Raw genomic sequence first — 72089 nt, forward strand, 5'->3', positions numbered from 1 at the left:
ATTCTGCCACCATATGGTTGGAATATTGGTGAGTGCGGTGTTAAACAACACACAAACCTTAATTCACCTTTGCAACTATACATGACTACAGCATATGAAATCCTTGGGTGCCCTATCTGTACATAACTGACAATGTTTTATACCATATTGCTATCAGTATTATCCATATCAAGGGTCTGTAGAACCTTTTCCGACCTTGATTTAAGGGAGACAGGTCTACTTGTCATAATTGTAAAGTATGACCAGAGTTGCCTCTTTTGGCAAACGAACACAGTCGGCAATGAAGACCACTATTGAAATGAGAGCGTTAGGGATAAAATGGAATATCTAAACAAGCATATTAACCTTATAGATCTTTTCGGAAGGGATAAGATATTGTCGCTTACCTGATTTTGGTATTTTCAACTTCCAGGCATGTCCACATGTATGGATGAGGGGGATTGGAAATGTCACTGCAGCTCTCAAGTCTTCTGGCCAGCTGGCGAATACTCTAATTGTATTTTCCGCTGGTAAGTGATGTTTTATCTGAGCAAAATCTCAAAGCAATGATAATTATCATACTAAAGTGGATAAAAAATGGAAGTTCTGAGTCTTTGGAGAAAATTTGCCAATAAATCAATTAAAGATTTCCTGTAAGTTTTCAGTTCGGATACTCGGTATTATGTTATGGATACTTTGGCTGTGTGCATGAGTCGGCAGTATTGTTGTGCCACATCGAGTAACGGGAAACTTTTTTTACATAAACTGGGTGAGTAACAGGTAGTAGTATACACAATGGGGCTACGGGACTAGGTCCCTCCCAAGGGCTCAATGGAGCTTAATTGAGCCCTTGGGAAGTCCCTAATCCCGTAGACCCATTGTGTATACTACTACTAAGGTGCATGCAAAATTTGATGAAAATCGGTTGAATAGTTTCTGAAATATTGACTTTTAAGTGAGCATGAGGTCAGTCGGGAAAAAGGCTCGGGTCGACTCGGGGGTGGTTGCTCCTCCGAGCGCTGTTGGCGGACGAGTCGCAGTGCGTGTGCGTGTGTCTCTCCCGGCTTGGTGTACGGGTGGCTGGCTGGCTGGCTACATTAAGCAGAAAAATAGGCATGCAAGACTGATAAAAATCATGACGAGAAACTATCATCACACGGTGGGTGATGTGTAAGGGACTGTGTCGAGAGGTACGATCATCAACTCCTCTCTGACGAATGCTCTCGGTGGTCCGTCTTTCAAGTTGTACAGTTTCGGTTCGCCATCTTTGATATCGACAAGGTCTACATTGTACGTTTTCATGGACCATATCGGATCGGTGGCACGTTTTCTCCTGTATCCCTCGTATTCTCCTGGCTGGTACAAGTACTAACGCTGACCCGGTCCGGTAATGTTTTCTCTGCATTATCCTACGTGCTGCTGCCGACGACGATTCGACAGATTTCATTTTGATGGCTCCGACGGGTCTCTTGCCCATGAGTCTGGTGACTTTGTTGTTGATGACATCCACCACTCGCGCTAAGCGTACGACCCAATCCGTGTTTCTGTTTCCGGGATCCATTAAATCCTGCGAGTATTGGTGCAAGAACAGGCGTTCGGCTAGGGTGCGATTGAATCTGTCAACGATGGCATGGCTACGGTGAGCTCCCGTTATACCTCGTCTCACTTGGACTTTGTGCTTGGCCAGCAGCTGCGACACGGCTCCCATGAACTCATGTCCGGGATCGACTTGCAATACAGTAGGCCATGTCAAGCGACTGCGTTTGTATATGCTTTCAAAGGCTTTGGCGACTTTGTTCGAATCTTTCGTTGTCAACGGTTCGGCTTCCTTGTAGTGACTGGCGACGTCAACGACGGTCAGGGTGTACTTGTAGGTTTTGCGCCTCACCCTGTCGTGGACGTCGGCTTGGTGGACGCGATTCGGCGTTGAAATGTCGAATTTTCTTCTCGGGATGTATCGGGGCACCGGCAGGTAGACTTGCCAGATGGCTTGTTTTTTAAGCCAGGCTTTGGCTTTCTCTTCCGTGCCTTTCCAGAACCCTCACGGGCTGGTATAAATTTTCTCCATGATGTATGTACGCATGTGTGCGTAAGCGTTCAATTATTCGATACGCGTTTGTGCCCGTGTGCGTAAGTGGTGACTCCGTCGATGGCGATCCATCGTTTCGTGTCCATGGGAGACAGCGAGGTCTTGTTGAATCTGGTGTGCTTGATGTGTTTTTTCACCACGTGTTTTTTGAAGCCTTTTGTCTTTCGGATTTAATCGTCGTCGGCTTTCTTAATGCAATACATCTTGGGTCTCAAGCCGACAAACTCGGCGATCGGCATGCCCGCGCATTCGTCCTTCATCTTGCTGAGCACTTTTTTGTTGACTTGTCTGATGTCGTACAGGTGCATGTGTTTCTTTATGTCCTCATACACCTTCTCTGTGTGAATTTCCATCAACAGGGAATCTGTGTCCGTGTACAGCACTTCGCACCTGTCGCCGTACTGCTTTTTCAGCTCGTTGTAGTAGAAATCATACATCAAGTGTTTGGATAAGTCGAGGATGCTCATCCCCAAGTAAACGGGCTGGTTGAATTTGATGTGGCTTTTGTTCATGTGCAGCGCTGCCAAGCCGTCATCGAATATCTTGCTTTGGTTGAACGCCTGGCTGGCTATGAGTTTCCTGAGTTTTTTTTCCTCGCTGTCTCTGACTAATTTCACGTTAACACGTTTTCTCAAATTCTCCATCGTCTTGCTGATCACCGAGTTGTTCATGAGCTTGTACAAGTTTTTTTCGAAGTCGCTCGTGGCTTATTTTCGCAGATTCGTGTTCAACCGAATGTAAGGTTCCATCTATGGACTTTGATCGAACTGGAGCGCCCTGTGTATTTTCGTGAGTTTCATTCCCAGCGACAAGTACAGCTGCAGATTGCGATAGTGAACGACGTATTTTGACTTGTTCATCAAGTTCGGCACGAGTTTGTCAAAGTTAGCCAGCTTATTGTTTCCCAGCAAGTTTCGCTGATATTCAGACATCCAGTCCGGGTTCACCATCAAACGTTCGGTAGCCAGCCGACAACTGTTGTGCGATTTGTGTAGTTCTGCGGGATAGACCATTTTGATGGTCTTGGGATTGATTTTGAGCTTCAAGTTGCATGCGTTGTGAGCGGCACGTCTGTACTTGCTGGCGATGTGGCAGTGATCTCTCACGACATCCCCGTTCAGGGGTTCGTCGCACATGTGGCAATTCTTAGCTTTCTTATGAGTTCGCCAGTCGTCTTGGGTCATACGCATGGGGACGATGGTGTACAACTGTTTCCTGATGATTTTCTCTTCGTTTTGCAAACACGTGAGAAATCGTTCGGCTGCGTCGGGACCTCGGCGGACCTCGGGAGCGTTCGTTTCCCCGTCGGATCGAACGACCACGTAACAGAACCCACAGGCTTTGTGTTCTTGCGTTTTATGCGTGAAACTTTTTTCCGGGGACGACGGTGTGACAGTGTCGACGGTTTTGATGAGGGCTTCGAAGTCGGCGTAGATGACGTAGGGCACGGGCATTTGATTTTTGTGGTTGAAGAATTTTTTGTGTTTTTCTTTTCGTCGGGACAACGTTCAAGGCGAACGACCTTCCACACTGCTGAGAGCCGTGGCGGTGAAAACGGAAAAGTACAACAATGGCAGAAACGAATCGTTTTTGTCGTGGCATTACAAGAAATTAATACGAGGCAACATCACGGATTTGAAAATATCGGTTTTAGACCTTTAACACGATGCAATAAGTATAGGATATCTCAGCGCGATGCTGCACATACGGCAATGACAGAGTCTCATGGTCTAGGAACACACGTTAGTAAATGCGCCAACATAGCGATCTCCGACCTCGGGGACACACGCGGATTCGACGAACCCGGAGTCGACGGCAAACTGTACGCCTTGCAACTGAAAAAAAAGCATTTACAAACGTGTCGAACTGCCGCCCTCTACTGCCGCTGGTGGTGGTAGCAACGACCTACGCGATTTCATTGATACCGAATTAGCGGTCAACAACACTCGGTACGACTTGATCCGCAACGGCGAGGACGAATGGACTATAACCACAGCGTTCCATGGCACGCTGTTCCACCTGGACGATGTCGAGACCACGGCCGTCTCCAGAAACACGCAGTACCCTCTCATCTTCAACGACGACAATAAATGGGTATTAGTGCCATCTAAAATCGACTGGAATCTCAACATCACCCTCGACTCTCCCCACGTTTTCACGGACAACAAAGATCACTACCTGATGAAAGTCGCGAACAACGGAATGCTGCTCGTGGCTTACGTCCCTACACAAAGACGCAGCGTGATTGTCAGCACGTTGAGGCAAAGAGTAGCCCACATGCTGTCTAGCAAACCCGGGACGCAAAACGTGGGATTGCAGATGGTGTCGGAATTCGACAGCGTGGTAAACGTCCTGGAAAATCTGCCAGCGAAATCCACGTTGTACATCTAAGTCTACCTCGGCGAACCGCCGTCGGCGCGTAACGTCGTAGAAATCGTGAAAGGGATCAAACTCCGTTGGGCCAAAAACAACAATACCAAGTTTGCCCCGTTTACGTGCGGATGAACGTTAACGCCTACAGCAGTCTGCATGGAGTCACTGTGACCATGGAAGACACGATATCGCTCACAAAAAAGTTCCTACTCGACAACATACATCTCATGGTTTTGAAGTGCACGTCCGAGGAATTATCCGATAACCAATTGAAAACCATTTCGTAATTTTGTATAAAACAACCGATGAACAACCATCATCCCGACATAACGCTAGCCGATCTCGGGGACACGCGGGGATTCGATCTGCCCGGCGAGGAAAACACCTTGTACGTCCTGCACTTAAAAGACAACGTATACGAGCGGGTGTCACTAGCAGACTTCAAACAGCCTGACTGGTTGTTCAACATGACCCTCACCTCACCCCACATGTCTTTTAAAAACAATGGTTACGTCTCCAAAATTACGAACAATGGGATCCTTCTCACGTCTTTCACTCCAGAGTTTGATGTACACGTTTTACGAATACCAGGTCACACGGGCAACATGTCAGCTTCAAACGACGTGGCTTCATATTTACGGTTTGACGTACCCGATAAACAACGGGATTTTTTCGATTCAAATTTGACTATCAAATCACTCACCACGCTCGTAGTAGATGTCTATCTCGCTGACGCTCGTGGATCAGAACGAACACTTTTGACTGGGTTGATAATATGCTGGTTCACCAGACACAATCACCAACGGTGTCGTATCATCATAAGACCGGGATCAACACCCTTAATAAGCCTCGATGGAGTGCGTGTTATAGACAAAAATTCGATTCATGTCTCGAATATTTACGTGTACGATAATCTAAACCTTATCAGCCTCAAATATTTACACCGCGCTCACCGAATCTAAAATCTCCCAAGAAGAGTTTCGTTTGGTGCTATCAGAAATCGCAAAATATCACAGAATGAAACAAGAGATTCGAACCAAGTCTGGTAAAAACGCCGTCATCAGCGAAGCCGAGAAAAAAAATTCATAAATCAAGGGAAGCAACCGGCCGGACAAGCCAAACAAATCATAGAATGAGATTCACAATAAACTGTTTCGAGGACTTCAACATAACGTGGCCAGCCATCTCAGCAAGCTGTAGGTAAATAGCCTAGCCGAGACATACACACTGCGACTCGCCCACAGCGCTCGCTCAATGCTACCGAGACGGCAGCGAGTCGACCCAGGGGAACTGCCGAGAGATGCGGTATGTTTTAGTGGAAATCAACATAACGTTGCCAGCCAGCCAGCCAGTCGGCTGTACAATCCGAGCCGAGCCACACACTGCGACTCGCCCACAGCGCTCGCTCAATGATACCGAGACGACGACCCGGGGTGGAATCTGCCGGGAGATGTGTTTCATTCACTTTCAGACATCTGTAGCCTCGCTAGTCGGCCGGCCATGCATCATCATCATAGCCGAGCCGAGAAACACACACACTTATACTCGTCCACGGCGCTCGCTCAAAGCAACCCCCGAGACGATAGCGAGGTCATGACTTCCGAGACCTGCGTTTCATTCGGCAAAAAACACCTCTCGCCTCGATAATATATAACAAGTACGACAATACGTTGGATTGTTAGCCTTTCGCCAGACCGACCCCATGCTCACTAAAAAGTGATCATTTCCTAAAGTGCATTTGGAATACTCTCGACGACTTCATTAAATTAATTAAGACTTAATTACAACAAAAAGTTGGACATTTTGCCTTTTCCCGACCGACCCCATGATCACTTAAAAGTCAACATTTCAGAAACTTTTCGACCGATTTTCATCAAATTTTGCATGCACCTCAGACTTCCCAAGGGCTCAATTAAAATTGAACCCTTGGGAGGGAACTGGTCCCGTAGCCCCATTGTGCCTTCAGGTGCCTGTGGTAAGGGCATGACATGGTTACTCTTTTCAGAGGCAACTTGCGTCATGACCGTGATATACCAGACATTCAGCTGGGAACCAAGCAAAGTGTCTTTGGCGGGCAAATCGGAAACAACTAATTTAAACCCGTTGAAACTTTTTTATATGTTCCTATTCAGGGCTGAATATCGCGCTTTGGTAGGTTTAGATAAATCACTGTCCAGTCATTTAATATCCTATGTTATTCTGACACCAGTGGAATCTGATTCTGAAGATAATTGAGGCTGATGATTCTCAGTTATATAGTTTATGTACCCCAGTCATTATACCACAGCCCGGTTCAAGTAAACCAGGTGTCAGGTTGGCGAGAATGGCTAAAAGAAGGTCCGTTGGTTCACATGCAATACTTTCGCTTGAAGACAAAATGTGTTTTTGCTCAAGAGTAGAGCAGAGTTACTCTCATAAGCTACAAGACAAAATGAAACATACAACTTTATGAATGAAAATTTCTTATTTATTGCATAGAGCGACGTTTCGATGTAGATCCTTACAGTGTTATCACAAACCTTTTCGCCGCCACAAACCTTTGATCAATAGAGACCAAGGATACCACATACCATCGGCCTATGAAGAATAAATCAAAATATAGACTCTAAAAGCACCCTATCAGCTTGTTATTAGAAACCTAATCCCCACTGTTTATTGGCTTCCATACCAGTCTCATTTGTTGTTTTTAGTCTCCCACTGGCCTCTCATAATTCTGTGCAAGTTGTTATTCAATTACATGTTGTTGTTAATGTTCATCTGCTGTTTGTCAAATCATACTATGTATATATACCTCTCATCATCTGGTTGCATTCACTTTTAGCTTGATAACGATGTAAGGATCTACATCGAAACGTCGCTCTATGCAATAAAAAAAAAAGTTGCCATCTATAAAGTCGTATGTTTCATTTCGAGTCACCAACTTCTAGAATGCCGATCAAACAATTACAAGACAAAATACTTGTGTTTCAGACAATGGAGGCCAGGTCCACCACGGGGCAAACAACTGGCCGTTGAGGGGAATGAAGGCGACATTATGGGAAGGAGGTACCAGGGCTGTTGGGTTTGTGTACGGCGACATGCTGCAGAACAAAGGAACGACCAATCACCAGATGATCCATGTATCTGATTGGTTCCCAACACTGGTGGGTCTGGCTGGTGGGAACACCAATGGAACAAAGCCTCTAGATGGATTTGACCAATGGAAGACCATCAGGTAAAATGATGCTTATATCACCGCCAAGGCGTGTAACGCAAACGCTAAGGTAAATGTATTGTATTGTTAGTACCGGGGTCAGTGCCACGATCTTAGCACAATGTAAAAGATCATTTTATATGGCACTAACATCCCTGCATTGACAACTGCTACCTTTTCACTAGTTTAAAGGCCCCTCTTAGTAGTTTTAAGACCCCACTTGTGATATAATGTAATATATAAATTATGCATTTGTGCTTGTTTCCGTGTTACAATCACCTGTGGTTTACGTAGAGTTTCAAATCTATGATACCAAATATATTAGTTCATTAAATGATGCAAACATAGCATAGAATGCTGGGTTGTATGTCATTGTCCCCAAACTGAATGCCTTGTTGCTCACCATGTTACTGTCAGTCTGCTCAGATTTAATATTTACAGGCGATCATCACATAACTGCAGTATTACTGATTCTAATGTTATAAAGGAAACCAAACAAAATACTCTAGTGCACATGTAATGAATGATATGGATAGTATTTTCTTTATTTTTTTATCTGAAATCAACTTGAAATGTTCTACCAATGTTGCCACCTACATCACTCATGCATTTCATTTTCAATTATTTAGTATGATAGTTTTCCTAACGGAGAAATATTAGCACATTCTTTTCTTTTTTCTCTACCTTGATACCTCTAGATTATACATATAAACCTCATGATGATGTTCTATTTCTACTAAAACTCGGAAATTACCGTCACCAGAAGATCGAGACGAGACATTTGATCCTTCTAACAAAACACAAATGTAGTATTACCAACACTAAAAGATGCAGAGGGTGTGACACAAGAACTGACGGACCATAAACAATTAATCAAATCAATTTCAAACGCTTGTTCAAATCACTTAAACTTCTGTGTTGAATTTCGAGACATGTTATTGTAGATGTCCAACCTTTGGAGTATGCACTTGAAACCTTTTGCTGAGAATACACATGTTTTGAATAGAGAGGTCTCCACTCTTCAGTAACATAACTGCAGTGCTTATTTGCTAACACGAACGAGGAGAAGTATATCAATTTGCCATTCTTTCAGTCAAAATAGCGCCAGTCCAAGGACGGAGATCCTACACAATATTGACCCCCTGACAAAGCCCCAGGGACAAAAGCTGTATAACAACACCTTTGACACGCGGATCAGAGCAGCAATAAGAGTTGGGAAGTGGAAGCTCATCACTGGAGATCCGGGTTTGTAGACACTCTTTGCTGATTACTGTAGTTGGTAACGCGTCCATCCATTGATTCAGTTTCTTAGCTCCTACAGGTCGTGACAGGCGGTGAAGGTCATATTAAACAACCCGTGAAGATCCGGGTTAGACTTGTCGTAAAAGGCGACAAATGGGGTCGGGTGTTTTTTTATGAAATCAATTTCGTTTAAATATGATTTTATCTATGATGACATCCACAACCAGTTTCCTTCCATCCCCAGGAGAGGGCAGCTGGACCCCACCTCCACAATCCGGTAGGAAGCCGATTGTGCCACCTGTTGATGCCTTGAAGAACCTCTGGCTGTTCGACATACCAAATGATCCAACTGAGCGCCATGACGTGTCAGTGGCTAACCCAGGCGTTGTTATGGATCTGCTGAACCGATTAGCCAACTACCAGAAAACAGCAGTGCCCACTGTCTTCCCTGCCTCTGACCCCATGGCTGACCCCAGCCTACACGGAGGAGCCTGGGGCCCTTGGCAGTAACCGGAATGTACACCCAGTTTATCGTTTGTCGAAATCAGGTGGACTGTTATGATAAAAAATATTTTCTATTGTCCAGAGAACCATCTGTTGTTCGATAATCCTAGACACATCAATTGAATCCATAACGTATTCATTCACGTGAAAGGTTTTCAGCAGCTGTTTAAATGTAGGCATACTAGTTATTACTCGTATTGATTTAGATGATACTGTACCCATCCTTTACTTGAATAACTCTCCTGAATTAATTATGTCCCAAAATTTTGTATAATTTTACTCAAACAATATTCATTATAATGAAACACACATCAGTAATAATGAGTCTGTATTAGATTTATGGATTAAAAATAGTCTTTATTACTGATTGCATATAACCAAATAATCTCACTTTTATATCATGCATGACCTATATCTACTTTTAATAAACTGTAATTAAAAAACTTTAATTAAGTGTCGGTCAACAGAAATGTCTAAACATGTAGATCTTGTTGTTGTACAATGCAACCTTAAGTCTAAGTCTGTGTTAAAGTATGGGAGTGCTTGTATACAATCCACAATGCTAAAATCGCTTTCTACAATGTCACCCTGGTTTCGCAAGTCATTTTAAAGAATACCGGTTTGAATTGCAGTGTAGGTTTACGCAGTGCTGTGGTATAGACTTACATAGACTTATACACAGAGTCATTTTATCCACAATGCAAATAAGATTTAGTCTTAATGAAACATTTTCAATGTACTACAGTCCGTTTGACTTCATTATAGACTGACATTTGTCTAATAATTTTGGACACTCGAATAGAAAGTTGTTTAACAAACTATCTTTATTTTGTTGTCACTTTTCGCTATTTCGTACGAGGGAGGACCACTTACTCGTAGAACAACCAGGTGTGCGAGTTGTACGTGTGAAATTGAAATTTCACTGCACACGCTTGTTGATTACCTGGCTGTTCTACCAAATCATCAAATCTACAAATCATCAGAGTTGGTCTGTCGATTTCATGTGACTGTGCAAAATTTGGTTTTGTTGCAATTTTTAGGTTTTGTGTTAGTGAGCAATTCATCGGTCTAAAATGAAATTAAACGGACTATACCAATAAATATGACATGTTCAATGTACTACCAATAAATATGGAGCAAACCCAATTACGTGTTCATTTTAAGCATTACATTTTATGATGGCAAATGTGGCTTATGCATTTATCAGTTGTATTTCCAAAAGGATGTAGGAGTCTTTGGAGTTTAGAAGTGATGAAGGAGTAAACGCTATATGCTTCCGCTGACATCTATAATATCTCGACTATAACAGGATTTACTTGTAAAGCCCTCACGTCTAAGCCTCTTCAGTCGGCTGTGCAATGGTGCGTCCCTTAGACATGCCGGAATGATCATGGTTATGTCTTCTGGGTTGTCAGCACCATATCCCTGCTCATGGGTTTCACCGAGGTAGTGTAGTCATCTGCATCACTTGATGAAGCTGAGATGCCACGATATAAATGGTTCTCTGTTCAAAGCAGTGTTAATCCCATCAGACTCTGTCACTCACTTATACAAAATCATTCTTTTAAATATATGAAGTTCTTAACAAGAAATACAAAACTTCCAAGCACCTGTCAAATGTGAGACCAAGAACAGGTCACCTCAGCATGACGAAAAGTCAAGTACAAATTTAGAAAGTCGACTGTAAATATACAGTGGCTGCACCAGCTTTGGGGATGTGAACATAAATCCTGCCTGCCAGCACAACCAGTAATGAGTTTCAAATGCATTGCCATATTCACTGAATCTATGTTGGTGGCTTTAACTAGAACCGGATTTCTTTTCGGAATTTCCAATGACATCGTGACCAAACACTTCTAATCTACATTGTTATGCAATACTACTTAACTTAGTCACTGGATCCGTCCCACCTGAAAAGATTTAATCAGATTAACGTGTCTTATGATAAGAATAGCTGAAGTGGAATGTGGTTGCCATCACGATGACTGCGTGCGTACGTGCGTGAGTTAACGTGTCGGATTGTTGCTTAACGCTGTACTCTGCAGTATTCCAGCTAAATGGCACAGGTGTGTTTATAAGTCTTAACACATCGATCTACGCAATTGTGTTACAATGGCATGTGGCAGTCAATTCAGCGAGCTGGATCCTCCCTTTAGTCGCTTCTTACGACAAGCATGGGCTGCTGAAGGCCAATTCTAACACTCTGTGATGGTGGTATATATGTCATTTTAATTTATTGTTAGTTCTGGCTACAATTGCTAACGGCTGAAGGGATGGTATAAATCCAGCTAGGGTCCAAGCAGGAAGGAAATGTACTATAAAAGCCCATGGTCCCTATTATGGTGATCTTCCTTCAGTTGTTCAGATCTATATCCTGCTTTTATACTGTACTGTCATCTGTAGGTAAATGTTTTAGGTTTAATTACTGGTTTTAAGTTTATATCGGTGATAAACTGGTTGTTTTATTACCGTCCTTCGTTGACAGATTTTTAAAATCTACCTTTAATTATAATTTTATTATAACTTAGTATAGTCATGATATGGCTGAAATACTGCGGATGTAACTTAAAATTTGAAGTCACTCACTCACCCCAATTCTCATTCGGATCTTTCCGAGTAGTGTTTTCTTGTATTGTTAGTTTTAGAACACTTAGACATCTACCAGCTGCACATGGATGCACCATACAATCTCTGAAACAACTACTATTTCCCTTTTCAATAAATCAGGCTGGGTAACAACAAGCACCATTTCTTGGTATGAGGTTATCACACACCTTTGCTCTTTGAGTGAGTGAGTGAGTTTAGTTTTACGCCGCACTCAGCAAAATTCCAGCTATATGGCGTCGGTCTGTAAATAATCGAGTCTGGACCAGACAATCCAGTGATCAACAGCATGAGCATCGATCTGCGCAATCGGGAACCGATGACATGTGTCAATCAAGTCAGCGAGTCTGACCACCCGATCCCGTTAGTCGCCTCTTACGACAAGTATGGGTTACTGAAGGTTCATTCTAACCCGGACCTTCACGCGGTTTTGCTCTTTGAGCATATAAAGAACATATGACAGAGTTGGACTGCAAACTTTATTACTATCTAGAATATCAAGACACAAACACAATGGCATTGTATGTTTGTTGTTTAACAGTCTGCTACCAGAACAGAGTTTTGGGGAGTTTGTGTTTAAGCTGTTTAATGCAGCATTCAGCAATCTTCCGTAAAAATATAATCGAGTCTGGATCTGATAATCTAGTGTTTGACATAGAGCATCGATCTACGTAATTGGGATAAAATGACATATGTCAACAAAGTCAGTGAACCTGACCACCCGATCCCATTAGTCGCCTCTTACGACAAGCATTGGTTGCTGAAGACAATTCTAACCCGGATCATCACGGGTAGTATGTGTATAACTTGTATTTATGTTCCAAACATTATATTGACAATGTTAACTGATTAATTATTTGTATGTGCTGTATAAAAACTGCTTATTTAGAGTGAAAGCATACACTCATTGTGGGAGTACTTGTTCCTTAGAGAAGGTCACGATGATTCCTTTATATACTAAGCAGCAAAAGAAACGTCAGTTTAGAATTTCCCTTCGCAGAAACGGATAACTGTAAACTCATTTAATGTTTTGATTGTATATTTTGACAACATCTCAAACAATACCTGTGCAAAGACACTCCTTCCCAAACTCAGAATGGAACCCAGGAAATGCTCTCAAAAACGCAACCTGATCTCGGAGATGGTACGGTGTTCTCCATGTTTTTCATGCAACTCATGCTGCACGTGCTGTTCACAAGGACCAGCCCTATGACATACACCCCTACACCTGGTTAAAACATTCACATTACAACGTCAGCAGGATGACGCGACTCACGACAGCTGAGAGGAATCAGGCGCTAGGAAGACTTGAAGCTGGCCACACTGCACAAGCCGTTGCCAATCACTTCCAGGTTAACGTTCGGACCATCTACAGGCTGCAGCAACGTTTCCGGGACACCAACAACACCAATGATCGTCCCCGTTCTGGCAGACCAAGGGTGACCACAAGACAAGACCGCCATGTTGTGCGACAGCATGTACAGAATCCCTTCATGCAGGCATCCGAAACAGCACGCCTGACACTGGGAACACACGGAAGACCAATGAGTACTGATAGTACGCCGACGTCTTAACAGCGGGAACTTCCATTGCCGTAGACCCTACCGTGGACCTATCCTCACTCCCCTCGCCATCGGCGTGAACGTCAGCAGTTTGCCCTACAACACCAAAACTGGCGATACAGGCAATGGAGAACTGTTCTGTTCACAGATGAGAGTCGGTACTGCGTATCAACTGCAGATGGCAGAACAAGAATATGGCGACGACGTGGCCAGCGTTACTCAGACCAATGTGTTATGGAAAGAGACTCATGGGGAGGTGCAAGCATCATGGTATGGTGCGGAATAGGCCTGAACCAGAGAGTGGGTCCTGTGGTGTTCCAAGTTCAAGTTCAGTTTATTCTCAAATAACCACGTTTGGTGGTACAAGAGAAAACCTTGGTCCAGGGAGAGGAGGCGGCATCACAGCGGTGCGCTACATCGACCAAGCTCTCAGACCCCACGTCATACCACATTTCGCACGTCACCGGAACAAGATTTTCCAGCATGATAACGCCCGGGCCCATACTGCCAGAGCTACACGGGACTTCCTACAGCAGAACGGTGTCAACATGATGCAGTGGCTAGCCCTTAGTCCTGATTTAAACCCAGTTGAACATCTTTGGGATGAAATTCAGAGGAGACTGAATAATGTCATACCAAGGCCGAACACAGCCGATTTATTGCGCCAGGCCTTTCTCAGAGTGTGGTTCCAGGTGCCAATGGCCTTCATCAATCGATTGGTGCACTCCATGCATAGACGCTGTGCTGCAGTTATTGCCGCTCGTGGTGGTCACACTAGATACTGAAGTCAAGAGACTGAATGGACTGCAAACGTTCACGTAATGTCTTGAAATTGTGCTGAGTTATTCCTTGATGTGTCAAGATACTGTATACAAAGAATGTTTTTGATCCGCTTATCATGTCAATTTCTGTAACAGGGCCTATCGAATTTTGAATTCGTACTTTTTTTAGCTGCTGAGTATATTAGGTTTCATTAAACCGTTGACAATGGTATTGCATGCAGTCAGCATCTGACCATATAGTTTACTAACAAACATTCATATGTCCGACCTGCATTGTGTTATTTCGGAAGTGTTTCTGTTTATGCAAGTAGTAGCAGACTCTAGCTCTTTTAGTCAATGTGATACTTATCTTTGTCAAACTGTCTATGATGAATACGTTCAGTATAATTATCAATCATAATATAATGAGCTGGTCAGTATGATCTGATGACAAAAATCATTTGGTCTGAATACATGTCTACAAGCATAGGGGTTTAGTCACCCAAGATCTAAGGATAACTCAGAATCAATATAATTTCTAATTGATATAAGGTGGCCAATATGATCTGGTTTTGTCATTATGGTAACACTGGCACTGTATTTGTCAGCACGTAATAATTACTGTTCTGGGCCCTGTTTCACAAAGCTATCTTAGCGTTACGACTGTCGTAACTCTATGTTAAAAGTATAGGAGTCGTAGCGCTACGACTGTCGTAACTCTATGTTAAAGTATAGGAGTCGTAGCGTTACGACTGTCGTAACTCTATGTTAAAGTATAGGAGTCGTAGCGCAACGATTGCTTTGTGAATCGCGGCCCTGTTTGTTTCGTATCATCCATTACAATGTTTTATCAATTCAACTACAATAAGGCTTCAGTTAGGACACAGCGGGGTTTATGATCCAGTCCGCCATCAAAATCTGCTGTCCTCTACATGGTTATCTCCTGTAACTGACCCAATCTTTAAATGGAAGGAGGTTAGGGCGCATGGTGTGTGGTCTTGCAGAGTGACAGATTTCTCTTTCTCCATCTGAAAATGAATCACAACATACATGTATGTTGTATTTGGGATTTCACTTTCTAAGCAAAGTTTGCTGTTGTGTCTCCTATACGCTGATCCTGCTGAGGATATACTTATGTTTCACTGACCAGCGTCAAACATTGTTGGTTCCTTTGTTGTGTAACGGCGCACTCAGCAATATTCCAGCTATATGGTGGCGGTCTGTAAATAATCGGGTCTGGACCAGACAATCCAGTGATCAACATCATGAACATCGATCCACACACGTTGGATACGACGATATGTGTCAACCAAGTCAGCGAGCCTGACCACCCGATTCCGTTAGTCGTCTCTTCACGGGTCACAAGTGCACAGGAACGTTGAATTTTCTTAACTCATAGAGTGACAAGCAGTCATAAAGTAAGTAATGGTGCTAGTACTTACTTGTCCAGACACTTGAAAACCCTTAATGTTCCAAAATCGTCTCACAACCGGAAACAGCAGCTTGTCATCAGTAATAGGAGGATACATTCGACCTATAACAACACCTCAAAATGATATCCCTCAAACGTTAAAACTTCGTCATTCAAAATACATTCCCAGTGTCATGTTTGAGTGGGTATGCAGATTTTTACTGAAAATGTATATATTTAAATTAAAGAAACGTCGTTCTTTCGACTTCTAAAAGTTCAGTTCAGTTGCACATGGAATGAAACATGTAGCCTTTTCATCACCTTCTACCTTGCATTTTGCACTGTGTTTTATACACATATATATTACAGGGTGGAGGAAAGTGGACAAAGTTACTTACATGTAGCAACGCTGACCACAAATCCCACGATTAATGCAAAAAGCCAGGCTGTAAGACCGTAGTGTTGGTAAGAGATGTTGTAAAGAAGAGTCCCTCGTTCTCTGTGACGTTACTGCAAAGATCAAGCTATTGAGGATGGTTTTATCCTACTTTAACCCAAATGAATGTTGCGATTGTGCATGTGATGAGCGCATACACTTTCCGCTATAGAATTTTATATTGTCTCATGAATAGGCATTCAAACACCCAGTTTATTCTGCAACCAAAGTATAACGCCGAAAGTTACACTACCTGAACGATGCCGGTGTTATATTTAGCATTGATGGCAACCTTGTGGAGATGTTTCCGCCGTTGACGGTGGCCAGAGAGAAAACGTCACAGGAGTTGCCGGGAGCTGGGGGAAGGGGTACAGGTCTCCGTCCATACAACGCTGCCCCGATGCTCATCCACGTGCTCAGTAGGAGAGACACGATCAATCCTGCTATCGCACCCTGTATCATTAAATAAAGGTATGGGGGCGTTGGTGAGCTGGACATCAGGCCCACGTCACAACAAACGCAGCACAAAAGCTGGAGCACTCAGATCCAGATATATCTTAATTTGATAAGTTTACTTTATCGTTATCGGGTTCACTACATGAAATGTAAGTACAATTTGGGTAAGTTAATTTTGGATGAACGTCGCTGACGTAAGTTTCAAAATTCCATGTGTTGAGTTTTCAACATCAGCGACTCATGTTCGTATATTTGATGATAAATGACAGTCAGGTGCGGTTCGTTATGTCCAATGTATTGCAGTGTTGTGTTTTTTACTTACGATTTTATTTGTCCATGGTACTAGCGCTCCCAGGAAGAAGACGCCCACTATCGGCCCACCACACGCTCCTAGCAGGCTTACGGTGGCCTATAATATTGAATTATATAAAGTGAATAAAGACTAGACATTCGTATTTGATTTGTACATATATATATTAGCTCTGGAGTTGGTTGTTGTTTTACGCCGCACTCAGCAACACAACCGTGTACGCCGATTGTATACGATAACATTAATCAACGAAGTCGGCGAATCTGACCACCCGATGCCTCTAGTCGTCTCGTATGAGATTAATTCGTTGCAGAAAACGAGTTCGAATCTGCATCTTTACAGTACCTACGGCAGTGTACAATGGCGCGGCATTTATTGTAGGGATATACTCTTCAAAATTTCTGGTTGACTCAGGTTTGGCCAAATTATACCAAGACTGTTCGACATGAAAATCTCTCAAAATTTCTGGTTGACTCAGGTTTGACCAAATTATACAAAGACTGTTCGACATGAAAATTGTACAGAAACAGTTTTAGTTGTCAAGCAATAGAAGGGCGTCCCTCTCTTGCCTTTGTTATCATGGAATCGAATCACAGAGGGGGCGGTGGAATAGCCTAGTGGTTAAAGCGTTGGCTCGTCACGCTGAAGATCCGGGTTCGATTCACCACATGGGTACTATGTGTGAAGCCCATTTCTGGTGTCCCCTGTCGTGTTATTGTCGGATTATTGCTAAAAGCGGCGTAACACTAAACTAAACTCACTCGAATCACAGATTTGTATTGTGTTCGATTTTCAGTTTGTCAACACCAATGGCCTCCTCGTAGGTTTCACCAAAGTGGTAACCATCAAAGAAATGCGTGATGTCGGGCCATCTTCTACTAGTTAGGTGACGCCGTGAATGTAACTAAACTATTGTTGACCCGTGAAGGTCCGGGTAAGAATATTGATCTTCAGTAACCCATGCATGCTTGTCGTAAGAGGCGACTAACGGGATCGGGTGGACAGGCTCGCTGACTTGGTTGACACATGTCATTGGTCCCGATTGCGCAGATCGTTGCTCATGCTGTTGATCACTGGATTGTCTGGTCCAGACTCGATTATTTACAGACCGCCGCTGGAATATTGCTGAGTGTGGCGTAAAACTAAACTCGCTCACTCACTCACTAAAGTATCGTTCAACTCTATGTTCATCTAAATTACATTCGTGCGGTCACTTACAATTTTGATAGACAATAGCGACTATTACTTTGAATAATATTGATACAATAAATCAGTCTAGATATACAATAAATGACTTTTAATGACCATTATATGAAATATCAGGAATAAATTAAGTATGACATTTCATGCCATGTAATGAATTAGCTACCCGGTTGTGTGAGTATTTGGGACTGTTGGTAACTGAAATTCACCGTACAGATCCGGAACCCAGATTTCCAGGTAAATGAAGCATTATAAGTAGTATGTATTTCGTTTCACATAATTATCTTCCGGTAATCGAGGTTTCCGGATATGTGGGGTTCGGATAAGCGGGCTTCCACTGTATATATATTTGGCATGGTTTAATTGATGACGAAAGTTATTTTAAGCGCAGTATGTTCCATGTGTATACCTCTGTCCGAGAGACATTGCTAACTTTTTTCTCTTTATTTTATTTACCGCTCAAAACAGGGCTGTCGACAAAATAACATAAATTGTAAACATTGTTTTCTTTCCTGATTGCGTCACTTGGGTACGGCAAACCTAAGTGTCGCCTTGCCTAAATTGGATACCAACTTGTATGTACGAAAGGCACGTCCACAAATCTGTAGCTGCTGGTATGTGAATAATAACACCTTGAACTGATAAAAATACAGATCAGCGTTTTAGTTCTCACCTCAAACACTGTCCCAGGAAAGCTCTGCGCCAGGAAAGCTAAGCCCATACACACACCACCCTAAAACCATACTGAAATAACAAACCGAAACATGAGTCGTAGTAACCAATTCAGACAATGACCTACTTTTCAGCAGATCCGAATTTCCTCGTGTGAAAGTGAAAAGAGCCACTACAAACAACTATGGTTACACCAAATTCAAATTCCTTGTTTCATAAAAAAATGGTTCTCACAAACTATAAAATATCGTATTTCTATATTTTTTTGCGAGGTTTAGGCAGCATGACCTTAACTAAGAGGTCACAGACTGCCCTGGTTTGATGAGGTCGTAAAATGATTCACAATTCATCTGGCTGACTGGTTACACCTGTTATGTGTTCTTTGCGCTTATTCAGCGTAGTGTTGCAATATACAAGTGATTAAATGTATCAAATAATACTGTTCAATATTTATATATCCAGTTGAATGAGTTGGTCTCAAAATATTGGACTAGGTCTTGTACTAAGTTGTGATATTTCAGTGAATTTATTACAGACAGCAGTGTTGGTGTTGGTTGTATAGCTAAAGGGTGGTCATGTCTGTTTGCCATCGACTAACTGAGTTTTGTATTGCAATAATGAATGCAAGCAGATTTATTCGGATTTAAATAGTCATTATGGATTACAAACTCAAGCAATGATGAATGTGAATTAGAGTGACCTCCCTTAGTGTTTTTACAGTCTAAACTCTGTCCCAGTGAATGACACCGTCGTTACCCTCTTTCCGCTTTGAGGAGTTTGTTTTCAGTCTCGTACATAGGTAACGTGGTTTTTCATGTCTTCTTCCACTTGGTACTGATAAAAGGCGAGACGGCCTGCCGAATCATGTGTGCGAGACTGGTGCGCTCCGCGATACTGGGCGTTTACTTCATTCCTGAAATTCAGCTGCGACAAATGCTGAACATTCGTGCAGGAACCAGCTGGTGTGCTCGGACCTGTTCATCAATGCTGTTGACATATATTTTTACCCATTGTATTATCTTATTTCGACTACAAATAATCATTCCTTCATCGTGTGTCATTATGTACTGATTTCACAATATATTTGTGGACATTTGTCATACCTGCTACTTTAGCTGTGAGCATCCTCACAGACTCCTTTGTTTTATAGCGCTGAAACGGCAGCTTCAGAATATCCATGACGGTGTTAGCAGCTAGACCATTGGTGACGGACGATAAAGTGCTAGATCGGACCGAATCCAGATGAATATAAAGATTATGAACAATGTAGCAGTTATTGTTGTAGGGACCATGAATAATCTTATCAATTAACGATTTCGCAAGGTTCGTTATCAGAGCACCTTCAGTCAGACAGACATACAGATCGATCGATAGATAGATCTACTGTATATACTCTCACTATCGGAGTCTTGCCTAGCATCGATTAATACCACTGAGTCCTATATACCTATTTTTGCGTTACAAGCCTTTGTGCGAGTTACCAAATACACGACGAGAAATGTTATGACCAGTAACTGGGTCGGTATCTACCATATTTGTTTTAACTCATTTCTCTTAAAAATCACCTAACATATACACTTGGCCTTTACGTTAAACAAGAAAAGTAGCATAAACAGTTAATCATTTCTGAGCGATCACAACACGTGAGACTAAACACATGATCTGAGGCACACGTGATCTTCCAGCATGAGTCATGTATTGCTGAACATTACACCAGGCTGCTGGTTTAAGAAGATGAAACTCGAGGCAAAATAAGATTAATCCTCAAAACAAGTATTACGGAGGGATAAGAATATATGCATGAACCTCTTTATTACACTAGGAGTGACGTTTCGGTGTAGATCTTATACCGTTTTCTAACACCGTTATAAAGCGATGACTTAATTGTATTATATGTATATTACATAATCCTTAGCATACGTCAGCCAATTCATATTTCTGTAAAAATACCAACACCGCATAATAACCAGTCTCCATTATCTGTAAAAGCTATGAATGGGTCTCTGAAAACCAACTATGACGCTTGACCCTGTGTGTCCATGTTTTAACTGTAGGACGTACCTTAACGCCGAGCTGAATATGGTGGCCAGGTACAAACCAGCCATGCCAGGTACACCTTTAAATACTTCCAACACAACAAAGGGCATCAGCTGAATAAAAAGAATATTTTTAATTCTTTATCCATAAATGTTTTTTCCCCTTCATTTAAAAGCATATTCGGGCTGTTGGTGGTAAAAGCGTTCGCTCGCCTATCCGAAAACACAGGTTCGCTTCCCCACGGGTACAATGTCCATTTCTTGTGTCCCCCGTCGTAATATTCCTTGAATATTGCCAAAAGCTGTGTAAAACCATACCCACTCACTACAAGCATATTACATTTGAAGATCCGGGTTAGAATTGGTCTTCAGCAACCAATGCTTTTTGTAAGAGTCGACTACAGGGACGTCGACCTCGTGGTCAAGCTCCCTGACTTGGTTGACACATGTCATATCCCAACTGTGTAGATTGATGTCAATCAATGGCTAGTCTTGTCCAGACGGGATTATTTATAAATCGCTGTCATACTGCTGGAAATGTGTTAAACAACAAACTAGCATATTCCTTACGAATTGGTACCGTCAGTTCATACCTGGTTTCTGTCTGTGAGGATGCCAGTCTGGAAGGGATCACATCCCTTTGCTGCGAGGTAGCTGTAGGCGACGACGCCCATGGAGCACACGCAGACCATGTAGACTCCCAGTATAGGTATGTTCCATGCGTACACACTGTAGGTTAAAGAGAGTTTTGGCATAAGTTATCTTTCAATTTTAAATACCAGTAACACCGTGGTATAGTGACGAAACCTGTCCCAGTTAACATTCTGATGTTGGGCCAACGTCTGCCCAACGTTATCACTAACGTTGCCCGACGCCTTTTCGCCCGTCGAGCCAACGTCGGATCAACGTAGGAAATCCGACTGGAAACGTTGGACCAACATCGGAAAGCTATCTCGGCCGCTCATAGTGCCTTTCAGAAATACATATAAATGATTTAAGTGAGTGAGTGAGTTAATATTTAGCTTCATCGGCCACATAGCGAGGATCCAAGTTCACACATATACAAAAGTCTATTAGAAAAGAAAGATTTATGGATGTCAACTTCATATTGTGAATAAAACGACGTTTCGGAGTGCATGCTTGCTCCTTCATCAGGTCGTACAAGCAAGCATATACCCCGAAATGTCGTGTTATTCACAATAAAGAAGTTGACATCCATAAATCTTTCTTTTCTTAATAATTATGCATTCCACTTCTAAATGCCCTTCAAAGATTTCACAAGTCTATTATAAACACAAAGGCACACTCGAAAGAAATTTTATATATAAACACATTTTACAATTACAATATTATTTACAATTAACCTAGGATTGTATATAGGGTTGTACATACTAAGTTTATTTCATAAGAAATAGAATATAGTTTTGCATTGAACTATTTTAGTTCATACAAGGATGCTTGTACCCGAATTCTTTCACGTTTTAAAACTTAAGGGCAAAAATATTCTTTAACACCATTCATTGTCATTCATTACCATTTATTATCATTCAGGTATTGTAATTACGACTATCAACCTGTGTGGGAGGTCTCTCACCCACCAGGATGGTTACATACACCTATCAGGTGATTTCAGTAATCAGGACCGCTTTATGCGTATCCGCGACTATTACACCGCGATCAGATGTCTTAGATTTGTACCGAAACACGAAACGAGTCCCTGTGTCAGTCGCTGCATGGACGAGTATTAAATATTTTGTTATGCTTCCTACAATGAATTCATCAGAGAAAAGTCACTCGCTTGACTAATGAGTAAGTGATTGAGTTTAGTTTAACGCCGCTTTTAGCAATATTCCAGCAATATCACGGCGGGGGACACCAGAAATAGGCTCAACACATTGTACCCATATGGGGAATCGAACCCGGGTCTTTGGCGTGACGAGCGAACGCTATAACCACTAGGCTACCCCACCGTCCCACATAACTAATGATAAATGCTTACCAAGAAAAGAACGTGTGGTTGAACTTTCTGATAATCTTGAGCTACAGTAAATTACGGTTATAACAAGCTAAAAGAGACAACTTATATCATAGATCGTTACAACCGTAGTTTCGACTAGAATGCACAAGAAGTTTCCTAGGACCAAAGGACCGTTTGTTGTATCCGTCAGTTCGTAACAAGCAAGTTCGTTATAAACGTAGTTTACTTAGGAGACAAACATACTGTGTTGGAAAATCAGAGGTATATAACGAAATTATAATAGCTCTAAAAAAATTATTTAGAGCTATTACAATTTCGTTATATACCTCTGATTTTCCAACACAGTATGTTTATCTCCATTCAACCATAACCGCGTTATTAAGAATTTTTTCAAAAATACATACTGTGTTGGATAACGTGATTATATACCTCTGAATGACTTTAATTAACCAATCGCAATCCAGCATTTACTGAAATCATGGTAGAATGTATTTTGAATTGAAATCAACCTACAGTCGGGCTCCTGTCAAAGACGGTATACCACAGATCCTTTGAATTGCTGATTGGTCGAACGTGTAAGCGAAGAATGTAAACATTCCCCCAAATAGTAGCGCCCAAAATGAGTGACGTTCTCGTGGGTCAAGGTCAAAGCTGGAGAAATAGAAATTGAGAAATGATAAAACGATCATTAACATTTAAACGCTACAAAATTAAACGAAAAATGTTTATTTTGGTATGATTTATCAGCAATATTCCAGATTTATAAGAATTGTATGGAGTCTGGATTATACAAACCAGTTTTTGATACATTGGGCATTGAGGTAATTTGACAGGCTTACAACCAATTTTCAGTCACTGAGCTAGTTGACCCCCCGACCCTTTACGACTCCTCTTAATTCTAACCAAGGGAATAGTGACAAAATATAATTACTTCAATGGAGCTATCCTTCCACCTTCATTCGCCAACTCCCAAGTTGCTTCCAAACCACCTGCACCATCAACTGTCTGCACAGATAGAACAATCTATATGTTTTTACACAGATCCACATGCTACTTGTATCTCTACTCCCTAATATTACTGGTTTAACGTAATTATTCCGTTGTGCTGGAACATATCCTTTGTCCAATCTGTTGAGACATAAGCACAATGAAAGGTGTATCTTCTCACAGATGAATCAAGTAATACTGAACGTAAGTAAAACAAATTATATAATATACAGTACATCAGATGTCTCCCGCTAAAAACATCTGATATACAAAATAAGAAAAGCTGAGCCATGTAACCCTGAGTTGTTTAAGTTTTCATAATAAAATAAAATCACGAAACAGGTCATATATTTTATTAAGGAATTTCAGTTCGTCGCACATTGTGACTGACAATGGGTTAAATGTGCAGATGAAATGACACACTGCAATTTACACACTCCAAGTTTTAGACAAACCAAAATGGCGCTGAATATCTCTGGGACGCCAACTCACCAAATACTTTCCCGCCTTCAGGGTAGGGAACAATAAAAACTAAATTTGAGTCTCTGCGATGGTCAGAGACATATTTATACGTAATATATTACTTAAGAAACCAAATGTAAAATGCAATGATGTTTTGCCGTTTTGACACTTTAGAGCAAAACTATTCTTTCATTGCATTGACTGTCATTCGTAACCATTCATTATCATTCAGGTATTGTAATTACGACTATCAACCTGTGTGGGAGGTCTCTCACCCACCAGGATGGTTACGTACATCTACCAGGTGATTTCAGTAATCAGGACCGCTTTATGCATAGCCTCGGCCATTACACAGCAACTAGATGTCTTAGATTTGTATCGACACACGAGACGAGTCCCTGTGTCGGTTACTGACTGCACGAATGTTAAATATGGCTGTCATTTCATTTTACACACCCCAATATATAGACAAACCAAAATGGCGCTGAACATCAGTGAAACAGATACTCAAACAATACTTCCCCGGCTTTAGGGCAGGGAACAATAACAACAAAATTTGAGACTTTATATTTGTCACAGACATATATATACGTTATGTATCACTAAAGAAACGAAATAAGATGACGCAACAAATATATCCGCGGTTGTTTATGCAGAGTGAGTGAGTGAGTGTAGGTTTACGCCGCTTTTAGCAATATTCCAGTAATATCACGGCGGGGAACACCAGGAATGGGTTTCACACATTGCACCCATGTGGGGAATCGAACCCGGGTCTTCAGCGTGACGAGCGAACGCTTTAACCACTAGGCTACCCCACTGCCCCTGTTTATGAAGATACACTCAAGCACACATGACTGAATTTGAAGTGTTTCCGGACCCGTGAAGATCCGGGTTAAAATTGGTTTTCAGCAATCCATGCTTGTCGTAAGAGGCGGACATCGGGTGGCCAGGCTCGCTGACTTGGTTGACACGTGTCATCGTATCCCAATTGTGTAGATCGAAACTCATGATGTTGATCACTGTATTGTCTGGTCCACACTCGCGATTATATACAGACCGCCGCCATACAGCTGGAATATCAAATAACAAACCAACCAATTGTTTTAAGGGGACATCCATCGCCTAACTTTGAAATGAATAGCATACCACAGGGACACATCGTCCAAATCAGCAGCCTGGAGCTGACATAGAATGCGTGGCCTACCTTTACCAGAACACAAATCACACCCACTATGATGAATACAGCTTGAAAGACATCAGCCAAGACTACACTTCGGATGCCGCCCTGAAATAGATGAGTGAGAGAGTGAGTTTATTTTTACGCCGCACTCAGCAATATTCCAGCTATATGGCGAGTCTGGACCAGACAATCCAGTGATCAACAGCATGAGCATCGATCTGCACAATTGGGAACCGATGACATGTGTCAACCAAGCCAGCGAGCCTGACCACCCGATCCCGTTAGTCGCCTCTTACGACAAGCATAGTCGCTTTTTGTGGTAAGCATGGGTTGCTGAAGAGCTATTCTACCCCGGATCTTCACGGGTCGTTACTCATCGAGGCTCATGGACCTTTGTTGCCCACTTGCTTGACAACGACACTAGAATCTATTTCGAAACGTCGCCTATACAGAATAAAGAAGTTGTATATCCATGAAATTGTCCTCAATCTACTGTATTAACTCGTTCAAATTGTTAGATCGTCCAGACGGAGTCGAGCTGCCTTCCGAATACCCGACCCACAACATCATAACATGTTCAGAACGTCCATGTTGCATCCGTACATTCACTTCATTGTGACCATTTCACAATGTCGGACGATGAAAGAGACGTCGCATAAGAGATATATAGACAGTCATTATATTTTTAGATATTAAATATATTTATTTTGTTTAAAGACCAACCCATGCCTTCATTACCAGGCTGTAAATAATCGAATCCGTGCCTGACTGACTGACTGACTGAGTTTGGTTTTACGCCGCTTTAAGCAATATTCCAGCAACATCACGGCGGGGGACACCAGAAATGGGCTTCACACATTGTACCCATGTGGGGATTCGAACCCGGGTCTTCGGCGTGACGAGCCAACGCTTTTACCACTAGGCTACCCCACCGCCCAGAATCCGTGCCTGACAAACCAGGGGTTGACAGAATGAACAACAAGTCGGGTTCTGCGTCTTCGTATGAAAGTGTTGCCAAGGTTCGAATGGGGTGACATTGTTGCTAGTGGTTTATACTTACAATGGAGGTGTATATTATCCCCACCAGTCCAACTATAACAACTGACACCCAGAACGGGAGACCAGTAGCTGAAAGATATACACAAGCATAAAACTAGAAAACACATATACATGTATAGTAAACTAGTTATAGCGTCCTCCAAATGACTACTAATATTAGTTCGTTAAAACCGCAGCTATTATACACATAGACTTGAAACTGACCAAGACAACAACAAACACAGTTCGTTGTGTCCATCACGTCGTTAGAAGCGTGTTCGTAATAAACGTAGTTTACTGTACTAGTATACTGAGAGAAATAAACAAGGAAACACATGAAAGTACAGACGTTCCTTTATTCTTTTCCAGGTTTCTTCACAAGCCTTGTGTTGCATTGTGAGTGAAAATCTGGTAAAATATAGAGGAACACTGTGGCAGTAGTGTTCCCTTATTTGTTTCCTTCAGTATATTTAGAACAGCTCATCAGAGCGTTATAGGAATCTTGCTCAGGAGTTGTTCGAGCAAGGTTACAACACTCCAGATGAGAAATAGCTTGGTAGATTTGTAGAGGATATTTCCAAAATTGTCGTTCCAGTTACAAAAATTATGTCCAATGCAATTCCCTATTTTAACTTGTATCCTTGTTCAAGGATTTAGGTGTTTTCGGTAAACAGTTGAACAGCCTTAGCATCGGCACAGTACGGGAGACACCGGTAGAGCAGGATACGCTCACCTTTCCGTGCAACCTGTATCATCACTATCTCATAATGAAAGCAAGCGCATGCACATGATATATTCGGAAATGTATAATCGATTCTGGTATAGGCAAAGGTTTCTTATGGATATGGAACCTTTTGTTCCTTATATTTATGTGATGATGTACATCACCATAAATATTTTGATATTTCATTGTCCCTATCAAAGTTTGAGTAGTACGTTCCCTAACGCAATTTACCTGTCTGTATCGACAGTGCCGGTGAGAGTAGCACGATGGCGGCTAACATGATCTGCAACAAGGAAAGTCCAAAATGCTAAATCATGAATTGTCACGAGTGATACTTTGTCATTTTGTTAACGCGTGTCAATTTGAACGTGTCCTCATCTATATATGCATTAGTTTCAGTGCGTATTGCTATTTACAAGGTGATTTGTTAATTAAGGGAAAATGTGGTCCCTTGGCTTTGTTTGATTGTTATAACAGCTGAAACGTGTGTTTGCGTATCTTGAAGCCCAATGAACGTGACAAGCAGATATGCCCATTACATACTAAGCGAAAATATCTATTTACAAGCATACATTATTCTAATGCTTGAACGCAGATCAGGATGAGAGCGAACTTTGTGTTTTACAATATTGAGGCCGTTTGGTAGATGAGAAACATGTCGATATCTTGATATTTTATGAGTAAGATATCTACATGATGTATGTAAGAAACCACGCATGTGAAGATACAGGCATGCCTGTAACTTTATCTGCGGATTCGGGTGATTTAATTGTACCAATTAGAGTATCAGATGTATACGAATATATTCATTATTTCAAATGATGATAAACAAGAATATAGAAAAAAACTCCTCTAAATATTGCCATACACATTACACTTCTCGTCATCTGTATACATGACTAAGTCCAACATAAGTAGGCCCCTAAGCAGTAGTGTTGGGAATTGGTTAAAACCTCATAATTGATGATTCGTTTTTTACAACCGATCAATCATCGAAAAAAATTGGTTAGCGTCATTAATGAAATGTGTTAATGCACATACAAATAAGGAATAAACATGTAGTAACGTTCTTTTGGGTGTTTTGGCAAAATTTCACATCTTTAAAGGATGACTAGTATGTCCGGAACATAAATTTCATGGAGTCTTTAAGATAAATTCAATCATGACTTGAAACGAGCTTGTAGTGCTTATGAAATGTAACAGACAAAACCAACCTTGTGAAAATATTGTTTATGAAAACAAGTGTTCCAAAATTGTTTGTGTTCGATTATGAGAAAACATGATCGATTGCTTGGTCGTTTAGTCACTGCGACCAATCTTCGATTATTTCAATTAATCGGACCACCACTACTAAGCAGGTGCCCGGACTTGAGTGAGGAGAAGAACCCCGAAGATTTCGCCTCACCTTCTGAACCATACCGACCAGAGTAACCAAGAGGCGCAGGGTGGGGGACCCAAAACGAAGCTGGAAGTACTGCAGAGAAACACAATCATATATCATTCATTCATGAGTGAAAGGTACTTCTACAAGCTCTCTGTAACTGACAACGACTGTCAAAATTACTGTCGATGTCTATCAAACTTTAAAACTTCAATGCATACATAGCTACTGTCGGACACTGATGGTTTTAAAACTTTTGGTGAAAAATATCAACAACGCGTTGGGAGGACACAATTTGAAGAAGGTTTTACATCAGTCTCTCGGGAACTTTTCCATAGGTGAACTAAGGCACAAAGGAAGTTGCTTGCCCAGCGTGACACGTGTTTCTGTCACTTGTTTCCGGTGTAATTACGTATTCTTGTTTGCGCTACTTGGTCATCTAGTAACGGATTAGACCCTTGAAGATCCGGTTTAGAATTGATCTTCAGTAACCATGCTTGTCGTAAGAGGCGACTAACGGGATCGGGTGGTCAGGCTCGCTGACTTGGCTGACACATGTCATCGTATCCCAATTGCGTGGATCGATGCTGATGATCACTGGATTGTTTGATCAAGGAGCGATTATTTACAGACCGACGTCATATAGCTGGAAAAGTGCGGCTTTAAAAAACAAACAAGCAAATGTTTACTGGTCATCCCACTTTAAATGCCTGAAACCAGAAAAAAGTATTACGAATACCTCAAGTCACCAAGACTCGAAAACATATATCTAAAGAGTGAGATGAGGATGACCCAGCAAGTCAGGACTCCACAGTTTCCACTTAAAACAAACTGCATGAATAAGCAGATAAATCTCCAGCAAACGAGTAAACCAATTCGATTAACATTTTAGCTGACGTTCTTGAAAGGCATTTTGAAATTGTACGAACATGAATTCATGACGTATTTATGACACTTTATACTTACGACAAGCATGGGTTACCGAAGGTCAATTCTAACCCGACTCTTCGAGGAAGACCATTACTCACCTCATACATGCTGGTGACCTGGAGAGTGTGCATGACGGGAACAACTGTGAAAATGGTGACAAGGTAACACAACATCATTCCTGCAGCAAGGAAAGTGAAATCCGACCCCGTCGTGAACGTCTCTGCCGGCATTCCAATGAGCGACGTCGATGACATGAACGTCACGAACAGCGACAACGTGACAGGAAACACATGAAGACGCCTCCCTCCAAGAAGATATTCCTCTTTGGTATTATTCTGCCTTCCTCGTACTGCCACATAGACACCTATAGCCAACGGCACAGCCAGCGTTGAGGCAATTACGATATAGTCGTACACTGACAATGTCGACGAGGTGGCCATCTTGAATTATGTGATTGAATTGGATTCTAATTCTTTATGAAGTAGGGTTGTACCATCTTGACTGATGTGATTGGATTGGAGTCAGTTCATTCCTGCAGTGGGGGCGATGGGTAGTTAGAAATAGGCTTTGTACATTTGCACTGACTAATGCTGTTCAGTATTGCCGTCATGTCTGATGACACGTTGTAAAGTTGAACGCTAGGCGGAAATATGATGGGTATTGGACTTACGATCAGTTGTTTGACAGAGTAAGAGGTGTGGTTCTTTTGGAAATATTAATCTTGAAACATATCAATAATAATACACGGGTAAATATATTTGATATTTTGCTTAGAGACCATTTTGACTGGCGTGTTTGACGTCATCCTGCGTGTATGGACATGACGAGCGAACGCTTTAACCACTAGGCTACCCCATTGTCCCTACAAAGAGAAGAGGTGTTCGCCTCATGTGTGCAGATGGGCGTCACTCAAGTGTATGTAATGAAGGAGATGAAAGTGTTCAGTAGCGGATATGAAATGTTAGTCACATATATGTATGGAGATCAGGTGTTAGACACGTGTTTGCAGTTCGAGAGATCAGGTGTTAAACAAGTGTTTCTAGTTCTGGAGATCAGGGGTAACACACGTGTTTGTAGTTCGGGAGATCAGGTGTTAAACAAGTGTGTGTAGTTAGGGAGATCAGGTGTTAGGCACGTGTGTACTTCGGGAGATCAGGTGTTAGACACGTGTGTGCAGTTCGGGAGATCAGGTGTTTAACAAGTGTTTGTAGTTCTAGAGATCAGTTGTTAAACAAGTTTGTGTAGTTCGGGAGATCAGGTGTTAAACAAGTTTGTGTAGTTCGAGAGATCACACAGGTGTGACACGTGTGTGTAAAATCAGTTCAAGGTTTGTAGAGATCAGGTGTTTGTGTTGTTCGGGACAAGTTGTTAAACAAGTTTGTGTAGTTCTCATGAGATCAGTTGTTAAACAAGTTTGTGTAGTTCGGGAGATCAGGTGTTAGACACGTTTGTGTAGTTCGGGAGATCAGGTGTTAAACAAGTGTTTGTGTAGTTCGGGAGATCAGGTGTTAAACAAGTGTTTGTAGTTCGGGAGATCAGTTGTTAAACAAGTTTGTGTAGTTCGGGAGATCAGTTGTTAAACAAGTTTGTGTAGTTCGGGAGATCATGTTTCAGACACGTGCTTGTAGATCAGGTTGTTAAACAAAACAAGTTTTGTAGTTCGGGAGATCAGTTGTTAAACAAGTTTGGAGTTCGGGAGATCAGTTGTTAAACAAGTTTGTGTAGTTCGGGAGACAGGTGTTAGTGGTAGTTCGGGAGAGTTGTTAAACAAGTTTGTGTAGTTCGGGAGATCGTGACTTACAGGTCGTAGGTTCGGGAGATCAGTTAGGTGCTAGTTACAAGTTTGTGTAGAGATCAGGTGTTAAACAAAGAGGTTTCTTACAGGTGGGCATGATGAGGTGATAGACATTGGATTTAAACGGTCGCATTGTGCCTGACGTTTTCTGGGGCACCAGCTGGTTGACAGAAGTCAATCTATCGTTAATTCCTCGATAAACTATGTTGAGAATATTTTATGTTTTAAATGCTTTTTAACGGTTTACCTAGCCGCCCGACACTCCTTCACAGAAAGCTATTAACGTGGTCATACATTTGGGGCGAAAGCAGGCATCGTATCCAGTGGTATAACTTGCACTTGGCAGAAATGTGGATAAAACTATGAGCTGACATAACGACATATTTCATCTCCTACAATCCCCAGGAAGATGTCACTTGATCTGACTATCGATGGGACACAATGGATTACCTGGCTCAATATGAAGGTGTACCGACTGTGTTGCTGGTTCCATATGTAGTCAACCAATGGGTTGTCTGTGGGTGGGGTAGCCTGATAGGGGCGGTGGAGTAGCCTGATAGTTAAGGCGTCCGCCTGTCACGCTGAATTCCAGGGTTCGATTTCCCACAAGGGTACAATGTGTGAAGCCCATTTCTGGTGTCCCCCGCCGTGATATTGCTGGAATTTTGCTAAACGCGGTGTAAAACAATACTCACTCACATATTACTGATTCCTGACTTTCCTGAATCCGGTATTGGTATAGGCGGGACTTTTGCTGCTGTAATGCACTGAACAATGTTTTATTATAATTTCTTGTGCGTTACTAAACAAATAAACAACCTGTAAAGTTGTCATTGTCCGCGTATTTATTTCTATACTTAAAACCGAAACATGAGTCTCATTAACCAATTCAGACAATGGTTACCCCACAGACCCGGACTCAGTAATCACTTAATTGGGGTGGCCATCATTTGGTTAAACAATCAAATGCAAAATTACGTGCATGAGTGTGTATAATTTGTACACCTTAAATAAATAAATATTTTTTTCGTTTGGTTTACGTGCCACTTGAAATCACACATCGTTACCTAGCTCTTCTGTTATCAGTATATAACTTCTTGCTATCATAAAAATATCGGTATGGACGTGCTGCCTATTGAGTATATTTCTTACTGCATAATGTACTTGTTAGTAAGGGACCGTTTGGGTAGCTCAATGGTTATTTGGCTACAGACGTTCAAATCCCAACATCTGTAAATGCCACGGTTGTGTCGAGCTATGCAATTGTTGGAATATTGCTGCAAGCGGCGTAAAAGACTACTCACACATGTTGTCTGAAGACCGTCTTCTACTGCAGCCTTGTTATACCATTTCAGTGTACCAATTGTACGTTTCGCTTTCGAAACATTAAAACAGCTTACATCAGCCGGAATAATGTATATTTTATCAGTACTACGCGTACTTTAGTTTAAGGCACAATGTTCTAAAAATACACTAATGCATTTCTCTCAATAATACTATTAGCCCTCAAGGAAGCTACCATATAATTTATTCCAAACAAAATTACGTATCTAAATTACAATATTAAATTAAAAAAGTTCGAATGAATTAATGCAACTTTGCATTAAATCGACTCTCGCGCCCTCTACCAGCCGAACATTACTTCATATGCCCCAATATGCATAATATAGGTTAAAATATTGTCGAAAATGTGTGACATTGTGCCTTTAAATACGCAAACTAAAGAACTTGTCATAATTTGTGTACTGGCCATGTACACTGTTAAGATTCATGTATTCACGCACTCATTTCTTCACTAATGTAGTCATCAATGTCTACCTGAAAATAAAACATTGTGTTCTTGAAGCGAAAATGAATTAACACAATTCCACATTTCTTTCTTGGTTTGAGAATTCAAACATGTAGTTGTATACACATTCGAAGACAGAATCTGTCAAATACTCGTACATAAAACACATATTTTCGCAACAGTTGATGTTCAACATGGTTGTCCCCTAACATGCCTGTGAGCTTGGTTTCATCTAGTACCTAACTCGTAAGTATAACAAAGTCTTTGTTTAGTATAAACATACCCTAATTCTCTTCCCACAGAGGTTACTTGTCATATCTTCCTACGAACCTCTAATACGGCCCTTTCATGGTGCGAGTGTTTGGTTGTGATTGGTTGCAATCAGATTTAGTCGTGCAATCAGCGACGTTGTTTCAAAGGTGATCATTCGCAAGGCCTCGGTAATTTCCGTATGCTTCGGGAAAACTAGAACCTCTTCCCCTGCGCGATGCGCAAACTTTTCTTCTAGACAGAACTCAGTCATGTAAATGCCGGATCAATGGCTTCTCCATAGCCCTCGTTGACAACGGACAACCTTGCCATTAAATATCTTGAGTGTCACATCAACACAAGTGCCCGGCGGAGAAGAGGGATATTTGTGGCCCCATTATTACTTGCATTAGTCAAGTTGGATCTAAGTCGATGTAACACGTGTTCTGATTGGATAGAAAGAAGGGAGATTATTCGTGTTGCGATATTTTCGCCGCTAGGAGATTTTACGAGCACTGTGAAATATGGCCGTATTAGAACAGAGGTTCGTAGGAAGATATGACAAGTAACCTCTGTTGGAAGAGAATGACCCTAAATGTGGAGGCCAAAATGACCAGTAAATATTTTTTGAGCGCATTATGCAAATTTTCAGCGACCAAGGGAGGGCACTCTGATTCAGTGTGTATTTCATGTTTCAGAAATGGAAGTGATCACTTAAGGTTTTTAATCCGTAACACGAAGCAGAGGTTATTCGGTATATGTATACGTCTATCCAAATGAATATTAATAGTGTTGTCGTTTCTTTTATGTTAAGTCAATTCAATGTGTTGGGCGCAAATAGGCCTCTTACTGGCCCACGTCGCCCTAAACCTATAAAACCAACCAACCATGAAGACTGCATTGTCGCCTGCGGTGAAGAATGTTTATGGAACACCCGATGTGTTGAGGTGGTAAAACATGATATGTAACCACTTTAATTTCTGAACATATACATGTACATTTTTTTCTCATATTACGATAAGCAACATTTGTAAACAGTATATTTACTGCAACTTTTATTCTGTTGCAGTCAATCTTCTTCGTCTTCGTCACAGAAAGTATATCAAGCTATAGGATGTATTCAGAACGTGAATGTAGAACCGGATGAATGAAGGAACAAACGAAAGGACAGATGAATTGACTTTATATCAGACGTGGAGCAGAATGTAGCCTATACAAATTACAATGTAAATTGAATTATTGACATTTTCAGCCATTGAGTCAACACTTTCCGCCATTGACCTTCAGCCAGTGCTTAGAGTAAGAAAGAAAATGTTAAAGGAAGGTTTAGCTTCAGAATTTGTGAGCGAAGACGGTGGAAAGAGAACTTGAGAATTAACAGAAAAAGGACGTGTCTACAACCAGGAAATAAAACAACGAAATTTGAATGAATGAGTATGGTTTTACGCCGCTTTTAGCAATATTCCAGCAATATCGGGGCGGAGGACACCAGAAATGGGCTTCACACGTTGCACCCATGTGGGGAATCGAACCCGGGTCTTCGGCGTGACGAGCAAACGCTTTAACCACTAGGCTACCCGGCCACCCCACAAAATTTGAAGTCATGGTTGAGAAGAATAGAACAGTGTTATAGCATTAGTGACAGAAAGCCCAGACAGATAAACTTTGAGAAAATCATATTCAGAATGTTTATCACTGTGGGATGGATGTTTCCAGGAAAGAGATGAATATGCGAAACTCTTATTTGAAGAAGAGAGAGATGAAGATATGAGAAAAGAAGCAGTAGTTCACCATGATAAGATAGCCTATCTAAAGAATGTTGTTGAGGACTGGTTTTGTGATGATCAAGTCAAACAAGAGGACAGTGCATCACAAATATTTGTCGAATATTCTCAGGTAGAAGTTAGTCATGTGTGCAGGGCTGGTAGTCATGTGTCGAAGGTAGGCAGTTATGTGTCAAACACAAATAATTCTAAGCGAATAACCAAAAGAAAGTATCAAGTTGGAAACTCGATTTTATCAAACAGCTATAAGCATTATGTAAAGTTTACAAGGCTATCAACAGCGGCGTACACATTGCAAACTTTAGGTTCAAAGCACAACTATAATATCAATGGATCAACGTTGTATAAGCATATTTTGCATCTTGGTCACCATCAAATGTGTATACTTTCACCATTCCTTTTACAATGTAAACCCCATCATAATCTAATGCTCCATACATGGCCATCCTTCCTATCAGGTTGGCTTTCCGGCTTTGGCGGCATGGAAGAAGTATGAGAGGGGTATTGCTGAGTGGCGGGTTTCTCTTTCCCCTCCTGAAAATATAAGGCTTTGTTGCAGCAGTCATGACGCCTTGCGCATTGAGGAAAACAAAACATGTAATCTATTGCCTTTTGGATCAGGGGAGTTTCCATTCTGTCAGAATGATTTAGACGTTAAAGCTGTCCTTTTGAACACAGCTGTTTACATGCAATATTTAGCCCGTGAAGATCCCATGCGTGTCACAATGGGCGACTAAGTGGATCGGGTGGTCAGGTTCGCTGACTTGGTTGACACGTGTCATCGTTTCCCAATAGATCGATAGTCATCCTGTTTTCTTGTTCAGGCTCGATTAATTACAATCTTGAAAAGCTGGAATATATACGTGGAATATTGCTGAGTGCGGCGTTAAAGAATGAAACAAACATGAAATATTTAATATTATTATAAGAAATGATAAGAACCGCATCATCAATTACTGAGTAGTACGGACCCATATCCTATCCCTTTAGCATTCCCAACTCCCCGGTAGTATACACCCCAAACTAACCCGTGAAGATTCAGGATTGAACTGATCTTCAGTTTCACATGCTTTCTCGCAAGATTCGACTAACGGATTCACGGTTGATACAGTTCAATGCATCCCAACTGCGCTGATCGATGCTCATGTCAGTCTATAGATTATCTGGATATCCTACTATTAACAGGCTACCATCATATAGCTGGAATATGATTATCTACTATCGGATGGGTGGGTTTCTAGGAGTGTAAAACACAAGTAAGTCACGTAAACGCCAGGGAATAGGCAATCTCGGTTCCACTGGATAAATGCGAATTATTGGTGAAATATATAATTATGAATTCAGTTATAAGATTTGAGCACTTGAATACTTACCTCATGAGAGTCTTGATTTCTCACGAAGTTCCAAATTAGTCGGGCAATTGGAATCAGTAGCCTTTCGTCTGTGATTGGAGGGTACATTCTATCTGTAACACAACCAGAATAAGGGCCCGTGAAGGTTCGTGTTAAAATTGGTCTTCGTCAATCTGTGCATCTCCTAAGAGGCGACTATAACGGGATCGGGTGGTCAGGCTCGCTGACCTGGATGATCGGTGATCATGGATTATCTGGTCCAGATTTGATCATTTACAGACCGCCCCCATATAGCTGGCATATTGCTGAGTGCGGTGTTAAACAATAAACCAAACAAACCAGATGAAGGATCACACGTATAGTTAAAACAGCTCCAAAACAGTTACTGTTAAAGTTAATCAAGCTACCCGGCGACTTACACGTTACGAGGCTGATCAGCAGTCCAACGACGAAGGCAGCAAGCCACCCCGTAAAACCGTAGTATTGGTAGGAGATGTCGTAAAATGGATGTCCGTCCTCGGGAATAACGTTGCTGCAAGGTTTAACTAGGTAATTATTTTCAGCAACGCAGTGTCAATACTGATATAATCGTCTAAATGATGCGTTTTACATGTTTTGGATGTGCTGAATAGAAATCTAAATTGTAGTTCTTATTATAGTAATATTATACACTATGAAAACCGCGATGCTTTGGAAAACGGGTACCTGGACGATACCGTCGTTGATGCCACATTCAGCACTGTTGGAGAGGTTGTGGAGATGTTTAGGTCGTTCACGTTGGTCGGATAGAGAACGTCACAGGAGTTGCCAGGTGCTGGGGGAAGGGGTATAGGTTTTAACCCATATAACGCTGCTCCGATGCTTAGCCACATGTTCACTACAAGCGAGGCGACCAGTCCTGATAAGGCTCCCTGAACCAGGAAAAGGCATTGTGCGGCATGGGATAAGTGGATGATAGACATCTTAGTGACAGAACATTTATATATGATACTGTGATAGATGGAGCAAAAACAAAGTCATGTACAGTTGTCCAAAAATTAAACGAAAGCATAATTAACATGTATGTCGGTGTTGCATATATCCAAACGTCTGCACCTCGTTGGTACACATTTCAACAACATTACCAAAACATTATATATACAACATATGATCCTGTATCTATCTATCGCTATGAATACACAATGCCATATAGAAAGTGATCAAATGTAACAGATTATGTCTCGGATTTCACTTTCTCAGTAAAGTACAGATTCGTAAATTTAGTCTCATTTCTCAGTAACTTACAAGCCGTTATCTTTTTCATCGTACGTCATTAAAAGTCACGTATGTCTTACGACTTTGATTGTCCAAGGCAGTTTCAAGTTTTCACTTAAAACTGAAATGATAAGGACTGCTTCATGGTTTAATTTTGAAGATATTACTTACAATCTTATTTGTCCACGGTATTAACGCCCCTAGTGAGAACACACCCAGTACCGGACCACCACAAGCTCCAAGGAAGCCCAATGTGAGCTGAAAAATTAAAGAGAAATCTTGATGTGGCTCAAAGAGTAAATCTTGTGCCCCCGAACTGACAAACATTAGCTGCTAATAGTTAATAGTTGATTTGCTTTTTGTTTGTTAACGTCGCAATTGGCAATATTCCAGCAGTATGTCGGCGCTCTGTAAATAACCAGACAATCCAGTGACTGACGTCATGAACATCATTCCACACGACTGGGACATGCATCAACGAGGTCAGTCTGACCACCCGATCCCGATAGCTGTACATATACATGGGATTGAAAACCAATTCTAGCCTGCATCTTCACGGGGTCGATAACTGATAGGATATCCGCTATATCACTTAATTTTGATATCCATCTGTATAGGGAACATTCCGCTCCATGTATTTGGCTGTTTTATTGTTTATTGTTCAACATCTCCGTCAGCGATATAGTCCAATCTAGTGCCTGATCGATACCGTCAGCGATATAGTCCAATCTAGAGCCTGATCGATACCGTCAGCGATATAGTCCAATCTAGGGCCTGATCGATACTGTCAGCGATAACGTGTAAAAGCACAATTTGATAGTCTTGCAAAACGACAAACGTTTGCATACTAGTATAATGAGAGATGATCCAACTTGTTTTAACATAATTAGAATAATTTAAGCATACATTTGGTATAACTATCATTTCCTGATTCTAAATAAACACAACAAAATTTCAACTAAAATTTTAATCAGTAAACAATCAACAATACCTATCACTGTTTATATGACACGCTTGTTTTACATGAGGATTTGTGAAAACAAAACGTCAAAATTAGATAATTCAGGACGGTGGACCATAATTGTTTGATACTATATATTCTTGACCGAGTTTGAAAATCACTTTTACAAAATTCACCTGAATCAAGGTTCCAGGTAAGGTCCGCGCCAGGAAAGCCAAGCCAATACACAAACCGCCATAAAACCACACTGCAATATACAAGTATAAAACATCACATTCCAGTAATCATAGAGTGTAGTAGATTAAGTAGAAGCCTTGTGGAGTATGCTCAACAGATAACAAATATTTGATTTTATTAATACAGAAGTACTGATGTCAAAACGGATTAATGACCAGAATGCGGTTTGGGTATGATGCTTGTTCATACATAGTGTAAGCTGGTTGACGGTTTGCGGTTTGACAAATCATACCTGCTACTTTTGCAACAAACAATTTCACAGACTCCTTGGTTTTGCACCGCTCAAAAGGCCACTTCAGAATGTCCTCAACAGTGTTTGCGGCAAGACCATTGGTAACAGACGATAAGGTGCTAAATAAACCACAAACAGATATTGGTGCTATTACAGATGTAATATTGCCAGGGATTTTCAGTTAAAACGTAAACATTGTGTAGATGTGTAGTTTCTTTACTGTTTATTATACATTTCTTACCGCCTGGCATTGCAGTACACGGATATAACTTTTACTAGAGTTTTCTAATACGGATTTCATTTTGTACCATAACATAAACCTGATCTTGTGCTGAACTTTCACATTAAACAGTTATATGTGTTCCTGCAGGACGTACCTCAGTGCAGCGCTGAATATCGTGGCCAGGTACAAGCCAGGCATGCCTGGCAGATCTTTAAACAATTCCAGCACAACGAAGGGCATCAGCTGAAATATGGTAGTAAGTTACGAATCAACAAAGTGTCCCTGAAGAACTGTTGGTGCAAATCCAAAGGCTTTAACATTGGACTACAATTGTCATTCACGACGGACAGATAATCGGTTATTTCGCGCTTTTTGTAGGTTGGTTATTCTGAGAGAGAAATGAAGAACAATGTTTGAAATGTCCATATTTCAAACAACTGCTTTGATTATTCGTGTTACTGTACACATATATGCACAAGAATGTATATTCTGAAGCATAACCTTGCTTTCTGCATAAAGTTCTCTAGCAGCTACACGTCAGTAGTAAACACTTGTATCATAAAACCCTTACCTGGTTTCTGTTGGTGAGGATACCAGCCTTGAAGGGGTCACACCCTGTGGCAGCAAAGTAGCTGTAGGCCAGTACACCCATGAAGCACACACAGGTTATGTAGACGGCAACCAGAAGCATGTTGCCTATGTACGCGCTGTGGGTAAAATATCCATGGGCTACTTGTCATTTCTGTGCAGTAGAATGCAGTACGATTGTAATGTCCTAATCATCCTCTATCATCTGCCTGACCAGAGTACAATAAACGTAACAAAAGTAACATATGAAACGAAAGGATTACCGAAAATGTGATTACACCGAGTATTTGCTAAAAGGACAAGCTCCATATAATTTTTATTGATATGGAACATTATTGGATGTTTAGCAAGGCACACATAAAATGACAGAGGACAAAGAGGCGTGGATGAACACTGAAAAATGCTGGAATTGTGTAGCACGATAACACAACGAAGGATGAAAGGTTTTAACAGTGTTCTTTAATTACGACGTTATATCTATAACAGTCAAAAGTGACAACAAACAGGGTGTGGTGGAGACACTGAAAGAGGCTAGGCACTTCCCAGGCTCTGACCCATTCTCTTCCCACAGAGGTTACTTGTCATATCTTCCTACGAACCTCTGTTCTAATACGGCCATATTTCCCGGTTCTCGTAAAATCCCCTAGCGGCAAAAGATCGCAAGACGAATTATCTCCCTTCTTTCTATCCAATCAGAACACTTGTTACATCGACTTAGATTCAACTTGACTAACACAAGCAAATGTGGGGCCACAAATACCCCCCATCTGCCGGGGACTTGTGTTGATGTTACACACAAGACGTTTAATGGCTAGCTTGTCCGTTGTCAACGAGGGCGATGGAGACGCCACTGATCCGCCATAACATGACTGAGTTCTGTCTAGAAGAAACGTTTGCGCATCGCGCAGGGGAAGAAGTTTAGTTTTCTCGAAGCATACGGAAATTACCGAGGCCTTGCGAATGATCACTTTTGAAACAACGTCGCTGACTGCACAACTAAATCTGATTGCCTCCAATCACGAGTCTTGAACGCTCACACCATGAAAGGGCCATATTAGAACAGAGGTTACGTAGGAAGATATGACCGGAGTAAATTCTGTGGGAAGAGAATGGCTCTGACCAGGTATAACCAGAGTTGTTCTTCGGACGTCTCTTCTCAATTAGTCAGTCATTAGTGGCGACCTTTACCATCATGTCCTTATCTGGTCAATTTGCCATAAACATCACAAGCTCTTGACCAGCTCTGACCGAATTGTGTCTTCCATGGGAACCAAGCCTGCTTGTCTACACAGCCTCCAACCATAGTGTTACAATTGATAATAATATATACCTTCAAAGAGGAGGACATCGACAGAACCGCCTACCTGGCCAAACATCATACTATAAGTCTATGAAACATTAATGAGGCTCCTTAAACCACGAGAGTATGGTGCAATAGGTTACAGCGAATCAATATAGAACAAACTTTATGGATAACAACTTCTTTTTATTCGTGAGTGCGACGTTTCGATACAGATTCTTGTACCGTTGTCAAGCGAATCAGTCCTGCGGGGCAGACGCGAAATATCCCGTTACTTTCATACTATCTGATGACATCATATTCAACATTGATTGATTAATTTTTGTTCAACGCCGCATTCAACAATATCCCAGCTGTATGGCGGCGGTCTGTAAACAAAAACAGTCACACAACCTATACCTGTTCAAAATATATATAATTGCCAGTAGTGCACGTTTAGATGCCGGCGACATGATCTTCTAATGTCATCTTGCCTTTTCTTCGATAGTAGAGATTTTTAATGCCGCGAACATCACATGCATGACACTAATGCGTATCATGTATGTTATTATGACTTTACTTCAGATTTTTGTCTACACCATTTTAGTGTCATGAAATGGTCAATACACACCTTAAAAGAGACGTCCTCTTCACTCCAATTAAGATAAGCCAAACATAAGCAGCTTCTCTACATAGAATACTTTCTGCTCTAGGTGTCTTGCACACTTGTGGCCTGGCACAACACTACAGTTATAATTGGCGACTTAACTGGATCTGGCAGTAAGTCTTTGGGACTTGCTTGATGACATATTACTTGCGCAAACAATGGAGCAAGACACAAGAAAATAATTAAAATGTGCAATTTTTGTAAAGCACATACTTACAAAATTTCCAATTTTACATAATTTTGTAAAATTCATATCCACAAAGCATATAAATTTTCCTTTTCCAGTGGGTCCCTTTTTTAATATCTATTTGATGCAAAAGTAAAAATAAATTTGGAATTCGAATGACAGACTACCTCATCGATACCAGTTACAAGTGACACAAGCATAATGTAAAACACAATCGATTTAGAGAAACTTACATCCTTGCCCTAGTTATAGTTGGTAAAGCACAAATCCTTTGAATCGCTGATTGGTCGAATGAGTAAGCGCAGAATGTGAAGGTCCCTCCTATAGCTAGCGCCCAGAAGGAATGACGTTCTCGAGGGTCGAAGTCAAAACTGCAGACAAAGTAGAGACAGTTGAAACCATGACCTTTATTTCTGTATAGTGGTGAGAGGAGATGAAAAGCCAGATTCACCAAGACATTAGTGACAAGAGATGAATGTCGCCCGTGTCGCCATGTAAGTGACAAGATACTTACTTGCCTGGTGTTATCCTTCCGCCCTCTTTGGCCAACTCCAGCGATTTCTCCAAGCCGCCTGTATCACCAATACACTAAGAAGATAGTCGAATTATGACGCATGTAGCTGTTCATACTCTGCACACTATATGTAATGGGTTTGTATTAAATGTGTGTAAAGATAGTTAATGGTCAATGCAGAGACATGTAAGGTATCGAAGCAGTGAAATAAACTTAGTCTATCCGACGGAACAGACTCAACTGAGCACAAAAGGCAGAACAGTTTTGTAAATATTTATCACAATTATGTTTTTACCCTAACGATTTAGTATTTTGGAGAACGTTTTGAGCATAGTATTATTCAGAAAGTTTCTAATTTTTCCATCGCTTACAGTTTTCAAGTGGAACTTGCTTTTGTCCGTCAGTGTATGTATTTTGCAGGACAATGGCTTACCTTGACTAGAATAGCTATCACACCAACGATGATGATAGCTGTCTGAAATACATCAGCCACGACAACACCCCGGATCCCTCCCTACAAACAGGATACAATTATACAGCTTGTTCAGCTTGACCTGAGCTACTTTAAATATGCATGACCCGTTAACTTCATTAAATAGGGGAGCAGAGAATGTTATTAATGTTGCGTTCGTGCGAAGCATGCATACATGGATTCGTTATAGAACCTGTCCCGGAAAACAACACTTCTGAAAAAAAACAATCATTTTATGTTTTAACTTAATTGTTTATATTGTTTATTATGCTATCAATTTTGGTTTGCTAACTTTACAAAGTACAGGCATCAATTACTTTCACAATCCGATTCACTCTCGCTATCACTCTCTACACCCAGTTCAATTATCACTTTTTCTATTTTTTATGTTCAACTGCAATATTTCTGTCCCAGTAGTTAGGACATTGCTGACGATTTCTCGACACTGAGAAGTCAAACGGCGACCTCGTCTCGGCTGTTCGGACATGTTGACAATCAGCTGACAAAAGTACACCCCTTCACAATAATAGACCCAACCAGTTGTCACACGGTCACGCAATACATTAGTATTCACTTGACCAGGTCAAGCTGAACAAGCTGTAGCGACTGTAACATACTGCTCACCGTAACACTCTAACAGTACATTACACTCTTTGATGTAATTATGTTAATCTGTAACATGCATGATAATACGCAGACGAATAAGAATAAGAAGAATCATGTATTTTAGAAAAAAAGATTGTACATACTTTTTAGTTTTTTCCTTGCATTAGACTGATTGTACAAGTCCCAACATAAGTCCCAACACTAGAACCACAGACAGTGATCCGTGATCATATGGCATTTGTATGGTGGCTGATTAGAGCCATCCTCTCGTCTCATGATATCGCTTTCTCGCCTCCGAATTTTAAGGCGAGAAAGCAGTGGCCCTAATGAGCCACCTTACATTTGTTGTCAGTCTCGGCTGTGTCTTTGTTTAGTAATCGTCTTTTGCATTTGTAAACAAATAGCAGCAGCCTGTTGCCTGCAGACCTCACACCATAGAACTGAAGAGTATATTATCTCTCTGGTGTTGGGGTCTGGCGGTTCACATGACAAACAGAAATGCCTTGTGACCAAATCTATCCCGAACTCTAAGCGGGTGTAACATCGTTGTATACGTGGCATATGCCTTGAGTGAGTGAGTATGGTTTTATGCAGCTTTTAGCAATATTCCAGCAATATCACCAGAAATGGGCTTCACACTTTGTACCCCTGTGGGGAAGCGGACGCTTTAACCATTAGGCTACCCAAACCCCAACCCCACCCCACCCCACCCCACACCACCCCACCCACCCCGGTACATTGTATATGTATTGTACTTACAATGGAAGTGTAGATGATCCCCACCAGTCCTACTATGACGACAGACACCCAGAAAGGGAGACCAGTAGCTGAAAATGTATGCCTGGGTTTGGTTTTCAACTGCATTTCAGTTTAATGGTGGTTCAACATAATTGTCTTATATATATTTGCGTGAGCTCTTGGCACAGATATCCACTTTCAAAATATTTAAACATATTCCCTTGTGTGTAGCATATTTACTATCAATTAGTATGTTATGTTCTACCCTATAATAACGTATTCAATACCGAGACAGATATGGTAATACCAATTCTACGTTAAGTAGAGGAAGAACCAACTCATTGTGAAAAGCATTCTTAAAATCCTGTTTGTCTTTCCTCAATAACATTTCCAACATACTGGGTTTTATTGGTATGTTGTTGGACGGGGCACTCAGCAATACTCCAGCTATATGGCGGCGGTCTGTAAATAATCTGGACCAGACAATCCAGTGATTGACATCATGATCAAAGATCAATTGGGATGCGATGACATGTGTCAACCAAGTCAGCGAGCCTGACCACCCGATCCCGTTAGTCGCCTCTGACGACAAGCATGGGTTACTGAAGACCAATTCTAACCCGGATCTTCACGGGTGCCCAATACACTGACAGCCGTGCCTCATGAATGAAACTGAAACACATTATTTGTAACTAGGCATCAGACTGCTATTATCACAAATAATATTACCTGTCTGTATAGATAATGAAGGCGAGAGCAACATTACAGCCGTGAATAATATCTGAAACAGAGAAATGTGAAGACGCGCTTCGAATGATATATTTGTGGTTTAATCTGAATAATAAGACATTGTAGATATCGTAAAGCTTGAAATAAGATATATATTGGGCTTCCAACGACCTTATAAGTAACAAGTTACCAGAGCATGAAGTGCCATCACCATTAAAATGTTTTACAAAAGTAGAGCTTCTGCCTCTCGATATTTTTATGAGTACATATTTATTGACAAACGTTGAAGACAGGTCTGGAAAATAATGTTTTAATGTGTAATTTTCAGCTGCTTGTTGTAATTAAGTTTTGACACCTTAAACATTGTCATTGGAGGAGTTTATCTCTTCACAAGTCCATGATTCATTTATAGCCAAGACTGGGGCATCGGTCAAAAGTAGTTCTTATGCAAAATAGCGAAATTTACATGATGTCATGTCTATTTCTTTTCCTTGGCTGCCATTGGTTGAAGATACACATTTTTCATTGGAAGATGATATTAGCTGCAACAGGAAAGACATACTGCCTTTCTCCCAACCTCGCATGGTGGCGTAAAGGTTACTAGTGGACGGGGATTGAATTGGTGAATTACAGGTTAGTTACACTTGGGTTTTTATAAAAAGGGATACAGTACAACAATATGTTTGATTATTGAGCATTCAGTTAGCTGAAGTCATGCATTTGGTGGTAGTATAACTGTTCTAATATTCATACATAAGAGTATCCAGAGGAGAGGTTTTGAAAGTTTTAATTCATGAGCACCTAATCCGTTTCAGTTCACTTAAGTACATTCGAAGACGATGAAATCAATTTTAAGTTAGATAGTAGGAAATGGGTAATTTGAACGTACAGATCATAGGCGTACCGGGGGTAGGGGGTCAGGTGTGCGCACAATCCCACCCCTACCCATTTGTCCTGACAATGACAATGACAATATAGATGGAGATCTGCTGCTGGGTCTCTTTCCTGTAATAACGATCTAACCGGTTGGAAACAATAATAACGACAACAAAGGCTGACTCAATGGGACATTTAAACTACTGCGAGGAAAGAACAATGAATTGTAAATGTGAGCGTACACCAAGTCTCGGCTATCTCTCTAAACAGATACGTTTTACCGTAAATGATTAAATAGCTCTGAAAATTATTTGACTGGGCCACGAAAACTTAGTGATGTTAGCATGTGGTCGCAAAAGGAGTTAGCTTATCCTGCCTTTCCAGTTGCACCTGCCAACACCTCACCTATCATATTGCAGCCTTTCGTGGTTCAGTAACATTATAATGACGTCCTATTTGAAAAGATCCTCCTCGTGTTAAAAGACAGTTGAACCTGGCTGACGCTCTCTCAAGTATTTGGTTTCATGTCGCTCTCTCAAGTGTTTGGTTTCATGTCGAGTTTGTCAGACCTTGAAACACTAAATAAAGTAGTCTGTATGAGAAGGCCGGGGTTCAGCTGGCGAACAGCCTGACCTTGTACCAATTCAATGAAGAATATAACGTCATTGGTTGGGTTTGAATATTTTACAAAATATGTCACGTCATTCTCGGTCAGACATCAGAAAACGTTTGCCTTACCTTCTCTGATGAGCTCATGAACAACATTTCAGTAAAATAAACGCCGTCGGCATTTCCCTTGGTGTGAATGGTAGACGAAAACCTCAACGCAAACCAGACAGGGATTTGGGAAGGAGATGTGATATTTTGCATATCTCGTATGCATGACTAGATATTTTTCCTATTAAATTTAAGAGGCTTTTTCAAGAAAACCGACATCCTACAATGCATGATTTGTGGCAGTCATTGTCTTTTTCCTAGAAGAAGTATACTCTCCCAAAAAAGAAACGCATCATGAAAATAGCAATTTCATGTAGCAATGAATTAAAACGTGATTCATTTTACAAAAGGTTTTGCTCTGTTTATGAGTCCTATGGTGTTTATGTTTTGAAACATCACAACAAAACGCACTATCCTTAAAATGCCCGTATTTAACAGCATGATTTTCAATTTCGGCGTGTAGTGTCACAGAATACACAATTCACATGCAATGCACGTGAAAGTTGGGGATCAGATAGTCTCAATGATGGGTATAAAAGGTTGATCGCTTTCTGTCGAATATTCACTGTATTTGGAATATTGTTGACGAACGCAAAATGCCACGTCTAAGTGAAGCCAACCGTCATATCGCCATTGGTTTGCTTGAAGCTGACCAGTCTCAACGTGCAGTTGCCCGACGTATGAATGTTCACCAAAGCACCTTTTCACGGTTCTGGGAGAGATATCGCCGGCAGAATTCGTTAGCAGATGCCCCTCGTAGTGGGCGACCTCGAGCGACCACTGCGGCGCAGGATCGCTACATCCGGGTACATCACCTGAGTCATCGAACAGCTACGGCGACCAGTACCGCTCGACAAATACCCGGATTGAGGAGGCTTTCTGCACAGACCGTCAGGAACAGGTTGAGAGAGGCTGGTTTACGTGCCAGAAGACCTTATTTTGGCCCTGTGCTTCGACAACAACATCGTCGACATCGAGTTCACTGGTGCACCAACGTTCAGGCCTGGAACCTACCGAATTGGCGTAGAATGTGGTTCAGTGATGAATCACGATTTCTATTGGAACGACGCGATTGAAGAATGCGGGTGCACAGACGTCGACGTGAACGTTTCGCCCACGCTTGCGTTCCCCAGGTGGACAGATTCGGCCGGGACAGTGTTTGATGTGGGGAGCGATCACCTGCCGTAGGAGAAGAGATTTGGTAATGATCCAGGGCAACCTGACAGCTCAACGGTACTGTGACGAAATCATACGCCCACACCTCCTTCCAATCATTGACCGCCAGAGGAAGTTGTTTCAACAGGACAATGCCAGGCCCCACACAGCACGTCACACTAGAGACTTCCTCCAGAACCACAACATCAATGTGCTCCCCTGGCCCTCAAGATCACCGGACTTAAACCCGATCGAACATATGTGGGATGCCCTGGACAGACGGGTGCGACGCCCTAACCCTCAGCCCCAGACACTTCAGCAACTCGCACAGGCACTACAGGCAGAGTGGGCTGCGATTGGGCAACACGAGATTCTGAGACTTAATCGTTCGATGTCGAGGCGATGCCGTGCAGTTCTGGATGCCCACGGTGGTCACACGAGGTATTGACTTCAGCGCCACCACACGTCTCCATGTGACACTCAAACTGACTTTCCTCGAGTTGGTGCCAAAGACGGATAAGTCTTCATTCCCAGTGTGCAATTTCGCTATATTTCATTGACTCATAAAGCCTACAAGATGTTTCAAAATATACATAAAAATACAGTTGAAATTCCTATATGCGTTTCTTTTTGGGGAGAGTATATATCTTCCAGAAAAAAAACCTGACCATTCGATTATGTCCAACACTATGTTCCGAAATCTAATTAGTCTAAATCTAAACTCAAATCATGCAATATCTTCAAATGGGTTTTTTTTGGGGGGCGGTGGGGTAACCTAGTGGTTAACGCGTTGGCTCGTCACGCCGAAGACCCGGGTTCGAATCCCCACATGGGTACAATGTGTGAAGCCCATTTCTGGTGTCCCCCGCCGTGATGTTGCTGGAATATTGCTAAAAGCGGCGTAAAACCAAACTCAGTCAGTCAGTCAGTCAAATGTTTTTTACATCTGATTCAGTTATTAGTGGTAATTATTTTGAGGTTAAGTATTATGATGGCAATATTATTCAAACCCGTACATGTCACCGTTTCTTGCCGATTAGTTGTTGCTTAACTGTGCTAAGTCATTACATGTCGTAAACAGGTTATAAATAACCATCCAAATAAAAACACCTTCAGTCATGCGTGATGATGAATATTTGTATACTTGTGTCACCATGCCCCTGCGAGCGTATTACAAGTCTTCGGCCTTGACTTCCACATCTGCGTATAATTCACACAACGTGTACGATATTCATAAATAATAATTAAATAATATCTGTTTGTTTCAAACGTTTGTCAATTTGAGGGAAATTTGACTTATCCATGTTACATATGTGTATACATGCGAGATCGATTGAGTGAGTAAGTTCTGTTTTACGCTGCCTTTTAGCAGTATTCTACCAATATCACAGTGGAGGTACACCAGAAATTGCCTTCACACGCTGTACCCATGTGGGGAATCGAACTCGGATCTTCGAGGTGACGGGCGAATGCTTTAACCACTGGGTTACCGCACCACCCCAATCAAAGGTCAAACATACATATACGAGGGTTCACAAACAGGAGTCCAGGTGATTGAGGGCACAAGTCCCGCCTTGAGTGGTACTAGTTTCGACTCACCTTTTGAAGCATGCCAACCAAAGTGACCAGGAGACGCAGGGTGGGGGACCCAAAACGAAGCTGGAAGTACTGCAGAGAGAAAGAACGCAGTCTTATATTTGAGGTGCAAAATGAACCTACAAGAACTTTCAATTTAAAACTTTAATATTTAACAAAATATGTTTACTACAACCGTCTGTTGGGTCTTATTTTCCTTTCTGTTTCTTAAACCCGTGAAGATCCGGGTTAGAATTGGTTTTCAGGAACCAATGCTTGTCGTAAGAGGCGACCAACGGGATGGGGTGGTCAGCTTGGTTGGCGCATGTCATCGTATCCCAATTCCATTATATCGATGTTCATGCTGTTGATGACAGGATTGTCTGGTCCAGGCTCGATAATTTACAGACCGCCGCCATATAGCTGGAATATTGCTGAGTGCGACGTTAAACAACAAACAAACTTGGCAAGATAGTGTACAATAAGCGTTATGTACGTTTTACCAACATCTCACCTCATACATGCTCGTGACTTGGAGGGCGTGCATTACTGGGACAACGGTGATCAAGGCGATGGGATACGAAACAGATGTAGACACCACAAACAGAAAAAATCCGACCCAGTTGTGAACGTCTCTGCCGGTATTCCTATTAGCGACGTTGCCGACATGAACGTCACAAAAGCGACAACATGACAGGGAACGGATGAAGACTTCTCCCTCCAAGCAGATATTCCTCTTTGGTGTTGTTCTTTCTCCCCATATGGCCAGGTAAGCCCCTATACCCAATGGCACTGCCAACGTTGCAGCAATCACGACGTAGTCGTACACTGACAATGTCGTCGTGGTCGCCATCTTGAAAGACGTGAATGAAGGTGAGACGAGCGACCAGACACCCAGAATCAGCTCAGTTTATTCATGTGGCAGGGTAGATGGGTAGTAACTATAGGGTCTCTTGAATTACTTGTAGGGTAGGCGGGTTGTAATGGAAGATGAAAAACTGTCCCGAAATACTTTATGTCAGCAAGGTTTCAGTGTTAGCCTTAAAACTGGAACAGGGGGTGTAGCGTCAATTCCTTGTGTGTAAGGGGGTGACATGGTATTTGTCACGCGTGTGGAGCCGTCCTTGGTGTTAAGAATATAGTGTTAAACACATGTAATTCACATGATGTGTGGGGAAGGGAAGATGAGATGTTAGTGGTATGTCTGGTATTCGTAGAGTATGTTTTTCTTTTATTTGTTTTTTACGCCGCAATATTTCAGCTTTATGAGTCTGGACCAGGCAATCTTGTGATCTACAGTATGAGCATCGATCTACGCAATTGGAATACGATGAAATGTGTGAACCAAGTCAGCGAACCTGACCACCCTGTACCGTTAGACGCCTCTTACGACAAGCATGGGTTGCTGAAGACCAATTCTCATGGGTATAGTAGGGAGATGAGATGTCAGCATGTGGTGTCACATGGTCAGAATCAATCTCCCAATGACAATTTGGACGACATCACCAGGAATATGTGCCAATCGTCTACATGGAAAAAGTTGAGGTCTCTGTGCTCATGAATACTCTAACAAGTAACCATATGTGTCAGAAATATGATTCAACGCCGACCAGTCCTTGTTTAATTCTCTCAATACAGATGGCCAGCATGGTCTCTTAACTTTGGTATGTCGAGAACCATCAACCTTCTGACGGTAGGGTAGCCCAGCGGTTAACGCATTCGCTCGTCACGCCTAACTTAGGTTCGATTGCCAAGATGGATATAATGCGTCACGCCCATTTCTGTTGTCCCCCGCTTTGATAATTCTGTAAGATTGTTAAAAGCGGTGTAAAACCCAACTCATTCTCCTACCAATCTTCCGCATTTGCGGCAGATCCATTACACCACAGAGGGGAATGTGAGTGTTCAGGAGGTGATACTATACTGACAATATGTAGTTGTCCCACTGTCGTATAGCACAGGGACATTGACCGCTGACGAAATACTTGAAATGTGACATGACATTTTCAGCCCGAACAGACAGCCCAGGAGGCATTCACCTCGCAGTGAGGATCAACCTGCAAGCATCCAATATCACCACAAGTGTATCTTTCCGAAAACAACATCTGATGCTTTCTGTTTTTAGATACAAATTAGTCGACCGTGGATGATTTATGATGTTTACATTCGAAACTTTAAAGCGGGCAAGCAAAAACGAGTCATATAATGTTTTACATCTATTCACAAGATGGTAGAGAAAAGAATATCGACAATTAACAACAAGACCGTAGAACAGCGTGATTTATGTTTAAATAACCGACTGCAACAGTTCCTGTATATTCATTTACTTACTCCACACATACGAACCCCGTACAACATTGTTCAATATCATAGTATCAGTCCAGTCACGAATTGTCATCAGTGTTTACAGCATGGAGCCAGTCTAAACAGCCTAAAACATAGTATCAGTCCAGCCAGTCTACAGCATGGAGCCAGTCTAAACAGCCTAAAACAGAGGATCAGTCCAGACAGCCTACAGCATGGAGTCGGTCCAAACAGCCTAAAACATAGTATCAGTCCAAACAGCCCACAGCATGGATTCAGTCCAATCAGCCTAAAACATAGTATCAGTCCAGACAGACTACAGCATGGAGCCAGTCTAAACAGCCTAAAACAGAGGATCAGTCCAGACAGCCTACAGCATGGATTCAGTCCAAACAGCCTTAAACATAGTATCAGTCCAGCCAGTCTACAGCATGGAGACAGTCCAAATACCCTAAAACATAGTATCAGTCCAGACAGACTACAGCATGGAGTCGGTCCATATATCCTAAAACATAGTATCAGTCCAGACAGTCTACAGCATGGACACTATCCAAACAGCCTAAAACATAGTATCAGTCCAGACAGTCTACAGCATGGAGACGGTCCATATATCCTAAAACATAGTATCAGTCCAGACAGACTACAGCATGGATTCAGTCCAAACAGCCTAAAACATAGTATCAGTCCAGACAGTCTACAGCATGGAGACGGTCATATATCCTAAAACATAGTATCAGTCCAGACAGACTACAGCATGGATTCAGTCCAAACAGCCTAAAACATAGTATCAGTCCAGACAGTCTACAGCATGGAGTCAGTCCAAACAGCCTAAAACATAGTATCAGTCCAGACAGACTACAGCATGGAGTCAGTCCAAACAGCCTAAAACATAGTAACAGTCCAGCCAGTCTACAGCATGGAGTCGGTCCATATATCCTAAAACATAGTATCAGTGCAGACAGACTACAGCATGGAGTCGGTCCATATACCCTTATACCCTAAAACATAGTATCAGTCCAGACAGCCTACAGCATGAAGTCAGTCCATATAGCTATATGTCCATATGTTAATCCCTTCTGACGACAATCATGAGTTGCTGAAGACCAATTCGAACTCGGATATTTACGCGTCAAAGATATATGGAAACCTAAGAGACATTTTCATGAATATAAGCCAAAGTCAGCTTCATGGTACAGAAGTCCGTGTTTGATTGTAGGTAATTCCCAGGGCTTAAAGTGCAAAAGATAATTAACACAATTTATGTCGTCAGCTGCAGCTGGTCTCTACATCTCTGTATCTTACTACGGGAATTGCAAACAACACAAATTCATATCATCAAGTTACATGTAACCACTATCTGCTATTCAATACACTTATATCCATTACTCTAGACACAGACAGACCTGATAAAAAACCTTGTTTTCTTGTGTCCATGAAGCAGTACCCTATCACCCGACCTGACTTGTCTGTCTTGGAGACCCAGACATATAAAGAAAAGAAGAATACCTGTAATGCAAGGCTAGGATGGTTTAGCAAGTGTCGGTGTCCTCAGTTACGTCAAACAAACTCCTAGCTTCTTACGTACATCAAAGAGATTCTTATGTAATCCTAGAAGGGACATTGTCGCATTGTTGCACTTTTGTCAAATGTGCCATTTTTTTTGCCTGTTTTATGAGGGCGACAACGCCACAATGTCTAGGATTCCATAGATTCCTTGTATTATTTTCAGTTTTGAAACTCAAGTAAGGACTACATCACGGCATTCAAGCCAATATGCCTTGATAACCATTTGTTGGGATAGCGTAAGTTGAGGGTTTGCTCACATTTAATACCTGACAATCTGAACAGAATTTAGAAGGAGTCCACGAAGGATTTGCGTATCTTCTGTTTCGAAGGTATAACTAACAATTATGATAAGAGGATAACTCGGGCCGGCAGTTTTCGGGCTGTTTGCTACTATTCCAGTCAATAATGTTGAGGTGAATTAATGGTTTAACTACCAAATGTTTATAAACGAATAAACCTACAGAACGACGCGAAATATATATGCGGACTGTAGTAATGTAACTATTAACGTGACTGAATTGATACGTAATGCTCCCTTAAATACCGGATGGAAACAACTGCTCCATGTGTATCCCAATGCATGATGGGACTATTACGTCATCGGGCCATGTGCTTCCCGCCCAAGTATGTATGCTCCAGCCGACCGCAATAAAGCTGCTGCTCTCCAAGTCGTGTCATGTGCTTTTGGGGAATGTTAGTCACGATACCACACGGACTTATAGCTATGGAACGCCTGAGTGATTGCAGGATAATTATTTTCACGAGTTCTTAAGATACATTCTCCCAATCTGAATATTATGCAAACATTGATTACAATGCATAGTTTTGGACGAAAGAAATATTTGTTGTATAATTTTTATTTTAATCGTGAGTAGCATATGGTGGTAAAATGGCATATATACTCTCCCAAAAAGAAACGCATATAGGAATTTCAACTGTATTTTTATGTTTATTTTGAAACATCTTGTAGGCTTTATGAGTCAATGAAATATAGCGAAGTTGCACACTGGGAATGCAGACTTATCCGTCTTTGGCAACACCTCAAGGAAAGTCAGTTTGAGTGTCACATGGAGACGTGTGGTGGCGCTGAAGTCAATACCTCGTGTGACCACCGTGGGCATCCAGAACTGCACGGCATCGCCTCGACATCGAACGAATATGTCTCAGAATCTCGTGTTGCCCAATCGCAGCCCACTCTGCCTGTAGTGCCTGTGCGAGTTGCTGAAGTGTCTTGGGCTGAGGGTTAGGGCGTCGCACCCGTCTGTCCAGGGCATCCCACAGATGTTCGATCGGGTTTAAGTCCGGTGATCTTGAGGGCCAGGGGAGCACATTGATGTTGTGGATCTGGAGGAAGTCTCTAGTGTGACGTGCTGTGGGGCCTGGCATTGTCCTGTTGAAACAACTCCCTCTGGCGATCAATGATTGGAAAGAAGTGTGGGCGTAGGATTTCGACACAGTACCGTTGAGCTGTCAGGTTGCCCTGGATCATCACCAAATCACTTCTCCTACTGCAGGTGATCGCTCCCCATATCATAGCATTGCCCCGGTCGAATCTGTCCACCTGGGGAACGCAAGCGTCGGAGAAACGTTCACGTCGACGTCTGTACACCCGCATTCTTCAATCGCGTCGTTCCAATACAAATCGTGATTCATCACTGAACCAGATTCTACGCCAATTCGGTAGGTTCCAGGCCTGAACGTTGGTGCACCAGTGAACTCGATGTCGACGATGTTGTTGTCGAAGCACAGGGCCAAAATAAGGTCTTCTGGCACGTAAACCAGCCTCTCTCAACCTGTTCCTGACGGTCTGTGCAGAAAGCCTCCTCAATCCGTGTATTTGTCGAGCGGTACTGGTCGCCGTAGCTGTTCGATGACTCAGATGATGTACCCGGATGTAGCGATCCTGCGCCGCAGTGGTCGCTCGAGGTCGCCCACTACGAGGGGCATCTGCTACAGCATTCCGCCGGCGATATCTCTCCCAGAGCCGTGAAATGATGCTTTGGTAAACATTCATGCGACGGGCAACTGCACGTTGAGACTGGCCAGCTTCAAGCAAACCAATGGCGATATGACGGTTGGCTTCACTTAGACGTGGCATTTTGCGTTCGTCAACAATATTCCAAATACAGTGAAAAATCGACAGACAGCGATCAACCTTTTATACCCATCATTGAGACTATCTGATCCCCAACTATCACGTGCATTGCATGTGAATTGTGTATTCTGTGACACTACACGCCGAAATTGAAAATCATGCTGTTAAATACGGGCATTTTACGGATGGTGCGTTTTGTTGTGATGTTTCAAAACATAAATACCATATGTTTATAGGCCTCATAAACAAAGCAAAACCTTTTGTAAAATGAATCACGTTTTAATTCATTGCTACATGAAATTGCTATTTTCATGATGCGTTTCTTTTTTGGGAGAGTATATATACTTGAAATGTGACATGACATTTTCAGCCCGACCAGACAGCCCAGGAGGCATTGTCCTCGCAGTGAGGATCAACCTGCAAGCATCCAATATCATCAGGAGTGTACCTTTCCGAAAACAACATCTGATGCATTCTGTTTTTAGATACAAATTAGTCGACCGTGGAAACTTTAAAACGGGCAAACAAAAACGAGTTGTCTCTGACTTCTGAAAAGCCTGTTATATAATGTTTTATATATCTTGACAAGATGGTAGAGAAAAGAATATGACAATTAACAACAAGAACGTAGAACAGCGTGATTTATGTTTAAATAACCGACTGCAACAGTTCCTGTATATTCATTTACTTACTCCACACATACGAACCCCGTACAACATTGTTCAATATCTTGCCAGTGCAGAAAATGCACAGCATCGAGTCAGTTCGAACTGTCATCAGTGTAGTATCAGTCCAGACAGCCTACAGCATGGAGTCGGTCCATATAGCCTAAAACATAGTAACAGTCCAGACAGTCCAGACAGTCTACAGCATGGAGTCAGTCCAAACAGCCTAAAACATAGTATCAGTCCAGACAGCCCACAGCACTAAGTCAGTCCATATAGCCTAAAACATAGTATCAGTCCAGACAATCTACAGCATGGATTCAGTCCAAACAGCCTAAAACATAATATCAGTCTAGACAGCCAACAGCACGAAGTCAGTCCATATAGCCTAAAACATAGTATCAGTCCAGACAATCTACAGCATGGATTCAGTCCAAACAGCCTAAAACATAGTATCAGTCTAGACAGACTACAGCATGGATACAGTTCAAACAGCCTAAAACAAATTATCAGTCCAGACAGTCTACAGCATGGATACAGTTCAAACAGCCTAAAACAAATTATCAGTCAGACAGGCATGGAGCTCCAGCATACAGTCCAAACAGCCTAAAACAAATTATCAGTCCAGACAGTCTACAGCATGGATACAGTTCAAACAGCCTAAAACAAATTATCAGTCCAGACAGTCTACAGCATGGATACAGTTCAAACAGCCTAAAACAAATTATCAGTCCAGACAGTCTACAGCATGGATACAGTTCAAACAGCCTAAAACAAATTATCAGTCCAGACAGTCTACAGCATGGATACAGTTCAAACAGCCTAAAACAAATTATCAGTCCAGACAGTCTACAGCATGGATACAGTTCAAACAGCCTAAAACAAATTATCAGTCCAGACAGTCCAGCATGGTCTTCAAACAGCCTAAAACAAATTATCAGTCAGACAGTCTACAATACAGTTCAAACAGCCTAAAACAAATTATCAGTCCAGACAGTCTACAGCATGGATACAGTTCAAACAGCCTAAAACAAATTATCAGTCCAGACAGTCTACAGCATGGATACAGTTCAAACAGCCTAAAAACAAATTATCAGTCCAGACAGTCTACAGCATGGATACAGTTCAAACAGCCTAAAACAAATTATCAGTCCAGACAGTCTACAGCATGGATACAGTTCAAACAGCCTAAAACAAATTATCAGTAGCCTAAAACAAATTATCAGTCCAGACAGTCAACAGCATGGATACAGTTCAAACAGCCTAAAACAAATTATCAGTCCAGACAGTCTACAGCATGGATACAGTTCAAACAGCCTAAAACAAATTATCAGTCCAGACAGTCTACAGCATGGAGCCAGTTCAAACAGCCTAAAACAAATTATCAGTCCAGACAGTCTACAGCATGGATACAGTTCAAACAGCCTAAAACAAATTATCAGTCCAGACAGTCTACAGCATGGATACAGTTCAAACAGCCTAAAACAAATTATCAGTCCAGACAGTCTACAGCATGGATACAGTTCAAACAGCCTAAAACAAATTATCAGTCCAGACAGTCTACAGCATGGAGCCAGTTCAAACCGCCTAAAGCATAGTATCAGACCAGACTCTAGACATTGACAGACCTGATAAAGACCTTGTTTGTTTGTGTCCATGAAGCAGTACCCTATCACCCGACCTGACGTTTCTGTCTGGGAGACCCAGACATATAAAGGAGAGAAGAATACCTGTAATGCAAGGCTAGGATGGTTTAGCAAGTGTCGGTGTCGTCAGTTACGTCAACCAAACTCCTTGCTTCTTACGTACATCAAAGAGATTCTTATGTAATCCTAGAAGGGACATTGTGGCGTTATCGCATTGTTGCACTTTTGTTAATGTGCCATTTTTTGCCTGTTTTGTGAGGGCGACAACGCCACAATGTGACAACGCGACAATGTCCCTTCTAGGTTTCCATAGATTCCTTGTATTATTTTCAGTTTTGAGACTCAAGTAATGACCACATAATGGCGTTCAAGCTAATATGCCTTGATAACCATTTGTTGGGATAGCGTACGATGAAGGTTTGCTCAAATTTTGCTAGTACCTGTCAATCTGAAAAGAATTTAGAAGGAGTCCATGAAGAATTTGCGTCTCTGCTGTTTCGATAGATATAACTAACAATTATGATAAGAGGATAACTCGGACCGGCAGTTTTCGTGCTGTTCGCTACTATTCCAGTCAATAATGTTTACATGAATTAATGGTGTAACTACCAAATGTTTATAAACGAATAAACCTACAGAAGGACGCGAAATATATATACGGACATATATAGCTATGGAACGCCTGACTCACCATCAGCTTAATCAGGTGGTATTCCACCACAGAGTGTTCCGTTAGCGTTGATCTTAGCACACTCAACACAGCAAGTAAATTAGGTATGATAGTGGTTTATCATTCCAAAGGACAATTGAGTTGCATAAATGATTGTAAATGCATACATAGAAACAAGAGGCTTGATTAAAATAATCACTGAAACCACACTTGATATCAAAACGATAAATAAATATTAATCAACAATATATGAGAAAAGGCGTATAAAAGGGAAGCACTTGAGGTATGTACTTTGATTGTTCATGGACTGCTGACTGGAAGGAATAATTATCAAGCACTGTTTTAATCTTCGGCAGGCACATAGTGCCACCAGATTGGCTGGTTGATTGGTTTGTTGTTTAACGCCGCACTCAGTAATATTCCAGCTATATGGCGGCGGTCTGTAAATAATCGAGTCTGGACCAGACATTCCAGTGATCAACAGCATGAGCATCCATCTACGCAATTGGGTTACTATGACATGTGTCAACCAAGTCAGCGAGCCTGACCACCCGATCCTGTTAGACGCCTCTTTCGACAAGCATGGGTTGCTGAAGACCAATTCTAACCCGGATCTTCACGGGTCAGTAATGGAGGAGCTGTCACTGAACACCAAACCAGGGTAAAACTATTTCTATCACACGTTACTAATATGTTAATATCATCATCATAATCATCATCATAATCGTCGTCAGTGTCGTTGTTGTCTTGTTATTGAAGTTGTTGATAGTGATGTTTTTATGCCTTTTTTCGATCAAATTGGCATAGTCATTGTTACTTCGTACCCAAAAACATTAAAAAAACATTCAAACATTTTATGTGTTTGGATATATTGAAACAGCATATTTCATAAAATCAAATGTAATTCTTTATATGCATGTGTTGACAAAACTTAAGACGATTAAAACAGAAATAATTAAAAATGAATCAGTGAAAACCACCATACTGAGAAATGATTCATATATTGGAAAGACATAACGAGGCAAGACACTACTGTATGGATTCAAGTAAGTGAGTGAATGAGTGAGTATTGTTTTACGCCGCCTTTTCCCATGGGGGAATCGAACCCGGGCTCCGGCGTGACGAGCCAAGGCTTTAACCACTGGGCTACCCCACCGCTCCTTCATACTCGAGTACAAAGCCAGGCAAAAGAAAGTACCCACCAATGTTTCATGGTGGCTAAATATGGAACGAAAAGGAAATAGTTCCTCGACAGTGATGTATTTGTAATGTCCATTGTTGTGTACTGGAGCTACAGTACTAGTTCTCAGTGCTTCGGCGATATTTTAGCCAAAACCAATCGTCAGGTGAATACTTTCTTTTGCCCGCCACCTCAGATAAAACAGAACTTTGGTGTACATTCGTACAGAATATTTGACATCAGCTTTTCATTTTGAACCAGGACGTTGTGGTATCCTAGTGGTTAAAGCGCCTGTTCGTCAAGCTGAAGACACGATTTCGTTTCCGCACATGGGTACAATGTGTGAATCCCATTCCTGGCGTCCCCCGACGTGATATTTCTGGAATAGTGCTAAAAGAGATGGAAAAAACATACTCACTCAGTCATATTCAACAGACTCTACGAATACAACCAGACACCTGTAATTTACCATCGGACGCTCCTTAATGGTATACTCATGCTGCGGTGGTGCGACATCAACGTTTCACTCCAAATACTGTATATGGAGTCATGATAAAAGAAATGACGTCTACCGGCGATGGCGTCATAAACTTTGGCAAATGCACTGTACAATAAACCGTCCAGAAAGTTTCCAGGACTGAAGCCATTTTGATATAATTCAGCACATATATGCACGATTACATAAAACAAAATTTGAGCATATATTTTACTTACAGCTAAAAACAAACATTGATATTTTTCTTTCGACTGTTAAGGTATTGTGCTTATGAATTTGATTGATAGTTGTTTAAGGGTGATGAAACATGTTTCAGGTATGATTTGCTAAGTAATCAATACGACTTGGATAATACTTCTCTGAGTGGCATTTTAGAAGTTGGGACAATATACAATATTGAAAAACATTATGGATAACAACTTCAATTTTCATGAGTGCGACATTTCGATACAGATTCTTGTACCATTGTAAAACGGAAATGACAACCGTGCAAGCATATGTGTCGAAACGTCGGACTCACGAAATAAAGAAAGTTGTTATCCATAGAGTTTGTTCAATATTGGATATACTACAGGAATCTATGGAATCCGAGAAGGGACATTGTCGCGTTGTCGCATTGTCGCCCTCTCAAAAACAAGTAAAATGAGGCAAAATAAACCAAAACGCGACACGCAACATCGCGACAACGCGACATTTCGCCCATTTGTCGCATTGTCGCGATGTCGCCTGTCGCGATTTGAATAAAAAAAATTGTATTACTCCAAAGGGCGACACGCGACATAGCGACAATTTTCAAGGTCAAAATATGTCGCGTTCTCGCATTGTCGCCCTATCTAAGATGTGTAAAAAAAAGCCTAAAAATTGACTAAAACGCGACACGCGACAATGCGACATATTGAATATTGAATATGTCGCATTGTCGCCCTTTTCGATTACCGGTGCGCGTGCGTAGAAAGTCAATTACACTACGCATGCGCAGCAAAAGTTATACTCTATTTCACACTTCAGTGGTCTTTTGTTACCTTCAATGGTTTTTAAAATGAAGTTGTATTCGTAATGGTAGTGGGGGCTGCTTTTCTTGAATTTAATGGAAATCTTTCATTGTTGCTTTGAAAATTATTTTATATATTGTAAATGTATTTAGCCAATCAAGTGTGCTTTAGCAGCAACACAAATTATAAGCGCTACTATTCATTGTAATGACGACACTAGGTGGCCCTGTCGTTCAAGGCGGGCAATTTGCTGTGCAGAGTTGTGTCTCTTAGTCACACCAGAAAACTATGATCATAGGTTCGAATCCCAGCACCATACACATTTATCACTTTGGAACCCGTGAAGGTCCGGGTTAGAATGTGCCTTCAGTTACCCATGCTTGTCGTAAGAGGCCACTAACGGAATCGGGTGGTCAGGCTCGCTGACTTGGTTGACACATGTCATCGCTTCCCAATTGTGCAGATCGATGCTCATGCTGTTGATCACTGGATTGTCTGGTCCAGACTCGATTATTTACACACCGCCGCCATATAGCTGGAATATTGCTGAGTGCGGCGTAAAACTAAACTCACTCACCCACTCACTTTGGACATTTCACCGATATCAAGCTCACAGGTTGAGAAAAAACTGAAATATTGTTAAAATTCAGGCCACATCGGCAGAAATATCAGATAATGTCCTCGATTGCGTCACTATGTTCGACAGTTTGACTCCTGACAGAGTTTCTTGGTATAGTCCTGTCCGACGCTGATGAATTTTTACCTTTATCAACGATTGTTGATATCATTGATATCAGAGGACACGAGGGTGAGACTCCATTTATCATCAAAAAGTCATTCATCATTAGTTTCCAATGAAAACTGTACATCTCTCAACACTGTACTACCATTAGTGCATTAGGAGCGATGTCATAGCATTGTGACGTCATCAAGTTGATGACGTCATAGCATTGTCAGGGCATTATACAAAATCTACTGTCAAAACGATATCTCCTAGGAGATATCATATGATCTCACACAAGCGATATCTCCTGTGGAACATAGGCCCTCACTGCGGGTCAGAAAATCGATAAACTAGGCCCCGGTTTAGTATCCACACCCCCTTCTATATAACCATCAAAGAAATATCATGACATGATCGAAAACCGGACAATTACTCACATGTCAATGAATGTATCGTATTTTAAAGGTCTCACAAGTATCAAAAGCTTTTGTCCATATGTCCGATGTATGTAGGAGGCATGTACATGCGCTTTCCGTGGGGATGCATTTGATGGTTTATATTAAATCGCCAAAGACCTAGTTTTGTATACTTGCGGCACAGCAACTCGGTCTTTGGCGATTTAATAAAAACCATCAAATGCATCCCCACGGAAAGCGCACGTACATACCTCCTACATACATCGGAGATATGGACAAAAGCTTTTGATACTTGTGAGACCTTGAACATACGATATATCCATTGACGTGTGAGTAATTGTCCGGTTTTCGATCATGTCATCGTATTTCTTTGATGAACCTTTACATATTATATAGTAGGGGGTGTGGATACTAAACCGGGGCCTAGTTTATCGATTTTCTGACCCGCAGTGGGGGCCTATGCTGTGGAACACAGTTTTGGATGATAAACATGATTACAGTCACTGCATGATGACTTCCTCTGATTAATATAAACGGAAACTTCTTGTTCTTCAATAACAAAATACGCAAACAAACATTCTGAGACACGTAGGAAAATACATACCCAGTCTTTTCTTTATGTCAAAAAAACAACTTTGCACCATGTTCACAGAGGATGGTACTTAAGAACGTTGTTAGTACATATAATATATTATTGACATGTTTCCTATTCTCTATAACTAAACGTTGGAACACAAGCAAATAGTACGTCTTGAATAGAAGTGGGAAATTTAATGAATACCATTAGCTCTGATAACAAATAACACCTATAAAACAGAAACGGCGACTTTACGTAATCAGTTATTTCCCTGTGTAGATTTGGTAAATTGGCATCACAATATTATTTCACATAATATTGATATTAAAGTATTAGCAATACAGTCATTACATAAATTCAGTAAATAACTTTTCTTTCATTCGCATGTCTCGTTTTATATATCGAATGCATAAATACCTTTGTATTCACTTTTCAGTTACGGAAGTTAAAATGGTTAAACAATTGAAACCAAATGTGTAATACTAGGCTATGCTTTTTGTTTCATGTTTCGTGTGCGTGAGTGCGTCTGTGTGTAAAACAACTGTATTTTTCATGTGAAGTACTAACACGTTCACGTTTTGTAATTGCAACATTAAACATTCGAGTAGGCAGATTCGGAGCTTAGGGAGAATTGTAATGCCAATTATAATCTAAATACCATTTTTTTTTCTTGTTGTTGCTAAATGATGTACTTCCATTTTCTTTTGATTAAAATGATTCCTAATATATATCTCAGAACGTCCGTAGAAAGTTATTCAATCATAACGTTGTGTTCCAGACATCGCCTTCTTTCTGCTTCTGTCCAACCTGACTGTTCTCTTGTTGCTCTGTCTGTGAGAATGAAAATATATAAATTCATTTTATTTAGATTCTACACGCTTCATCACGAATGATGAGTGACAAATATTCACAAAAATATCAATGCATTCTTATGACACACGACTAAACGTGCCTGGACATCATCCTGTTTTTGCATACCGTTATTCATTTATAAACACCGCCGCCATATAGCTGGAATATTGCTGAGTGCGGCGTAAAACTAAACTCACTCACCCACTCACTTTGGACATTTCACCGATATCAAGCTCACAGGTTGAGAAAAAACTGAAATATTGTTAAAATTCAGGCCACATCGGCAGAAATATCAGATAATGTCCTCGATTGGGTCACTATGTTCGACAGTTTGACTCCTGACAGAGTTTCTTGGTATAGTCCTGTCCGACGCTGATGAATTTTACCTTTATCAACGATTGTTGATATCATTGATATCAGAGGACACGAGGGTGAGACTCCATTTATCATCAAAAAGTCATTCATCATTTGTTTCCAATGAAAACTGTACATCTCAACACTGTACTACCATTAGTGCATTAGGAGCGATGTCATAGCATTGTGACGTCATCAAGTTGATGACGTCATAGCATTGTCAGGGCATTATACAAAATCTACTGTCAAAACGATATCTCCTAGGAGATATCATATGATCTCACACAAGCGATATCTCCTGTGGAATATAGGCCCCATGCGGGTCCGAAAATCGATAAACTAGAGCTTCCGGTTTAGATCCCCCTCTCATATAATATGAAAGGTTCATCAAAGAAATACTTTGACATGATCGAAAACCGGACAATTACTCACATGTCAATGAATGTATCGTATTTTAAAGGTCTCACAAGTATCAAAAGCTTTTGTCCATATGTCCGATGTATGTAGGAGGCATGTACGTGCGCTTTCCGTGGGGATGCATTTGGTGGTTTATATTAAATCGCCAAAGACCTAGTTTTGTATACTTGCGGCACAGCAACTCGGTCTTTGGCGATTTAATAAAAACCATCAAATGCATCCCCACGGAAAGCGCACGTACATACCTCCTACATACATCGGAGATATGGACAAAAGCTTTTGATACTTGTGAGACCTTGAACATACGATATATCCATTGACGTGTGAGTAATTGTCCGGTTTTCGATCATGTCATCGTATTTCTTTGATGAACCTTTACATATTATATAGTAGGGGGTGTGGATACTAAACCGGGGCCTAGTTTATCGATTTTCTGACCCGCAGTGGGGGCCTATGCTGTGGAACACAGTTTTGGATGATAAACATGATTACAGTCACTGCATGATGACTTCCTCTGATTAATATAAACGGAAACTTCTTGTTCTTCAATAACAAAATACGCAAACAAACATTCTGAGACACGTAGGAAAATACATACCCAGTCTTTTCTTTATGTCAAAAAACAACTTTGCACCGAGTTCACAGAGGATGGTACTTAAGAACGTTGTTAGTACATATAATATATTATTGACATGTTTCCTATTCTCTATAACTAAACGTTGGAACACAAGCAAATAGTACGTCTTGAATAGAAGTGGGAAATTTAATGAATACCATTAGCTCTGATAACAAAATAACACCTATAAAACAGAAACGGCGACTTTACGTAATCAGTTATTGCCCTGTGTAGATTTGGTAAATTGGCATCACAATATTATTTCACATAATATTGATATTAAAGTATTAGCAATACAGTCATTACATAAATTCAGTAAATAACTTTTCTTTCATTGGCATGTCTCGTTTTATATATCGAATGCCTAAATACCTTAGTATTCACTTTTCAGTTACAGAAGTTAAAATGGTTAAACAATTCAAACCAAATGTGTAATACTAGGCTTATGCTTTTTGCTTCATGTTTCGTGTGCGTGAGTGCGTCTGTGTGTAAAACAACTGTATTTTTCATGTAAAGTACTTACACGTTCACGTTTTGTAATTGCAACATTAATCCTTCGAGTAGGCAGATTCGGAGCTTAGGGAGAATTGTAATGCCAATTATAATCTAAATACCATTTTTTTTTCTTGTTTTTGCTAAATGATGTACTTCCATTTTCTTTTGATTAAAATGATTCCTAATATATATCTCAGAACGTCCGTAGAAAGTTATTCAATCATAACGTTGTGCTCCAGACATCGCCTTCTTTCTGCTTCTGTCCAACATGACTGTTCTCTTGTTGCTCTGTCTGTGAGAATGAAAAAGGTATAAATTCATTTTATTTAGATTCTACACGCTTCATCACGAATGATCAGTGACAAATATTCACAAAAATATCAATGCATTCTTATGACACACGACTAAACGTGCCTGGACATCATCCTGTTTTTGCATACTGTTATTCATTTATAAAACACATAGGCTGATCGGGGCAGGGCTGCGCACACCCACAACCACCCACCCCCCTTTGTGCTGAAAGTTTGTTAAATGACCATTGAAACTCGGGTAAAAATGAAATGTGCACCCCCCCCTTTCTCAAAAACCTGTATCCGCCCCTGAAACACCCCTTTGTAGAGATGAGGTTGCATGACATTATTACTTACATTAATACATCAGAACATCTTCCTTAAATGCCGTTAATATGTGAAGGCGTGTATAAACAATAACTTCAACTACATTTGCTTTTTTTTATCTGCAACCACGTTTTAGCATAGTGTGCAATTATCCCATTAGTGTACAAAAGTAGGTCGTCAGCGCAATCAAATTGGTTAATAAAATGACAACAAATGCACTAGGGCAAATGAGAGGGAAACTCAAACGTTTTTGATCCAAGATGGCACGATCTAATGTTTTATCTTGGTAAGAATAATTTTGAAAACGAATAAAAATATTTTTTTTAAAAAAACACATTCACTCAGTGTAATGTGTTAGAGCCAATCAGACCGCCGGAGTTAGTGAAGTCAAGAGCTGACGACCTACTTTTGTATATTTCCGGCACAGCAACTCGGTCTTTGGCGATTTAATAAAAAGCATCAAATGCATCCCCACGGAAAGCGGACGTATATGCCTCCTACATACATCGGAGATATGGACAAATGCTTTTGATACTTGTGAGACCTTTAAAATATGATATCTTCATTGACTTGTGAGTAATTGTCCGGTTTTCGATCATGTCACCGTATTTCTGTGATGAACCTTTACATGTTATAAAGGTAGGGGGTGTGGATACTAAACTGGGGCCTAGTTTATCGATTTTCTGACCTGCAGTGGGGGCCTATGGCGTGACGGGCGGTTGTTTTAACGACTAGGCTACCCCGCTTGAGATGCAGGCATTATTTCACACCTTGTCAAAAAAAATTCAAATTCTAACTAGAAATGTAACTGAACAACTCTCAAAAAAAGAAAGAATTTGAAAAAAACCAAAAACGCCAAATATGACATAATGTAAATAGTTCCTTATAAACACAGAAAGACGGTCACAACCTTCTCGAAAGACAATCCCTTGTCGAAAGTGGAGTAACGTCTGTCAAAACCTGTCATGCATTTCAGAATTTAAATATAACATAGCAACCAACCAAGAGATCGAGAATGTAAAGAACTACATCACCAAATGTGACATGAAATAAATAGGGTGTATACAAATATAGAAATGTAATGTACTTTTTATCCATTTACACAATAATTCCGTGGTTCAATTACCTGTAAGTCCAAGAGAAGACTTTCTCAAAACCGAATACCTAGCTTGTTTGAGTGGCATTTTAGAAGTTGAGACGTACAATATGGAACAAGTTTTTATGGATAACAACTTCTTTATTTCGTGAGTGCGACGTTTCGATACAGATTCTTGTACCGTTGTCAAGCAAGAGTGATACATGAAGTGGAGGAGCTGCATATTTATACTGTGTATAACAATGAAACTACATACATTGTAATTGACAAAGGAAACAACATAATTGCCATAATTGGTTAAGCAGTAAGCTGATGAAGCCAGTGAGTACACAAGGGATAGTGAATGGAAGCCAGAGATGTATAAATACAGGAGTGGTACAATAACGGGGATGTTTATACAATAGGTGCGATGTTTATACAATAGAATAGGTGCGTATGTTCTTTGACTCGGGTGTTGATGGGTCGGGATGTTTCACCTACGTAGCTTTGTCCACAATCACAGTTTATTTTATAAATAACACATTTCGGGTTGTTGTTGTTGACGACGGTGGGTTGTTTTCTTCCGTTGGCATGGAGGAGGTTGTTGAGGCTGGAGCACGCTGAGAAGGTTCCACCAGCTTATGATCCACTCCTCCACCAATCCCAATCTATTGTATAAACATCGCACCTATTGTATAAACATCCCCTTTATTATACCACTCCTGTATTTATACATCTCTGGCTTCCATTCACTATCCCTTGTGTACTCACTGGCTTCATCAGCTTACTGCTTAACCAATTATGGCAATGATGTTGTTTCCTTTGTCAATTACAATGTATGTAGTTTCATTGTTATACACAGTATAAATATTCAGCTCCTCCACTTCATGTATCACTCTTGCTTGACAACGGTACAAGAATCTGTATCGAAACGTCGCACTCACGAAATAAAGAAGTTGTTATCCATAAAAACTTGTTCCATATTCCCACTTTTAAGAGAACCTTCACAACTAGAATACGAATGTTTATGGAAGAACACATTTTTAACATCCTATATTTCCTTCATAAGTTATCTGATGCAGTCGCTGCATCGAGTATATTTGCAGCTTGAACACGAACATTTGCAATCTTATAACTAGAACTGGAGAGGTTTCTTTCAGGGCAGAATATTAGATTCCTATTTTTCTAACATTCACTCCCCGTGATACATACTTTCTCCGAGTTCTTGATTCTCCACAATGGTCGTACAAAGGGAAACAGGAACCTCTCATCCTTGATGCGCGGGTACATCCTGCCTGGAACAGTCACAGAAACAACAAAAATGGTGAGTTAACATTTACGTTGAATTGGCGTTATGTCAGCCATCTAGCGACAAACAATAGAACATTTAGTGCCTTAACGTTTTAAGTCGAATTGGCCTTTTTCAATCTTATAGCGACAAACAATAGAAGATCTAGTTAACATTTAATATTTTAACGTTGAATCGGCATTGTTTCACCTATTCAGAGACAAGCTGTGGAAGGATAAATTAACATTTAACGTCGGATTGGCGTTATTTCAGCAGTATAGCGACAAACAATAGAAGCATTAGTTAACATTTAACGTCGAATTGGCGTTATTTCAGCCGTATAGCGACAAACAATAGAAGAATTAGTTAACATTTAAAGTCGAATTGGCGTTATTTCAGCCGTATAGCGACAAACAATAGAAGAGTTAATTAACATTTAACGTCGGATTGGCGTTATTTCAGCCGTATAGCGACACACAGTAGAAGAGTTAGTTAACATTTAACGTCGAATTTCAGCCATGAAGTGACAAACAATAGTCCAGTGCACCCAGATAATCATATCAATGAATATTATCAGGTCAGGGTCAGGGTTAACCCTTGCCTCTGATTCATGTATACATTTAGAACATGTTGCCACGTTTCCGCATCTGATACTTGCAGATTAGAATGCGTATATATAAGTTGCATTAGGGGCGGTGAGGTAGCCTAGTGGTTAAAGCGTTGGCTCGTCACGCTGAAGACCCGGTGTAGCAGCCCAGAATAACCCCCCCACCAGATTATACCCCGGGGTTAACTATAGGCTAGCCCAGTTTATACCCCGGGGGTATATTCTGGACCAGGCCAAAGTATACCCCTCCAGCCCAGACTATGCCCCTAAAAAAATATGTTGACAAATCACTCAATATGAGTGTGTGACTCGGGCAATGGTCTTGGTGTCATTTAAAGGAATTTGTAGGTGCATTTCATTTACATTACTGCATAATACAAAATTTATTAAGTATTTGTTGAGTGCCTCTCTGCAATATGATATTTTCGACTTTGCGTGTTTAATTGTGTGAGAAGTACAATAAAATTATAGTAGTATCCTTAATCACTTGTTTTCTGTAGGGGTATAATCTGGGCTAGGGGGGTATACTATGGCCTAGTTCAGAATATACCCCGGGGTATAAACTAGGCTAGCCCAGATTATACCTTGGATATAGTCTGGGCTAGCCCAGTTTAACCCCGGGTATAGTCTGGGACAGGGGCATACTCTGGCCTGTTACACCGGGTTCGATTCCCCACATGGGTACAATGTATGAAGCCCATTTCTGGTTCCCCCGCCGTGATATTGCAGGAATATTGCTGAAAGCGACGTAAAACCATACTCACGTCCTCACTTTCTCACTATAACCTACATTAGACATGTGAGTGAGTTTGATTCAAGGCCCCTTTGAAGGCTTTATATAACAGTGAGTGAGGGCGTGGGAGGAAATCGTTTGTCACAAGTGATGTACATGCATGTCGTACGCAGTTATCACTTTGATCAATTACACGAGCAAGGATGACAGCGGATCAAAACGGGTAAAACATGTTCTGCTACATGCAACTCTATATTGAGAATTGGTGGACCCGACAAAAACCGCCCCTGTTTCTTCCACACAAGATGTAGATACTGTTTGAATCTATGTTGACAGGTACCCGTGAAGATCCGGGTTAGAATCGGTCTTCAGCAACCCATGCTTGTCGTAAGTGGTGGGGTCAGGCTCGCTGACTTGGTTGACAAATGTCAGCGCATAAGAGTGCGGCGTTGAACAACAAATAAACAAACAAACTATGTTGACAGATGCCAATGCTGCCGTATCTATACTCTAGGACTTACATGTCACAAGGCTAACAATCGACCCCACAAACACGGCTATCAACCATCCAATCAGCCCATAATCTTGGTAAGAGATATCGAACACAGTGCCTTTAGGGTCGGCGGTGGTGACGTCGCTACAGAAAAGAAAGAGAATTGCGAAAAAATACAATTATCTGTACGCTCAAAAGACTTAAGTATTACTAACCAACTTAAAAATGGTTTCCCTGTCTTCGAAAGTTCTTACGTGAACTGAAGTGGATCAGGTGCCGATGAATTAAAACCTTCAAAATTGGATTAATATGTAATTCAGAAAGCTTCTTTGAACATTAGCTCAAGATCGCTCTCGGAATGTCCCTCGACTTCATCTTATGGCTGGGATGCGAGATGATGCAACACATCATTGTTTACTCTACTCTACCGCTGTCTTGTGGGAGGGAGGGGGCTACCGTGTGTGTGTGTATGTGTTATTCACTATGAGGTTATGTGAAATGATAGCGACACGATCAAGCTTGCATTTATATAGCGACATGCATGCACCGGAGCGTATGTGAGTTTGTGTGCGTGCCCTTCGCAGTGGTTTGGGTACACTTACGACCGCTTCAAATACTGTCGGGGCATTCCATACCAAACCGGCAAGGGGTGCAGCAAAACAGCGGAACACGCAGTATGATATCTTCTTGAAAATAGTACGCACTGCCTTTTAACACGTCATTTTAGCATTTTTCCGCAAACACCAAGACATTGCCGTGAGTGCTTAACGCCAGATTACCCGTGTGAAGAAATCCGTTACCAGTACTAAATTGCACAATATCGTCATGTTGCTACATTGTATGGTTATCAAAAAATGTTCTTGGTCTAGTATTTGTGCTTCATTAACGTTACTCAAAATTTCTTTCAAAATATTTTCATACCTTTGGCGAAAAATACCCACCAATGACTAAACATTGTTATTGGTCAGATTACTCTATCAAGGAAATGAACTTTGTGTATTTAGATACATCATTAACGCCACCCTTCTATCCTTATAAGTGTATTTATTGTTTAAGCGATCACAACAGCAGTAGCCTCGATGGTGATTGGTCAAATTGTTCCATACCTAAAAATACCCACCAATGACTAAGAAGCATGCTCAGTTTCAGTAAAACATAATTATCAAAAGCAATTGTTGTAATTCTTCCTTTCATAGCATCAAAGCTCATTAATGTCTTCTCATTAATTGGGACCGCATCCATGGTGTAGTGGTTAGAGCGTCCGCCCGGAGAGCGGAAGGTCGCGGGTTCGATCCCCGACCGCGTCATACCCAAAAACGTTAAAATATGATACTTGTTGGTCCGTGCCTGGCGCTCGGCATTAATGGGTACAACAAGGACTGGTAGGCTCGGAGTCAGTATAATGTGTCTGGGGTGGGGTATTCATGCTTCACTGCTGCATGGTATCTCAGTGGGATAGCACTATAAAACCAGCTTCAGTGTACAAGCAGCCGCACATACACATACACACGCATGTATATGAGCAAAATATTCTCAAGTACGACGTTAAACCCAATTTCACCTCACCTCATTAATTGGGTATATCTTTAAATATTCACCGGTACGTCAAAAAGGTTTACTCGGCTGATTGCTCAAATCAATGTTTGCCTTAGTTTAGGAGACTACAAGATAAACTGTACCTATAAAAGCAGAACAGAAAATACAGTTTAAATGTTTCCTTA

The 72089-nt window shown here is 41.2% G+C and overlaps 4 protein-coding genes across 9 annotated transcripts in view; 1 reads left to right on the forward strand and 3 right to left on the reverse strand.

Annotated features, from left to right (window-relative positions):
- The window catches only part of LOC124265694 (arylsulfatase B-like), a 23646-nt gene extending 13561 nt beyond the window's left edge, over positions 1 to 10085 (forward strand). Inside the window, 3 exon segments of the mRNA XM_046700498.1 lie at positions 7412 to 7655; positions 8728 to 8879; positions 9121 to 10085. Coding sequence (XP_046556454.1) covers positions 7412 to 7655; positions 8728 to 8879; positions 9121 to 9386 — 662 coding nt within the window. The 3' untranslated portion in view covers positions 9387 to 10085.
- A 9493-nt stretch (positions 10086 to 19578) lies between these two features.
- On the reverse strand, positions 19579 to 29951 carry LOC124265678 (sodium-coupled monocarboxylate transporter 2-like). Its single transcript, XM_046700479.1, has 8 exons — positions 29610 to 29951; positions 28606 to 28674; positions 27432 to 27483; positions 26499 to 26566; positions 23741 to 23814; positions 21425 to 21560; positions 20857 to 20945; positions 19579 to 19708 (listed from the first exon to the last, which is right to left on the reverse strand). The coding sequence occupies exons 1-8, from the start codon at positions 29949 to 29951 to the stop codon at positions 19579 to 19581; spliced, it is 960 nt and encodes a 319-aa protein (XP_046556435.1).
- Positions 29952 to 34512: 4561 nt separating this feature from the next.
- Positions 34513 to 50356, reverse strand: LOC124265693 (sodium-coupled monocarboxylate transporter 2-like). Of its 2 annotated transcripts, XM_046700496.1 has the most exons (16): positions 50005 to 50356; positions 49515 to 49583; positions 45168 to 45219; positions 44460 to 44527; positions 43056 to 43136; positions 42623 to 42696; positions 42342 to 42479; positions 39959 to 40094; positions 39542 to 39630; positions 39165 to 39283; positions 38872 to 38942; positions 37906 to 37992; positions 37186 to 37391; positions 36900 to 37012; positions 36502 to 36593; positions 34513 to 35662 (listed from the first exon to the last, which is right to left on the reverse strand). In XM_046700496.1, the coding sequence occupies exons 1-16, from the start codon at positions 50341 to 50343 to the stop codon at positions 35546 to 35548; spliced, it is 1851 nt and encodes a 616-aa protein (XP_046556452.1). In that variant the 5' UTR covers positions 50344 to 50356; the 3' UTR covers positions 34513 to 35545. The 2 variants fall into 2 exon arrangements, with proteins under 2 accessions (XP_046556452.1, XP_046556453.1); XM_046700497.1 differs by lacking the exons at positions 49515 to 49583; positions 50005 to 50356 and adding an exon at positions 46782 to 46878.
- A 14659-nt stretch (positions 50357 to 65015) lies between these two features.
- LOC124265715 (sodium-coupled monocarboxylate transporter 2-like) overlaps positions 65016 to 72089 on the reverse strand; it is a 32887-nt gene continuing 25813 nt past the window's right edge. For 2 of the 5 annotated variants that reach the window (XM_046700526.1, XM_046700519.1), the window contains exons 14-16: positions 70397 to 70512; positions 68460 to 68542; positions 65016 to 65847 (exon numbers count right to left, since the gene is read on the reverse strand). The gene's annotated coding sequence lies outside the window, so the exon portion shown is untranslated. Of the gene's footprint in view, positions 65848 to 66860; positions 66981 to 67298; positions 67318 to 68459; positions 68543 to 70396; positions 70513 to 72089 lie in introns of all 5 variants that reach the window. The other 3 variants (XM_046700520.1, XM_046700521.1, XM_046700524.1) reach the window with 3 other exon arrangements.

The sequence above is a fragment of the Haliotis rubra genome, unplaced genomic scaffold (genome assembly GCF_003918875.1).
Source record: "Haliotis rubra isolate DU_JTF1 unplaced genomic scaffold, ASM391887v1 Scf99, whole genome shotgun sequence".
Taxonomy (NCBI): Eukaryota; Metazoa; Mollusca; class Gastropoda; order Lepetellida; family Haliotidae; genus Haliotis; species Haliotis rubra.

Bases quoted from the DNA above. Each gene is read 5' to 3' on its own strand.
- LOC124265693 (XM_046700496.1), bottom strand. From the start codon at position 50,343: ATGGCGACCACGACGACATTGTCAGTGTACGACTACGTCGTGATTGCT. The intron at 43,137-44,459 runs GTAAGTACAATA...TCCTGTTTGTAG, and splicing joins GGATCATCTACACTTCCATT to GGAGGGATCCGGGGTGTTGT. The intron at 40,095-42,341 runs GTAAGTTTCTCT...TTTTACCCACAG, and splicing joins ACTATAACTAGGGCAAGGAT to CGCGTACATAGGCAACATGC.
- LOC124265678 (XM_046700479.1), bottom strand. From the start codon at position 29,951: ATGGCCACCTCGTCGACATTGTCAGTGTACGACTATATCGTAATTGCC. The intron at 23,815-26,498 runs GTAAGTATAAAC...CTATCTGTGCAG, and splicing joins GGATAATATACACCTCCATT to ACAGTTGATGGTGCAGGTGG. The intron at 21,561-23,740 runs GTAATTATATTT...TTTAACCTACAG, and splicing joins GGAAGGATAGCTCCATTGAA to TGTGTACGCATGGAACATAC.